The 68,653-nt window shown below is 37.1% G+C and overlaps 5 protein-coding genes, 1 long non-coding RNA gene and 1 pseudogene across 17 annotated transcripts; 1 reads left to right on the top strand and 6 right to left on the bottom strand.

Moving 5' to 3' along the window:
* Positions 1-8,380: 8,380 nt before the first annotated feature.
* LOC113716779 (uncharacterized) lies at positions 8,381-15,386 on the top strand. 5 transcript variants are annotated; one of them, XR_003454215.2, is made up of 16 exons: positions 8,381-8,762; positions 8,832-8,993; positions 9,372-9,551; positions 9,746-9,803; positions 10,129-10,179; positions 10,529-10,611; positions 11,037-11,124; positions 11,640-11,681; positions 11,774-11,848; positions 12,102-12,170; positions 12,678-12,793; positions 13,345-13,457; positions 14,147-14,226; positions 14,454-14,788; positions 14,879-14,945; positions 15,034-15,207. XR_003454215.2 is itself a non-coding variant. In XM_072070382.1 (16 exons), exons 1-16 carry the CDS (start codon positions 8,482-8,484, stop codon positions 15,155-15,157), a joined length of 1,659 nt encoding a protein of 552 aa, XP_071926483.1. In that variant the 5' UTR covers positions 8,381-8,481; the 3' UTR covers positions 15,158-15,386. The 5 variants fall into 5 exon arrangements, 4 of the variants coding, with proteins under 4 accessions (XP_071926483.1, XP_027097014.1, XP_027097015.1 ...); XM_072070382.1 differs by having other exon boundaries at positions 8,381-8,711; positions 14,454-14,574; positions 15,034-15,386; XM_027241213.2 differs by having other exon boundaries at positions 14,454-14,574; positions 15,034-15,386.
* A 3,021-nt stretch (positions 15,387-18,407) lies between these two features.
* LOC113715835 (replication protein A 70 kDa DNA-binding subunit D-like) lies at positions 18,408-27,378 on the bottom strand. Of its 7 annotated transcripts, none has more exons than XR_011823108.1 (10): positions 27,015-27,122; positions 21,092-21,252; positions 20,506-20,776; positions 20,329-20,416; positions 20,121-20,245; positions 19,949-20,027; positions 19,722-19,854; positions 19,471-19,628; positions 19,260-19,364; positions 18,408-19,168 (listed from the first exon to the last, which is right to left on the bottom strand). XR_011823108.1 is itself a non-coding variant. In XM_072070936.1 (10 exons), exons 3-10 carry the CDS (start codon positions 21,239-21,241, stop codon positions 19,050-19,052), a joined length of 1,035 nt encoding a protein of 344 aa, XP_071927037.1. In that variant the 5' UTR covers positions 21,242-21,252; positions 27,015-27,033; positions 27,262-27,378; the 3' UTR covers positions 18,408-19,049. The 7 variants fall into 7 exon arrangements, 5 of the variants coding, with proteins under 5 accessions (XP_071927037.1, XP_071927038.1, XP_071927039.1 ...); XR_011823109.1 differs by having other exon boundaries at positions 19,264-19,364; XM_072070936.1 differs by lacking the exon at positions 19,260-19,364 and adding an exon at positions 27,262-27,378 and having other exon boundaries at positions 18,408-19,080; positions 27,015-27,033.
* Positions 21,577-24,338, bottom strand: LOC140016429 (uncharacterized). The gene is made up of 2 exons (XM_072069942.1): positions 23,528-24,338; positions 21,577-22,646 (listed from the first exon to the last, which is right to left on the bottom strand). Exons 1-2 carry the CDS (start codon positions 24,336-24,338, stop codon positions 21,577-21,579), a joined length of 1,881 nt encoding a protein of 626 aa, XP_071926043.1.
* On the bottom strand, positions 27,167-30,407 carry LOC113715834 (phytochrome-associated serine/threonine-protein phosphatase-like). Of its 2 annotated transcripts, XM_072070941.1 has the most exons (5): positions 30,056-30,407; positions 29,814-29,871; positions 28,884-28,994; positions 28,722-28,772; positions 27,167-27,394 (listed from the first exon to the last, which is right to left on the bottom strand). In XM_072070941.1, the coding sequence occupies exons 1-5, from the start codon at positions 30,127-30,129 to the stop codon at positions 27,167-27,169; spliced, it is 522 nt and encodes a 173-aa protein (XP_071927042.1). In that variant the 5' UTR covers positions 30,130-30,407. The 2 variants fall into 2 exon arrangements, with proteins under 2 accessions (XP_071927042.1, XP_027095936.1); XM_027240135.2 differs by lacking the exon at positions 27,167-27,394 and having other exon boundaries at positions 27,939-28,772.
* Positions 30,408-30,919: 512 nt separating this feature from the next.
* LOC113715470 (DEAD-box ATP-dependent RNA helicase 35-like) lies at positions 30,920-43,737 on the bottom strand (annotated as a pseudogene).
* A 4,076-nt stretch (positions 43,738-47,813) lies between these two features.
* Positions 47,814-51,231, bottom strand: LOC140016866 (uncharacterized). The gene is made up of 2 exons (XR_011823110.1): positions 50,971-51,231; positions 47,814-47,904 (listed from the first exon to the last, which is right to left on the bottom strand). It is a non-coding gene; the product is annotated as an uncharacterized lncRNA (long non-coding RNA).
* Positions 51,232-58,144: 6,913 nt separating this feature from the next.
* Positions 58,145-59,234, bottom strand: LOC140016427 (uncharacterized). The gene is made up of 4 exons (XM_072069941.1): positions 59,031-59,234; positions 58,672-58,903; positions 58,407-58,551; positions 58,145-58,313 (listed from the first exon to the last, which is right to left on the bottom strand). The coding sequence occupies exons 1-4, from the start codon at positions 59,232-59,234 to the stop codon at positions 58,145-58,147; spliced, it is 750 nt and encodes a 249-aa protein (XP_071926042.1).
* Between the last annotated feature and the right edge of the window lie 9,419 nt (positions 59,235-68,653).

Below are 68,653 nucleotides of genomic sequence, written 5' to 3'. Positions count from 1 at the left end.
CTCATCTCATCCAACCAACATGTGTCTCATAGTACAAGATGGTTTGGATGCCCCAGTATATGCTATTGAAGGATTTTCAAACCTGCCTCAAACGAGACATGATCCTTATTCAAATGTATATAATTAAGGATGGAGAGATAACTCCAACTGGAGTTATGCAATGAAGTCATTAGATTTTCAATAGCAATATCAATAGCAACAACAATCATCCACACTAGGTATATCTCTTACAGAAAGTATTAAATCACTATCTACTAATATGCAACAATTTCAACAGGAGATAAGAACAAATATTCGAAACCTGGAGGATCAATTGAGTCAACTAGCATCTACAATGAGCTGATTGGAATTTCAAATTTCTAAAAACTTATGCTCACATACTATTGTCAACCTTAAGCAAAATATGAGTGCAATTATTCTAAGAAGTGATAAAAAACTGCAAGAGTCTCAAAAGGTAGGTATCAAGCATGCAGTTGAAGAGGAAATTGAGAAAGAAAGAATGAGATCCCAACTTCAAATCTCTCCAATGAAAGAGTCTAGTGAATAACCTTCAGTTATGGTGATCCCTCCTCCATTCCCTAGTTGATTTGCAAGATCAAAAGTTGAGACGAAGGAGCAAGGAATTCTAGAAATGTTTCACAAAGTTGAGAAGCGGAATGGCAATAAGAAAATCCATATAGAAGAAAATGCTTTAGTCATGCTACAACTGAAATTACCTCTTAAATGCAAGGATCCAAAAGTTTTTGAATTCAATGGCAAAAATAAGTTAGGAGTTGCAATGACCAAACATATTGAACCAAGAAACAAAGTAACTCGTTTGCTTAAATATTATTGGCATGAGGAGGAAGTAATGAAAAAAACTAAATGATTTTATCTTTCTTGAACAACCATGGTATCGTCTAGCCAAAGACATTAAAAAAAGGCGCTATTTAGGAGTCAATCCAAGAGTGTCAATTTTTAATCACTTTTTGTTTTATTTCATGTTTTATGTGAAAGTTAAGTTTATTTCGTTTCTTTTTGACTAAAAACTTTTTGTTGTAGGTCGCGGCCTACGGGCATGTTCCATGATACTTATAAATTTTTCGAAGGCAACTTCTAGGGCAGAAAGCTTTTGCTTATAAAAAGTGCCCACATCTTATGTCCAGTATAAGATTTGAGATAAACCATGCCTATGCTCTATGCTAAGAGTAGTTTTGCCATGATACTTATAAATTTTTTGAAGGCAACTTCTAAGGCAGAAAGCTTTTGCTTATAAAAAGTACCCACATCTTATGTCCAGTATAAGATTTGAGATAAACCATGCCTATGCTCTATGCTAAGTGTAGTTTTGTGCTTTTAAAATTTGATGGATAGAAGACTATTGCTTATATAGCATGACCACGCTAACAACAAAAATCGACTGCCAAAAAAAAAAAAAAGAAAAAGTGGTTCATGGGCATGCCTATGTCTTATACCATGTTTTTATTTCTTTTTTTTTTTCATTCTAATCTACTTTCTCTTCTTTGTTTCTTTTCCTTAATAGCCTCCAATATCGCGACTCCACCCTCATCACTGGTGACATCTTCTCGTCATTGTAGTGATCACTCTGCCATCTCCTCAATCCAAACTTTTAGTGTGGTTCGCCCGCATTGATTTTTAAGCAACTTGTTACCTCCCCCCCCAACAAAATGCTTAGCTCAATAATCAGGGGAGTTTTTTTCTTCTTCTTTTTGGCACTTAAGTTTCATACATTGAGGATAATGTTTGATTTAGATATGGAGGGGAAGGGGGATATTTTAAGTGTGATAATTTTTTATGAAAATTTTAAAATTTTTCATAATTTAGAATTTGTTTTGGAGTCTTTTGTGTTATGAAAATATGGTCAATATGCAAATATGAGTAATGTTATGTTGATGGTTTGAGTATTGTATTTTCTTGCAATTGACTTAAATGATGGATGTGCAATATTTATCATGTTTTTAACCCGTTTGTGAGCTATTGAGTCTAAGGAGCACTACAATTATATTTGCTTTATTTTCTTCTTATTGAGTGATATAGCACATGGTTTGATCATTCTACAACTTGCTTTGTTATGCATGTTGAGATGGTACTTGAATTTGATGCATTAAAATGACAAGGGCAATTAGAATTAACCCTTTTCAACTTTCTATAGGCCTACCTTAATTATGTTTTCCCTTAGTTAACCATGTTTGAATCTGGGCCTATTTTTTTGTTTAATAACCACAATTATTATTCGAAATTGTTTTGTGTAGACCCTTCTATTTGAACCTTGAATCAAAAGAATGCTCTAATTTCGTTGCATGAGGAATTAAAAGTACTACTGCAAGGTGACGATTGAAGTTGGCAAGTGTTTATCTTTCAATATTGTTTAGAAAAAAATTGAAACAAAGTGAAAAAGCATAAGAAGGAAAAAATGCTGTGAAGTGCTCTTGTATATAGGTGTTGTATTGTGGTAGTTGAGCAAAGTCCTTTATTATGTTTGCACTTACAAACTTGGGGGGTTTTTGGAAATGTCTAAAACTATAAATGTGAATGAAGAAGGAGTTTAATTTCATACAAAGAATTGTTGGTATTTCTTTTGATTTGTTTAGCCTAAATTTCCCTGTTTATATAACCCTTACATAAGCCCCATTACAATCCTTGTCAAGGCCCTTTGATTTTTAAATTAAGTTTATATAAACTGGTGGAGATGTGATATATTAGCATGTTTATGATAATGTCATTCCATGGTATTGATTTGAGTGTTGACTATCCCTTAAACATTTTGAGTATCGAGTGCATACAATAATATCTGTTTAAGGGTTGTTGAGTCTTGTGCATCCTCATTTTGATGAGATTGTTGAGAAAATGTGGTACTAGTATGTTATGCTATGAACTGCTTGTTATCTTAATTGTAACTTTTGGACTAGTGAATGCTTGAGGACAAGCATTGTCTTGGTGTGGGGTAATTTGATAAATGGTTAATTGTATATTTTATTTGTGAATATTCCCCTTTTGTTGTGGCAAAATATGGTGTCAAGTGCTGGATAATGCTCATATCTTGTGTTTGTTGCTGTCTTTAGGAAATTTTGAAGTAGTTGGAGCTAAAATTCAAAATTTGCAAAAGACTTTACCTTTAAGGACTAGGCACGTCTTAGAGGAACACGTGAGAACTCGAGTCCAGGGCATTGCATCTACTGTCATGTAGTTATCATATGAGTTGCGAATTGGAGTTACCAAGTGGTTAGGACTTGATGGGATTTATTTGGAAATCAATTGATATATTCTGTGGATTGTTTATTATAAGTGAGAGTCTTATCCTTGTTAGTTGGGATTAATTCTGTTTTAGTTGATTTATTAGTTGGGATCAGAATGCAGGAATAAGTCAGATGATTTTCCCTTCATCTTTGTTGGTCGTTTCCTTTTCTTTTTTCTCTCTTTCTTTCTCAAGACAAACCCTAGTTTTTTTTTTTGGGCTGCAAATCAACCATAAGGAGTAGCTCATTTTCATGTTCTAATCAGAGGATAATCAAAACTTTGATTCACTGAATATTGTGACATCTAATTTGATTTATTTGTTTCATTTATTTATAAGTATTTATATATTCTCTGTTTGTTCTCGAGATGGTTATTTTGCATGATTAAATAACTGGCCAATATTTAATTATTGGAATAATCTATTGCTATTTAAAATATCAAATATATAATTGTTTAATGGTTTTAGTATTTGTGGGGAGTGATTGTAGTAAAAAACTTTCGAATATATGTTATAGGAATATATAATCTAATGTAAACAAACCGAACTTATGTATTCGTTGGTTAGAATTGGGCCAATAAATTAAATCCTAAAAGTTAAGGGTTGTCTAATTGGTAAGGAAAATAATCATAGAATTTATTATGATTATGGAAATAGTAAGGAGAGGTAAATTGTCAGAACTTATTGACAACCATAACCAATTTATTTATAAGTAGGTGAATTTTATCTTTATATCAATAATCGGTTAATTGAATCAGAATGGAGACTAGTCCCTTGACTAGAGGTTTATATTTGATTAATTTAGCTTTATTTAATTTTGCATTTTTGCCTTTATTTAATTTGACTAATTAGATTAATTTCCTACCAGTCCCCCTTTTTATTTATTGTTTTTCTAAGAAAATAAATCACCCAATCCCTAAAAATACAACCCTACTCATCACTATATTTGAGTTTATATTTTTTGAGTAGGAATTTTTATATTTGCTGGTTTGACGCTCATCAGTTAAGTTTATCTCCAAAATTTATCCATGCAAGTTCGGAGTTATCTCCTCTGATCTCACAGCCCTATTCGGCAATCATCCGAACAGAATACTTTGAAAAACACGTGTTAGAGCCAGATTTGCTGCCTCTATAGTTTGTAAATGTCAAGTTTATAACTTGAAATGATATCCGCTCTGCTCTTGGCTTGCCTGACTCCGTAGATATTGGTTTATATTTTCTTGGGACAAAAATTTGATGTGCAACTTCGTTTAACTTTTGGGATGGTAAGCGTTTTTTTTTTTTTTTTAACATTTTTTTGGCTTTACAAAACTACAGAAGAAGTCCCAACTAAAGAGTTCAAAAATGAAGTAAGAAGAAAGATTTTTTTTTAAAAAAATGGTAAGTGGAGGCAGGCAGGCTCTCATTCATGATTGCTACTGCTGCTTAAAGAGGTTCAAATTTGACCCACTGAGGATGAATAAGTGAAAAAATTTTGTAGAATAAGTTTGAGAAGACCATCTTCGACTGGCTACTCATAATTCTATCGTTTCCTGTTTTATTTCTTTTGGTCATTCTTGCTATTTATGATGGACGGCATTTTGTGGGCTTCTTGAATTTGAAATTATTTAGTGAAGGTACACTATTCGAGGTTTGTAAAATTGATTTTATTACACACTGAAACTTAATATGGACTTTCATTTATTGTGGTATATAGTATTGGTACAATTTAACTAGGGAAAATCGTCCAAAACGTCCCTCACATTTTGTAAAATAGCTTTTTTCGTCCCTCACTTTTAAAAGTGTAATTTTATGTCCCTTACATATTCACATCGGTCAAATTTAGTCCCTAACTAGGTTTCCGATTATTTTTGGGCCGAAATCCATCACGTGCAAGGCACGTGATCATTTTTGAAGGGTAAATTTGTCAAATTATATTTTACATAATCTGATCTATAGTCATCCACATTTTATAAAATAAATTTTTTCGTCCCTCACATTTGACAAAATGAATTTCTCCATCCCTTACATTTCAAAAAATGAATATTTCCATCCCTCACTAATTATGTATGTGAGGAAAATCCTAAAAAAAAATGTGTATGAATATATTTTGTTTAAACACATGTATATGTCTATTTGATTTTACATAATAATACGAATAGCATAAATATATGTACGTGTCTATTTGATTTCACTTAACAACATGAATACTATATATTATACGTGATCATTTGATTTCATCTGGTATTAGTTAGTAAATAATCTTGCATTCATTGTCAAGTTGGCCAATAAAGTTATTTTCGGTCAAAATACAATAAGAATATGCAAATTAAGGTTCTGTTGGTAAATATTAGCCATAATCATACAAAAAGAGAAGATAACCCACAAGTTGGGCCCAATTACATACATGTGTTTATGCTATTATTATTAAGTAAAATCAAATAGACATATACATGTGTTTAAAAAAATGTATTTACACACATAATTAGTGAGAAATGAAAAATTCATTTTTTTAAATGTGAGGGATGGAGAAATTCATTTTGTGAAATGTGAAGGATGAAAAAAATCATTTTATAAAATGTGAGGGACGAAAAAATTTATTTTATAAAATGTGGAGGACTATATATCAGATTATGTAAAATATAATTTGACAAATTTATCCTTAAAAAATGATCACGTGCCTTGCACGTAATGGATTCCGGCTAAAAAATGATCGGAAACCTAGTTAGGGACTAAATTTGTCCGATGTGCATATGTAAGGGATATAAAATTACACTTTTAAAAGTGAGGGACGAAAAAAGTTATTTTACAAAATGTGAGGGACGTTTTGGACGATTTTTCAATTTAACTAAGCTTAGATAAGTATCTAGATCGTGATTATCAATGATAATGATCTAACCTTCTCCGGTATTAAATTCTTTCTTGTAAATGCTGTCAACTGGGAAAATGAAGTCCTTGGCACGTATTAAAAGCAAGATGTACTTGGGGTGTCTTTATGCGAAGCGTAGTTTTGCAAGCACAGAGGTTGTCAATTGATTTCACTGATACAGGAGTGTGCAAAATAAAAAAAAAATTGATTTATCGACCGAATTTGAATTGAAATCAAAATTTTCGAAATCGGTAAATCGGAAAACGGAATAGAAATCAATTTTTTGTTTTTGAAATATATGAATTTGGTTCGAATTCGAGAATGGGTTTTCTCGAATCAGAATTTATCGAATACCTAATTCAACTTCAAATTTGTATGTTTTTTATGTATGTATATGTAATATAAAATTTATATTATATAATAATACATCTAAATAATAATTATATTATATAACAATACAATAATAAGTCTTATTAAGTTAGTTGTATATTATGTTATAATTATAAACATATATTATACAAAAGTTAGCATTTAGTTTAGCAAAACTTATATATGATTATAAAGATTCCAAATTTCAGTGAAATTGGTAATTACCGATTTTCAAATTGAATTTGGTACGAATTTGAATTCAAAATTTGTGAAATTAAATCGAAATCGAACGAATTTCTTGATATCAAATTTTCGAATTCAAAGTTCCGAATTACCGAATTCGATTTCGTTGCACACCCCTACGCTCATATAAGCCACTCTCTGTTTTCACGAAAAACGCATTGTATGCATTGGTAAGTTTCCGTATTTTGGTTTTGCTTTTAACAAGCATGGTTAATTGATGATTGGACCTTTGTGTGGGATTGGAACTAAGTGACATCAAACAGAGTGGGCTAGAAATTTGTATCTTATTGGCTGCAAATTGATATGAAGGTTGCTTGTGCTCCATGGATAACCGATTTTTTTTTTTTGGATATAATTTTATGTTATTGGATATACAAAATAATGAAATGGTTCACACTCTACACCAACTAATGAAGAATCAACATGAAAGACATCTTCTAGTCAAAATTATAGGCAAAAGACTTGATTTGGTGATGTTGTTTATCATCTGTGAAGTTTGGGTTGACTGTATGTGCTTGAATTTCAAAGTGGGTAATATATTGTGAATTTTGATATGTATGAAAACACGGAAATACTGATAGTACTTTTTATTTTACTATATTTATTACTCCCTCCGTCCCAATTTGATAGTCTCGTTTTCCTTTTTCGTCTGTCCCAAATTGTAGTCCACTTTCCAATTGAAGAATGTAGTTGTATTTTAATTTTCCTAAAATACCCTTATTCAATGTAAGTTGTTGTGACTATAAACCTACCCCATTTAATGAGAGTTGATTCTTTTTTTACCATCAATTCAAGTTCCCATAAAGTTGTACCATATTTAATATGAGGGTATTTTAGAAAAATAACAATCTAAATTTACTTTTCCAATAAAGTTAACTACTTTTTCTTAAACTGTGTGAAAAAAGAAATGAAACTATTAAAGTGGGACGGAGGGAGTAATATATGTCTAAATGCATTTATGACATTACAATGATATAGTCTCGTACTTAGGTCCCGTTTGGAATTGCGGTACTTTTAGTAAAAAAAAAAAAAAATAGTTTTAGGTGCTAAAGGTACTTTTAAAATATTTGGTAAACATCATTTCATAAAATTAGGAGTAGAACTTTTAATATTAAAAACACATTTAGCAAAAGGTCAAATTTAGTACTTTTAGAGTAACTTTTGTGATTTAAAAAATAAAACATCAAATTTAATCATTTTATCCTTTATTATGAACCAAATAAAGAGATAAATACTTTTAAAATTTTTAAATTACACATTATCCAATACAATAAGTATTTATTGAACTACATCTTCAAATAATATATTTAAAAGTACTTAATCAATTAATAAGTACTTTTATTAAAGCATTAATTTTCTATACACTGACAGTGTATATAGTTTTACCATTAGATGCATGACACATAATCCAAATATAAATTTGAAAATCAAATATTATATATGTATTGTATATTCAACCGTGATGGATGACACATAATTTGAATTTGAATTTGAAATTCAAAATTATATATATATTGTATAATTAACCGTAACAGTGTATACACAGTTAATATACATATAATTTACTTTTTATTAAAAACTTTATTAGAAAATTATTTTCAATAAGTTATTGCAATCACAAAGAGACGCTGGGATTGGGCCGACCAGTTGAACCCATTGACTCTGCGTTGAAGTTAGCCGAATCATGGTCCAGTACGACTATCGAAACATATAGGTTCGACAAACATCTGCGAGACCATGAGATTGTGACTAAGGAAGTCAAAAGAGTACGGTGGAAAAGCAAGAAATGAGGCGACAAGTTCAACAATTTACGAACTTCAGCACCAGAAGTGCCACCGATTCTTCATCGAGCTTGTTGAAAGCAAAGAAATGGGATGCGTTGGTGATTGGGGGCGGCCACAACGGCCTCACTGCTGCGGCCTACCTCGCTAAATCCGGCCTCTCCGTCGCCGTTCTCGAGCGCCGTCACCTTATCGGCGGAGCAGCTGTCACTGAAGAACTCATTCCCGGCTTTAAGTTCTCTCGCTGCAGCTACCTGCAAAGCCTCCTCCGTCCTTCCGTCATAAAGTAGTTTCTTGATTAATGATTTTCTTCCATTTTGGATTGTTTTGAGTTTGATTTCATTATTGTGAAAAGGGAGTTGGAGTTGAAGAGGCATGGATTGAAGCTACTGAAGAGGAATCCGTCGTCGTTTACCCCTTGTCTAGACGGGCGTTATCTTTTGCTCGGCCCTGATAAGGAGCTAAACCATGCTGAAATTTCGAAGTTCTCCAAGAAGGATGCTGAGGCTTACCCCAGGTTATTGCTCTTTCAGTAATTTCCTAAAGTTTAACTCTTGGTTTTTGAACTATAATTTCAGTAAGTCGGTTAGGTAAAAAAATATGCTCGTGCTTTTAGTCACGATGACCTGCCAATTTTTGCAAACATGATGAATTTAAAGTTGGATGATGCTGCTAAAATCTTCCATTAGTTAGACCCGTTACTTCTTTTTTTAATGCTAACGTGATTGTAGGCTAGTAGTGTTCAATTAGAATACCAGCTGATTTGAATTTTAACTTGCCTGGATGTTGGTTGAGGGTGTAGCTTGACATGCAGATTGTAATCTTTCAAACGTAGATACCATCACAGATTTTAGAGTAATTTTAACTTATTTTTGTGTCGTCTTCCCAATATTAGGTTTGAGCATCAGCTGGAGAACTTCTGTAAGTTCATGGATCCACTTATTGATTCCTCCCCTCCTGAAACTCTTCAACGTGCATCATCTATCAAAACTCATATGAAGGATAGGTTAGACAAATCTGCGTTTTGGGCTCATTGCATGCGAAGAGCTGTTTCCATGGGCCAAAGAGAGATGGTGTAAGCGTTCATTTTTTCATCTAATATGGATTTACCTGTACTGCATTCTGGTCTTGGTGCTTTTTCTTGCTTCTGCTAAGAACAGTGGATTACAGCGTAGGACCATAGGTAGCTAACTTGTTGAAGTTGGCTTGGAAACTGTTAACTTCAATAAAGATCCTATCTGTTTTAACTGTTCTACTTTGTATTTTCAGGGATTTTATGGATCTTTTGCTCTCTCCAGCCTCAAAGGTTCTAAATAACTGGTTTGAGGTAGTCACATTAAAACAGGCTATCTTTCAGTAACTTTTGAGCCTCACCTAAAATCTTTTGCAGAGTCAGACTCTTTCAATTTGAAACAGAGCAAACATAGGTTATTGGGCCATGCATTTCATGTTAGCCATTACTTAAACTGTTAGCAGGATTTTAAATGCTTGAGTCCTAAATGAAAACAATTGTTCTAAATTAGTAGGATTTAGGGCCTTCTAGTGTATGGTAATTTTCCAATAAGTAAATGGATGAAAGTAGCGATGAATGACAAAGGCATTTATGTATTACCTGCCAGTGACTAATTCATATTCTGCCATTTACCTCACAGACTGAAGTCCTGAAGGCAACACTTGCAACAGATGCAGTAATAGGAACCACGGTGAGATTCAAATCCCTTGTGTAGGGGTTTCAAGTATTAGCAAGAAAGCGTTTACAATGGGAACACTGTATGCCTTTGTCAATCAACCGTAAATTTGATTTGATAATTGACACTCTCTTCTCCATGGTGAAGGGACCTGATTGTCACTCTACAGCTCTGTGAAGTAATTGTGTCCGTGTTTTCCATTCTATATATTTTCATTTGATGGTCAGTCTGTCTACTGTTCAAACAGAAGAATCAAGTTACTTTCCATTCTAAATCTGTATTCTACTCATGCAACAGCCTCATGGGGCCCATCTTATAGCATAAATGCTGATGTGTAGCATATTTTTGAACCTGTTTCACGCAGGCAAGTGTCCATACACCAGGAACTGGCTATGTTTTGCTTCATCACATCATGGGAGAAACTGATGGTGATCGTGGAATTTGGTCGTACGTATAATACATTAGGATACTAAGGGTGATTTTGCTCCAGTAACAAAGAGCTGATTGCTTGCATTATTAATGTGCTTTATAGATGTTTTACCTGGAGCTAATTGAGGACGTTCTGGGTTTCTTTCTCCTTGATCTTACATTATTTCACCTCATTGCGTAGAACTTATCCTCTTCCAATCATGCTAAAGTAGTTCAATCTATTCTTCATTTCTTCTCATGGAATACTTGTTGCATGAGCAAGCTCGCAGATCTCTTACTATGCCTTAGTTTTGGAAATTTTTTGTCCGAGAATGCTGTTCACTGTTTATATAGGAATCTCCCTATGGTTAAATGACTTCAGCATCATCTCTTATTGTGATTTAAATAGATATGTTTATTCTCTTTGGATAACATGCCTGCTTGAGAGCTAACATAAGCTGTAGATATGTTGAAGGTGGAATGGGTTCCGTGTCTTTGGCTGTTGGTAGTGCAGCACAGGAGGCGGGTGCTACAATAGTGACTAAAGCTGAGGTAATTTATGCATAATTACTCGTACATGAAATTCATCTTCTTCACAGTAGAAGAGATTGCTGCTTGATGATATATATTCTCACAGTTGATGCTTCAATTTGTTTTACTGATCAACTTGTTCAGTTCTTCATACAACACCGAATCTGGTGGTGTTTCCTCTAAAAAATATCATTCTAATTTTATCTTTTCATTAATTTACTGTTGAGGCATGATCTATTAGAAGTAGGCACAAGGAAAAACTTGAACCGGTTGATTTCTTCTTACATATTCTACAGTCTTCACATTTGCTTGGAGCCTATATAGGAGCTTTTGTGCTTTAGTACCAAATATTGCTTGAGACAACCTGTTCAGATCATTTGTTTTTACCATATTATTCCTTGCAAATCAAGATAGAAAGTATGTCTAACCTAAGTTTACTTTGGTTTGAAAATTTTCCCTAGTGATTATTTTTATATGATTAGGTTGGCTTATGAATATGTCCTAAATAATTGGTGAACATTTGTTTTTGTTGGTAGGTCTCAAAATTGCTAATTGGTGATTCAGGAAGAGTAGACGGGGTTAGTTTTGCAACATGATTTCTTACACTTGGGTTGAAATTTAAGCTTACATTTCTAATTTGGACTTTGGGAAGCTGGATTAAACCATTTAGGTGTTGCTTTCTGATGGAACTGAAGTGCAGTCTTCTGTTGTTTTATCAAATGCTACTCCATATAAAACTTTTATGGTAAGGTGGCTGTTAATTCTCATAACTCTCTCTCTCTCTCTCTCTCTCTCTATATATATATATATATGTGTGTGTGTGTGTGTGTGTGTGTGTGTACATATATGTGTGTGTGTGTCTGTGTGTATGTATGTATGTAAAATGTATGTTTGTATACATGTATGTATGTATACACATACCATTTTCTCTTCCAAAAATATCCAGTAATATTGCTTAAAGCTACTAGTTATGTGTTATTATTCGTGTATCATGACAGGAATTAGTGCCAGAACATGTGCTTCCTGATGACTTTCTTCAGGCAATCAAGTGTTCTGATTACAGCTCTGTAAGATGTCATGCCAATTAATTATTCCTTCTTCAGCTGTTTAACTAATTTATCTGATCTGTTGTATATTACTACATTAGCGTGTAACTTTGCTCCTCTTGGTCTTTTTAAGCATCACTTTAGCTGCAATATTTGAGGATGATATACAACATCACATGCTCACTTGAACTATTCAAGTAATTAAGTATGGTTTCTCATTCAAATGCATGCTGGCAGTATTCATGCAAAATATATGGATTTAAGTTGTTTGATGAGTGACAAGTGAACCCAGGAATTATAGGAGTGAAGATTTATTTGCTCTTCGTTTTCTTGTCCTTATTGTCATTATAGTTCCAGGAATGTTATTCCTATGAAAATTTTCCTTTGTGTTATTACAATGTTGCTAATTATAGGAGTGAAAATTTATTTACTCTTTGTTATCTTTTCCTCATGGTCATTATAGTTCCAGTAATGTTATTCCTATGAAAATTTTCCTTTGTGTTATAACAATGTTGCTTATTATATTAGGCGGCTACAAAAATTAACTTGGCTGTTGAGCGAGTGCCACAATTTCAGTGCTGCAAGATTAATCATCCTAATGCTGGTCCTCAGCATATGGGTACCATCCATATTGGTTCAGAGAGGTACGTTATCTTTTTATCTTCTACATTGTCAGTTTATCGAAAGAAAGAAGGGAGAGATTGACAGATTGATATTTGCCTATATATGTAATCCGTAGCGTCTGATATAGGTAGAAGATGAATTGTATTGAAGACCATTGATTTCAGAGGGTTGTTAAAGAGTCAAGATCACTTACAGAAAGTGGCATGTGTTTGACTGAGTAAATCCTTTCTCTAACAACTCAGATTGTTGGATCATTCTTAACTTTCGGATGAATTGATATTAGATGAATACTTACCATGATGTGCTCTCAGTTATCTTTTGGTGGGTCAGGAAGCAATTGAATTATGGCATTGCTACACAGTGGTCGTTTTTAACCTTGTATGGTGATATTTGTGATTTGTTAACATTCTAGATATGCCTTAAGTTTTAAAGTTCTTACCTAACTAAATGACCTTACTCGACACATCGGGGTTCTGATGGGGAAAAAAAAGGTCTCGTGCTAAATGATTAATTGTCTTGATTTTTGAAAGTTTTAAGCTGGTTCTTATTTTCTAGCTGTTATGTCTTTCAGCATGGAAGAGGTTGATTCAGCCTGTCAAGAAGCTGTAAATGGTTTTCCCTCTAAAAGACCTATCATTGAGATGACAATCCCTTCTGTCTTGGACAAGACTATCTCTCCCCATGGTACTTCACAGCTTCATACTTTGTGTTGTTATGCATTACCTTGCATACATTGATATCTTCTGTTGAGTCATCTCTCTCCCTCTTTTTTAAACTGCAATCTACTTTAGGAGGAGAGTGTTACATGCTGAGTTACTCTGTCCAAATCTAGGTAAAGGAACTAACAAGAGTTTCTGCCTGTGAGATTTTATTTTTTCGATGTAAGTACACATACACACATACATACATTATTTTTTGAGCAACATACATGCATGCATGCACACATACATACATACATACATACATATGTATATGTAACACAGAGCAATCTACTTCGAGAGAAAAGCATTAGGTTTTGAGTTACTCAGTTCAAATCCAGGTAAAAGTAACTACCAACATTTTCTGCATGTTCTGATAATGTCTATGCTAGATGTTTACATTTATTGTGTTGTCTTCGTCTGTATGTCTGGAAATGCAAGGGATTAGGTATCCCATGAATTTTTGGGTCAGGGGACGTAACATTGTGAACTTGATAATTTTCTCTATCAAGCAGTTGGAGGTAGATGAGTTTCATTATTCATATGTTGCAAATTTGAATTTTTCATTTTCTCAAGTAATTTATTCCTGTTTAACTTACATTATAAAATAATTACATGCTACTAACTTTACTGTGAGTACCTGGATATCTCATTGGAATTTGATTCATCTCATAGGTAAGCATATCATCAACTTATTTATTCAGTACACACCTTATAAACCTTTGGATGGCAGTTGGGAAGACCCTGCATATAGGGTGAGCGAAATTTCTTAGATCAGTTCTCCTTTTCTGTACCTAGTTGATAATTTTGGCTATGCACTACCGTTAAAATTCGTACGTTGTTGGCTTCTATCTTCTAATAGTCAACTTGCTTTAGCAATATTCTATTACTTACATTTTCTTCAAGTTTGTTGTTTTTTTTTTAACAGTTGTAGCAATTTCCATGGTCAAGTTTGTGACTAAGTGAAGAATATTTGCTGTAGGAATCATTTGCACAAAGATGCTTCTCCTTAATTGATGATTATGCCCCTGGCTTTAGCTCGTCAATTCTTGGATATGACATGTTGACTCCACCAGATCTTGAGAGAGAAATTGGTTTGACAGGTTTCACTTTTGAGTTTCAACATATTGTTTGGGAGAAGCTGCAGAGACTATGCAGCACTGATACCCGTTCTCTATACCCATATGTTGACATTATATCCCCATACAAGATTCTAAATTAAATTAAGAAAACAGCTTAGTCACTCAGGGAGGACAGTCATAGAGAATGCATTTGAACTATTTGGCTTGATTTTTCTTTCTACCTGATTAATACATGGCAAGCACGGGTTCTCAGTATTTGCTATTAAGGTAACAGTTTATTCTTATGATGCTTAGATGCTTATTCAGCATTTTTAAATTTTGACAGGAGGAAATATTTTTCACGGTGCCATGGGGTTGGATTCTTTGTTCCTTATGCGACCTGTTAAAGGATGGTAATAAGCATGTAACAAGTGCTACAATGAAGAGTTCCCTTTCAGAATGCATTGTCATAATGTGATATGCTCTCTTTGCAATTTGTAGGTCGAATTACAGGACTCCAGTACAAGGTCTATACTTATGTGGAAGTGGAGCTCATCCTGGGGGAGGCGTGATGGGTGCTGCCGGTCGTAATGCTGCAGGCACAGTCATTCAAGACTGGAAGTAGATGGCTTGATTGATCTCCTATATTCATTTCAAGGCATCACAGATGGAAAATCATTGCATCCATCATTTTTTGGCCTAGGAAGCTTATTTTCCACTTGTAGATTAGCGGGTGAACAGTGGCTACTTTACCTTTCTTTGTTTCCTGTCGTAATAGGACAAAACCTTTTCGACACCCTGAAATCTGAAGAGTTCCATCTCGGCCAAATTAAGGGCGAGTGGCTTATTTTTTTTCCCTTGTGCAAATTGCAGACAATTGCTTTCTGAAAAATATAGCATGCAAATGTGCTTTTGCAGAGCTGCTAGTTTGTCTATTTTCACTTTTTATTTTTTGACACGAGCTGATACTAATTACTAAAATCAAACTTTGAAAGAGAGGGACAGGCATTCTAGTATCCGCAAGACAAGCCTTTCCAGTCACTTATCAAAGGTATCATGAGGAAAAAGGAGTTCATTTTATCATATTGTTGCTTCCAATCAACAGTCTGTACACGCTTACAATATGACCATCACTTACATTTACTCCATAGGAGCACTTACCCTAGCAACCAGTTCTGAATTTGGAGAGAGAGAGAAAGAGAGAGATTGTCCCTTTAAATCTACAATTCTTGCTATTGAACTTTTAGAATATTTTAATTTTGGGTTGCAATTCTAAATCAGGGCAAATTTTATTCAGAAAAAAAAGGAGGAAAAAAAGAAAGAAAAGAAGACTAAGAAAATTTGTAAAAAGAAAATTTTCAATTAAAGATGAAAATTGGGGCAATTTTTTAGTTAATGATAGTTTACACTCGCAAGTTTTAAAAAGAGTAATTTCAAATTGATTTGATAATGCATTCAAAATTCGTTTTCGAAGTCTCCCATCACATGCACCGCTATTCGGCCCCTTATCCTCTCTAATAATTTTGAAAGAAGATTTGCTAATCAAGAGGAGAGCGACATGTAGGATCTTTTCCAAATTCCTTAAAGGAAGTGTTTCGCTTGTACTCCTCAAGTTCGGAAAACATGCGACTTTCGACTATCCTGAAAAATTGTCGGTATTTTTTTTTTTTCTCTTGTCTTCTTCCTAAGATTGAAAAATCCAAAGATTGTAAAAGCCACTCAAGTAAGCGTGTCATTGCATGCACTCTATATTTTTTATGTTTTAATAGCTTACATTTTAACTTTCATTTTTGACAATTCAAATTTTGCATTTTTCATTTCTCTCACTGGTTGTTTGGAAGTCCAATTCCATCAAGCAATTTAGGCTTGAGGTGTACTTTTCATATCTTCCACTAGTTGTCTGAGTTTGGGTTCAATCTCACAAGCAATCTAGGCCTAGGATGCATTTTACATTTCTTCCACTGGTTGTTTGGATTTGAATCCAATTCCAAAAACATTCTAGGCTGAGATGCATTTTACATTTCTTCCGTTAGTTGTCTGGTTTTGGGTCCAATCCCACTAGCGATCTAAACCTGCGTGCGTTTTTATTTCTCTCGGTAGTTGTTTGAGTTTATATCCAAGCCCGCCAGTAATCTGGGTTTGGGGGCATTTTCATTTCTCCCCCTTAGTTATCTGGGCTCACATCCAATCCCACAAACAGTTTAGGCCTATGTGCATTTTTATTTCTCTTACTAGTTGCTTGGGTCCGAATCCAATCACACTAGCAATCTAGGTTTGAGATGTATTTTATAATTTTTTTTTACTAGCTGTCTAGGTTTGGATCCAACCCTACCAGCAGTTTAGGCTTGGGTGCATTTTCATTTTTCTTACCAGTCATTTGGATTTGGATCCAGTCTCACTGAACGGTTTAGGTTTAGGAATCATATAACTTTTTAATTTACTGTTGATGAGTTTCGGTGTCTACTGCACACTATTCTTTCTCCTACTTGATGAGTCTTAGCATCCACTACGCACACTTCTTCCTCATTCTCAGTGTAGTAATTGTGATCCATAGTAAAATTTTCTTAATTTTAGAGTTATAATTGCATTCCACCATGCAAACTTTTTAATTTACTGTTGACGAGTTTCAATGTCCACTGCACACTCTTTTTCCTTCTTTTTGGCAAATCATGTTCACCCTTCTTCCTCCTACTTGGTGTAGTCTCAATGTCTACCACACACCTTTCTTCCTCCTTTTGGTGGAGTAAGTTAATCAATTGATAGAAAAAAGAAAAAGAAAAAGTAGTATAATAACTAATAAGGTTTTTCTAACGGGTGTGCACCCGTTAACATAATTAAAATTCACCTAATCTAGCATTTATATACATGTACTAGAATTATTACCCCCTTTTATTTATATACTTTCCTTATTTAATGTTACATTTCCTCCGTTGCATTTATTTACTTTTCCTAATTAATTTTACATTTTAAAAAATATGGCACTCAAAATATTTATTAGCCGGTGCTCGATACCCGTTAAACAGACCCTAACTAATAAGTATGTACCTTTGAGTATTACTCTTGCTTTTGGATCTAACTTCCTTGAAATATTTATTAACAAGTGCCTATTGGACACCCATTAGACAGACTGTAATTAATAAGTATGTATCTTTGAGTATTAATCTTGCTTTTGGATCTAACTTCCTACAAACTTAGGGTTTTATGTACCTTGATGGCTCATTTTTCATGGTTTTTTATTACAAGTGCCATGGTAAATTGCATTATTTTGGCGATAGAAAGATAAGTGCTAGCAGAAGATTTGTAATATTTATTTTAGGGAAAAGGTCAAGTATGCCATTTAGCATGTAAATTCCTTAAAAATACATTCATTATGCAGGTTGTTTTTTATTCATATGAATGAGTGCCTATTGTTAACCCGTTAGAAAATCCTTTTTTCTTACACTTATTTGGACAATAAAGGCTAGCAATGACGCAATGTCAATTTAAATACACATCCTACTAATATTATTACCATGTGTGGTTACAAATATTGACAAGATAATGATGGTATCTGTCATATAGAATTCAAATCTTGAACTTGAGCGTTTTGAAAATATGGTAAGACATATAATTGACAATTATGTAATTGCCATAAATTTTTTGATCTAATCCTTGGCCATTGTCACCTTCAAGTTCTATTCTTTTCTCTTCTGTACTAGCATGGTTCTGTCCGTGCTACGCAGCAGCCTACCCACTGATATGACCAACTAATATCATATTTATCACAACCATATATGACCAACTCAATCACACTTGGGCAATCGAGACCATATATCTATATGACCAACTGACAAATGAAGAGGTAAATAATGAATATGCAAATCACAACCATAGATTATTTAAACTCAATCATTCATGTCTTAGCAGAATACACACTTCAGTTCAAGCCACAGTTACATATTAGGAGGTTTAAATAAGCTTCATTGCCTATTGAATTACAACATTGATGGTTAAACTACTAATAGATATATTAGGATCCATTACTTTTTAAGTCAAAAGAATAATGGATCATAATATAATTCAAAAGACATTGTCTAAGGAATGAAGACAGCCATCAAGGCAATGAACAAAAGATATAACAAAAGTACGGAATTAGACCATATCAATCTTCCTTTGCTTTAGCTTTCTTTGCTGGACTGTCCTTGATATTGCCAGGTGGGCTATATGATTTTGCAGGTTCTTTGGCAAACTGTTTAGCAGTCTTTGTTGCATGTTCAGGAAGTGTGTCTGCTGGTAAATATTCTGGAAACTCAAGACTTCTTTTTGCTCCACTGGTTGTAGACGTCTGGTCTTCTTTGTAAGAACTGGCTCCAGCAATTTGTTCAAGTGCCAACTTTGTGGTTGGTGTGAACATCTGATCCTTTGATGATTTTTTTGGATGCCTTGCTGATGAACTGCCAAGTGCAGAAGAAACTTGAGTCCTTTCTGGAAGTCCTAGTGGAAGGGGATGGTGCGATAGTTCAGTTGCAGTGTAAGCCTTAATGACAGTATTCTTTCTCTGCAGTTGACCTTGAAAGGGAGTCTCATAGGATTTCAGAAAACAGACAACTGTGTACTTTTTCAAGGCATCATTAAGCTCAGTATCTATTCCAAAGCTCTACACCAGAAAAATTTTTTAGTTAGGTTCAGTGAATTCTTGTCTATGTATATTTGTATTTATGACTGAATATAAGACAGGAAATTTGTACTTACATCTTCCTGTGCTTGCTTAAATTGCAATGGAGTGAACTAAATCATTTTTTCAGCATCTTCTCCAGATATAATGGAATGTATTGAGCTCGAAACATCAGTTACTATAATTGGAATGCGAGCCCTTTAGTCGAGTGAAGGAATTAAGATTAATATATGGTAACAAATCCGAAGAATGTTTAATTTAGAAGCATAAGTTAATGGTCTAACCTGAGTTCAACTTCACTTTGCTGTTTGCATGAAGGACAATGGATGATCCAGTCAATGTCAGCATTCACAATTTTGTGACAATTCACACAAGCAGTAATCCAATATTTGGTGAATCCATATGCAAGTTTGACAGTTCCTTGCACCCAAGCTGTCTTTTGCTGAGTCAAGCAACCATAAATGGTATTTGAATGTGAATTACAGACAAAAAAGTTATATTTGAGCAGAATTTTAAAATAACAAATAGCTCTTACAACTAGAAATAATGCTTGAAAAGTGCTGATTGCTTTAATATCCTCTTCATTTGGAGGAGGAAGTAAACAGTTAGCATCACTGTATGTTTTAGCATCAAGCAAATTTCGGATTTCTTCCTTGTTCAAAGTAAACCTGAATGGTTATGTTTAGAACACAAATTAAAAATGTACCAGTAAATTTAATTGCTAATTTAAGGAAAAAAATTTTTAAAAAAAAGTAGACTTACCATTGCTTGAAAGAGAGGTCATCTGGGAGTGGAGAATTTATCAGAATTCCAGATGAATACCTTGTAGTGAATGACAAAGCTGTAAAAATGATGAAATGTTTTAGTAATATAACATATCAAGTACTAAGAAGCCAAACAATAGAGAAATCATAATGCATAGTGTAAATTTTACTATTGAATGTGGTCACTTTAACACGGAGAGCTATGATTAGAGGTGCAGTGCTAATCATGTATGCTATTTTGCTCCCTTCATCATGTTCAAATTCATTCCAGAGAGTCATAAGCATGAGTTTTTTCCTGTCAAGTATAGCAAACAAATTGTAACTGCTGTCATTAATCTAAAATGACTTAATAAAAAGGTAGTATTCAGGTTTGATTACTCTTCATTCACTATTATAATGTCTCTAGAAGTACAATCTGGATCCACCTGCTTTACTGGGAATGCGTGAATCACAAAGCCTCTAATATCTGAAATAAAGTATTGATATGAATGTAAGCAATTAATAAAATGTCAAATGATTGTCAAGTAAAATAAAAAATAATGTAAGAAAAATTACTGCAAAGATTATCTGAATCAGCATATTTGTGCAGATCAGAGAAGTTTGTCAGCTCAAATATGCAAGGCAACATAGGTGGCACAGGTTCAGCATAATTTTCAATCAAAGTCTTGTAGTTCAAAATCCAGGAGCATTCATAGCTCCCAACTTTGTATGTTGGGTCAACAGGAACCACAATTGCATTAGAAACATAATATCTTTGATAAGGCTGTAGAAATTTGCTGAAGATCTTGATGTGTTGTTCATAGGTCACAACAGAAACTTTTGTTCCCTGATTAGGATTAGAAAAAGTTAGTTTTATATATATTATGAGTTAAAACATAACTGTCATGTTAATGGCTAATATCATATTTATCACACAGAAATTAAAATTATAGATATGAATACTTTAATAGTTAGGTGAGTATTCAGTTGCAATGAAACTATAGTTCTGATATCGTAGTATGTATACACCTACATGAATACTAAGGATTTTTCCTTAAGCAAATGTAATGAACAGACAAATCATGAAATTTTCTTATACAGAATCTAAAATATTCTCATATATGAATTTAATGAGCTGAGAAATAGAAAATGATTTGAATACCTCAGTATCTGTGAGTAGAAAGCGCATAATTCGCCTCGGTGGAACTTCACGAGTCAGTTGATTATGGCCTCTGTGAACAACTTGTGCGAGAACAGTCCACTTTTCTGCTCCTTTCTGAATGTCTAGCACTGAAGATATATGTCTAGACATGAAGACCTATACTGGTAGAGAAATTAGATAGTCAATTAAACAAAATAATAAAGTTCTAAACAAAAAAGGCCATGAATGTTAAAACCTGATAATGTAATGTGGGAAGTTTTAAGAACTTCTTTATATACTATATTTTTAGTATGATCAGTGCATGATTCATCAAAATAAGGTGGCCTGATAAGCACTTTTACAGCCGAAGCTGTTCTGGCTCTTGAAAGTGCAACATATAATTGGCCATGTGAAAACACAGGTTCTTTCAAATATGTACCAACAAAATCTAAAGTTTGGCCTTGTGCTTTATTTATTGTCATCGCAAAGCACAAACGAATTGGAAATTATGTTCTCTTATATGGAACTGGATATTGTTCATCACTTGGTGGCTGCATCGAAATTCTATGTATAAAAACTTCTTTGCCACAAAAATCACCAACTGCAATTTTAGCACAAATAACATTCTTGCTCAAACTCTTTATTATCAGTCTAGTTCCATTGCATAATCCTTCAGCAGGATCAAGATTTCTTAAAAGAATTATTGGGGCATTGAGTTTAAACAGTAACCTATGTGCAGGTAAATTGCTAGGCGTAAGAGTGTTCAGAAGATCAATATATTCAGATTGATGATTTTCATTCAGTGTTTCATCATAGCTTAGGTACTCAGTCAAATCTCCTGGAAATTTTTTGATCAATTCATCATTTATTTTATCTACAAAGTTATTCTTTGTAGTTAGAATTGCTCTATTTTGTGGGCAATGCAGTTTCTTTGAAGGATCTTTAAATTCAGGATACACAATATTGATTAGCTTTTCAATTGCATCAGTCTCATTATTATAGTTAACTATAATTGAAGATGGAAGTTTTACTATGTCATTCTCATCTGTTTGCTGTGTTTCATCTCCAATTTTTAAAAGAAACTGTGTGAATGAAGGATCTAATTTTGCTCTCATGTTCTCTGTTAATTGCAATTTCTCTAATTTGTGCCATAATGGAGAATTTATCAAACATGCATTTATCATTTCAGCTTTTGTTCCTTTTCTAACAACTGGTAATGTTTGTCTAAAATCTCCACCAAGCACAACTACCTTTCCCCCAAATATTTCTTCTGAATTCATTAAATCTCTTAAGAGATCATCTAAAGCTTCAATTGCTGCCTTTTTAGACATTGGTGCTTCATCCCAGATTACGAGTTTTGCTTCCTTGATCATTGCAGCTAAAGAAGTTTGTTTACTGACCCGACATGTTGCACCATCAAAGATATCTATTGGAATTTTAAATCTGGGATGTGCAGTCTTTCCACCTGGTAAAATGGAAGCTGCAATTCCTGATGTAGCTGTAGCAAGAGCAAGATAATCTTTAGATCTAACATCAGCTAACAAAGCTTTATACAGAAACGTTTTTCCAATACCACCTGGACCGTCAATGAAAAAACCCCAGGTCTATCTGAGTAAATTCTCTCAGATATGACTACGAATGCTTTTTTCTGTTTTTCATTGAGTAGCGCAATTGCATTTAAGTCAGTTTCTGAAATGACAATGTTTCTTTCTGCTCTTAATTCTCGAGTTTCATTCTCTATATTTTCATAAGAGAATCCAGTGGGAATCAAATTATATGAATGTATACTTTTTCCCATGGATTGCAAAAATCCATCAATTTGTTGCAAGACATTTCTTTTCACTTGTGCAGATGTCATTGCTGAACATTTGACAAAATTTTCTCACATAGAAGATTCAAAATTTTGCCACAATGCCTTTGGGTCATTAGGGCAAGAATAAACCAAAAGTGTTACAAAAAGTCACCTCATTTCGTAGGGCATATGAAAAAGTGAGGCTTCTTGTAAACAAATTTCTTGGCTGTTATCATTTTGTAACAAGCCTCGAATTAATGCTGCTTCTTGGAATGTTTCTACTTGAACTCCATCAAAGGTTCTTAAGTCATCAAATGAAGTTGGACATCGAACCTTTGATAAGAGTAATCTTAAGTAGTATCGTTCTCCTTCAGAAGGATGAGCAGCCATTATTCGACCTATTGATTCACCTCTTTCTCTCAATTTCCAGTATTTTTGCTTAGGTAACCAGACAAAATGATCAGGAAACTCTACATAAGTACAATTTAGATCCTGAGCTGCTTTATCTGTCCTATTCATGTAAAAAAATTGAGTGAGCATTGTTTTTTTCAAATGATAGTTATTGACAATATTTTGAAGATTAGCTGTTTTTTTGAAACTCATTGGCTGATAATTCTCCAAATGTAATTGTAAATGAATAATAGGTGGCTTTATTTCACTCATACAGAATCTAAAAATTCTCCATGCTGCCTTAGATGGAGAGACCCACCTAGCTGATACATATTGTTTAATTTCATCAATTTCTGAATCAGATTTATTATTTACTACACAAAAGTTAGTTCTATCATGACCTTTATAGATATACTTGTAAATGTACTTGACTGCCTTAATTGTAGAGCATATTTCAACATTAAGATGGCAATCAAATTTAGCCAAAAGATATGGATTGTATTGTACAACCCATCTGTTATCTAAAAGAGCTGATTTAATCTTAATTTGAACTCCATCATCTCTCCTTCGATATTCAGGATATGCATTAAGAGTTTGGATAGTTTCCTCACAGAAATTTTTAGGAAAATTATTCTTGCAAGTTCCATTTTTTCTCATGCATACACTTGTTGGATCAAGTGAACCACATGGTCCATGAAGCATATGTTTAATGACCAAATTATATAGATGTTCATTTTTCTCTTTATTTGGTATCTCAGCACAGACAATTTTATCATATTCTTCAGGGGTATACATCTTGAATTTTGACTTTAAAATTAGCAAAAAGTGTGTATGTGGCAGTCCACGTTTTTGGTATTCAATGACATAAGTATAAGCTGACACTTCACCAAAGATGCATTTTTTCAGAAGTTCATCTTTAAGCTGCTCTAACTTAGCATGAAATACTCTAGCAAGCAAATCTGGTCTGTTTTGTGCCTCTTCTTTGTCTATTAAGTGCTCTTTTATTTTTGGCCAATTAGGATTGCAAGTCATGGTCAGAAATATATCTGGTTTACCATACTTTTGTACTAATGTCATTGCATCCATGTATTTACGTCTCATATTTCTTGGCCTTCCAATAAAGGATGGTGGTAATATAATACGCTGGCCAACATTACATGTGTTGACTCTCACCTGATCCTAAAGCGTCTATTATGCCTTTCAAGAACTCTCTCCTAATTTCCTCTTGTTGTAATCTATAGAAGTCGAGCCTTTGTGTCTCAAGCTTCACATATTGATCAACAATACTGTTGTTGGAGGCGAGCAAAATGTAATAACCAAGATTCATCATTGTCCCTAATCTTAAGTTTATAACAATAATATTCTCGAAGGGACACAAAATTTGGATCTTCATGTATGTTTTTCATTGCTGTGGAAATAATAACAGTACGTCATTAAATGTGTAATCATAAATATTAAATACGTAAAATGAAAGATCATGGTATATAGTTATTATACTAACCATATTCTTCATTTTGGATTAGTTGTTCTGCGGTAGCATCATTTTCAGGGGAAATCAAATCTGCTACAGGTTGCTTTTTTTCCCCTTTCTTCCATTTACTTTTGCTCCTTTCTTTGGTATTCCTTGGTGCCAACCAAGATCACCAAAAGGAAAAAGTATTGGATATTGGAGTGGATCATAACATCTATAATAGTATTGTATATTTTTTGAAGTACCACTATGGGTATGAACTCTAATATCACGCCTGTTGGTTTCTCCATTTTGTTGCCCCTCAACCCACAAGCCTGCAACTTGTGAAGTTGTTGGTCTATTATATACTCTTTGATCAACACCAGGTAGAGTTTTTAACACAATGCAGTAGTTATCTAAATTAGGTATCTCTCTCAAATTTCTAAAGAATTTTGCATATGGATTAGCCTCAAGAACTTGCATAATTTTCCTAATTACAGTTTCGGATAGTCTAAGACAAGCTGCTAATCGATTGTTTACTTCAGTTTCAAAGTCATTGAAATATAACTGCAAATTATTATTATGACCATTGCTTGAACTGAAATCATTCAGAAAGTGATATACTTGTCCTTGAATTCTAAAAGTGTAAATTCCTTTATTCCTTTTTGAGAGAGTTTGATCAGCTTTAACACCGAAGGAAGTGAATCCAAAATGATTATTATATGTTCTAATAAGAGTTCTAAAAGATTGTGCCTCTTGTGAAGATGAAGTCAATAATTCTTTAAAGATATCTAGAATTTTATTTTTAGCCAAAACAACTTCACCATCTTGACAACAAAAATATGTTGTCTCAGAAAAAAACTTCTTGGCTCCGCAATAAGGACAATCTAGTTGGGTTGGTAGGATATCAGCTTTGTCAGGAATTATATCCAACAAAGCTCTTCCTGTTTTGCACCCTCTTCCTAAAATACAATTATTTTAGAGCATTTAGTAACCAAACCATTCAATTGATTTTAATGGCAGTGGAGAAAAACATATTAGAAAACTTAAAAGTATTAACTCTAGACCTGGCTGAGTTTTTTTGAGAGATGATTTGCGATGCTTCGAACGACACCGAGAACTACGCTGAACATCAACAACTGAGGAACACTCATTAACAATTGTGGTGCTTGTTTGCTTTTCAGTTATATTTGTAGAAGCAATTGATCTAGACTTTGCTCTCAATCTTTTCTTTTTCCATCTAAAGTAGGCTTGCCTTCTATATTCTTTCTTATTTATCACCTCTCCAGCATATATGTCAGAATATTCAAGAGGCGTGTTATCATAAGATATAACTGGAGTACTACCTATTATAGGTATATGCCTATTCACAAAGAGGGGAGGAGTATAATTAGTTAGTTGCATGTCTAGATTTGATATTTCAGAATAACCATTTCTCCGTTTAACATTTGTGACTTGCTCACTCTGAAACTGATTTTCTATAACAAATGATTGCTCATTGCAGTTCACTTGTGATAAACCTGCAGGCTGAACACCAAACAGATTGATTAAAGATGAATTCATTGTGAGCAAACAATGATCGTCAGTAGAATTAGAGGTATAATGAATTCCTCCAGCATTTTCTGGAGGAAAGCAAACATTTTTACCTCTGCAGTTAGTTGGCACAATTAGATTCCTATCGATGTGATTTTGTAAAACACATGTTTCAACAAAGCGATTTTCACAAATGTCATTCTCACTGTTGATTACAAGAGGAGAATATGGCTGAAAAACAGAAGAATCGACAGTAAACTTCATATGCTCAGTCAGCATATTTAAGTTTGTCTTTTTGCTTCTTTCTAACATGCTTAGATCAAAAGCATCATCAAATATCTCATCTATCAATCTAAAACTTGAACTAAATTTGTTTTTTTCTTCATTTTGAAACACATAAGATCAAAATCTAATTTTACTATAAATACTATAAAGAAAGTAAGATACTAAGCGAAAAACACACAACAATGACAAAATCAAAGCATCCTAGAATAGCTAAAACTAACTAATATATATATAATGACTACCTTAATAACCCAAACTACAATAATACTAAATTATGTAATTTTTCAATACATAAACAACTAACAACATCAAGCAGCATTTGAAAATAAAAACAGAGGGAAAAATAAACATAAGCTAATCCGAAAAATAACCATCATAGCATAACATCAAACACATGGAGGTCCTTAATTAACAGAAGGCAATAGACAGATGCAACAACAATGAAACAAAAAAAATTGCAGTTCAAAATAGAAGCAGAGAAAATAGAAACATACCTATATTTTCTATGCTTGGCTGAATGTTGGCAAAAGTCAGGCAACATTTGAAATCAATAAAAACAGAGAAAAAAAAAAAGCAAACATAAGTTAATCGATAAATTACCATCATAATCATTCTTTTATGCATAATATCAAACACATGACAGTGTCTAATTAACGGAAGCCAATAATAAACAGGAGGGAAGAACATTCAAACTAAAAAAATTACAACTAAAAAATAGGAAGAGAGAAAATGGAAACATACCTAGATTTTGTTTGCTCCTCTTCTGAATACCGGCAAAAGTGGGAAACAAAGGTATATATAAGGCTGGAAATAGTAAGTTCTGAAAACTGTACCATGGATGATAACTCGGCACAGCAGCCATACCTAAAATCAGCTGTTTTTTGGGGGAAAACAAGAATTCACGTGGATGAGGAGGATTTTTTGGGAGCGAATCGAAAGGAAGTACAATTAGTTGCTGGAGCAATTGGCAGAAAATTGAAGATTTTGCACGCTCACAGACTTTGGGGAAAAGAAATTTCAGTGACCTAATTTTTGGGGTAAAACAAAAATTTACGTGTGTGGAGGAATTTGTGGGTTGCAATCAAAAGAAAGGACAATTAGTTGTTGAACAATTGGTTGAAAATTGAAGATTTTGCAGGCTCATATAGCTGCCTACTAATCGATGGAAAGGAAGAGGCTACGCGGCACAAAGAAAGAGGAAGGAAACTCTGCTTAAATGAAGAAGCACTTCACTGCCTAATGAGACCATTAAGGTGATGTTGACTAACCTACATTATCAGCATCAGTCATGCTAACGGCCATGACACAGGAACATTAGTTCTAACGGCTATGACTCCGTTAATTTATATTATAATTAGGAATATTTAATAAATATAATATAATTCAAAACACCCCATGTGATAAAAGGACACACAAATAGTCTACAACTATTTGCATTTGACCAGGAAAATATAAAAGGAATAATTTCAAATGGACAAAAATAACCCTAAATAGTTAGCAACTATTTAAAGAGCTACTTTTCATAAAAGGATTCAATTGACCTTTCTCACCAATTAAAAACCAAACAAAAGAATCAAATGAAAATAATTAAACTATTTTTACCAATTAGCCCCTAAATAGTGAGGAACTATTAGGCCTTTGAACTTGAATACCAAGGCTCAAATAGACATTTCTCTCTCTTTAATGTCCAAAATAAAGAAATGAAATTTGTTTCCTCAAATGAGACCTTGACACTTGGCATCAATGGAGAACTTGAGTTGTTCTCTTATCTAGTTGGTAGATAGAGTAGCAAGATTTCTGAATCACATCTACAGTTGCTTAATTAAGCATTTTTCTTCTTTTTAGAACTCTTTGAAAACCAAAAATCCCTTTGTGATAAATTTAATATACAGAAAAGCTCTCTGAGGTTTCAAAACATACAAAATAACACCTTATACTTTAAACTAAATTGTAAAGGTGACGGAATCCGTTAAAATTATCTATTTCCTAAATAAGCAAGATTTCCAAGATACTTCAAAGCATGGTAAAACAAAAGTTGCACAAATATCATGTGCTATACGCGCAAATTGCCAAGTATTTTTTTCTGTCTTAAAAAGCCAAGAAAATATTTCTCATCAAAAAAGATGCATGACGTGCCTAGTGCAGCATGAAGCTGCAGGAGAATATGCACAATAAGTATGATGAGTTTGCAAAACCCAAACCTGGTCAATAGTTCTAATGTCTGGAGAAAGGCCACCATGGACGCATAGTACCTGGGATTCATGAAACATCTCAGTAGAGTAGAAATCATAATCAATATACATTAAGCAGTAACAGGCAGACCCCCACAAAGACAGTGAGGGAGAGAGATGCAGCCAGCTTACTGTTCCATCTATAGTAGCTGATGATGTTAGATAGTCAAAAACGCCAGTGCAACACCGCCATGCATTAGCATTTCCGTACTTTCTCTGGCATTCATCATAGAATCCATACACCTATAAAGATGGAAAATGAATGTCCTCAGAACTCTGCACTAAAGGAAGGTGAAATACCTATAAATAGGGTGTACGTGTTTTAGAAGCACTAATTAACATGCATCTCAGATTAACAACGAAGGAAACACTTTCCATGATAAATTTAATGAACAAGCTATCAGGATAGAAAGCACAACTTGATTAATCATCTATTTGGAGCCTGGAAGCCACCATCCTAACCAAATAAAGATCACTCTTTTCATCAGAGAAAGCAAAACAAGGTGCCAGGCCAATCACACCAGACAACCCAAAAAATTTCTCAAAAAGTTCTAGTATTTGTTCCCAAAGTTCCTCAATGACTTTAGTTCAGAAATTGACCCTAAAAAACTAGAAGAGAGGGGGAAAAAACCAGAATCTCTCTGAGATATAAGACTTTACTTCAGAAATTGACCATAAAAAACTAGAAAAGAGGGAAAAAAATCATAATCTCCCTCAGATATAAGGTTTCTGTCTTCCAAGAACTTTAAAAAGCTCAAAAGGAGCACAACTCTAAAGCATATCACGCAGATCCAGGATTACATACAACAAAATCATATCATGAGACACCAATGGAATTCATTCCATCTATCCACTGTCATAGGATGAATAACACTGGAGAACTAACAACCTCTCAAGTAAACAACAAAGATTTTTTCTTATCTTTTCTTTTTTTTTTGGAAGGTGTGTGGGTATACATTCAAGCCAATAATTCAACTAGACATCTTGCATGGACGTGGTTCAAGAACAGGGGTTGCAATCCATGCTTCTAGATTGTGGAAACATACATGTTGAGAGAGAGACCTGGGTTAGTTGTCTGCTTTCATGGTTTCCACGTAGTAGTGTAATATTAGCTGGGTATCTGGCAGCAAAATAGAAATCATGCCAATGCGTAAGTAACATGTCATGTCATATGTCATGGTCAAAAACTAAGTCAAGCAGTAACTACGGGAACACTGAAATAGAATTTACTGCAGCAACTTACTTAGAAGGAGAAAGTGTCCACTTGGGGGGCGGGGGTGCGTGAAGGAAAAAGAAAACATTACCTGACATAACTCAAACCCTTATTAAACCCAGAATGAAAAATCTTGTCTATGACTTTTCCAGTAATCCTTTTCATACGAGTCAAATCTTTCAGAGTTAGTCAAAACTGTCCCCGGTGGTACCACTTTAGGGTATTAGCAGTTTTTTGACAAAGCTAGACAGAAAATCAGTAAAATTATTGTAGAGAAGCTTTAGCAGTTCTTGGGAAAATTGGCAAATTCCTCAGCTGAAGCTAAACATAATACTCAAACTAATGTTTCGGCACGAGTTATGAACTCATTATTGAAATCGTTAGTAGTTACTTTTCACAAAATAATAATCCCAATGGCTGATGAAAGCTAATATGTACAAATACTCAGAAATATTTCATGCATTCACAATTGCTAGACATCAATCATCAGAGTACTGGCATCAACATAATCATAAAAATTTCATTCTAAAAGACGTGTTTCGCATAACCATCAGAGTACCTCTCATAATGCGCCTAAAAGATGTGTTTCGCATAAAGTTCACACCATGAAACTGTAGGCACATATTCCAGAGCGGAGCAAACCCGCCCAAGTTCAGCATGCTCCATAATTCAGAGATGATCTTCATCAGGGAGTCAGGAATGAGATCAGCTGAATACCTAGTGGCCTTACCTCGTGTCATAAACAAGTGACATTTTACACCTAAGTAACGTAGCGTTCAACTGTACAAGAACAGCAAGGTAGCATATAATTGTCCGTGACACCATGTAAGGGAGGGCGCGTGCATAACCGTTCCCAAATATTTTCCCTCGTCGGATTTGCAACATGCTCTTCTACCATTTGACAATAAAAGGAAAAGGAAATAAAGACGCACCTATGTCTAGGGCTTCCACAATATTTATCGCAAAAAAGAGAAGGAAAATTGTGATACATCATTACGTTAACAACTACAACAAAATATATTCTACCTTCAAACAGTTTCCATTTACAAACTCATTGGCACAATCCAAAGGAAAAAACTCAAATTTCCCCGCGATAGCCTCCAGATCCATAGTAGTCTCTTCTTGAACTTGCTATTTGTGTGCTCCTTTGATGTTCCAACTTGGGACAATCACGGATCCGATGACCAAGTCCGCCACAGTAAGCACAGCCTTTGACTCCACTAGCATTTGTGATTGCATCAACATCCTCCATTGGATCATTCAATTCTGCCACCACTGGAGGTATTCTCTGTTTTGCCTCCTGCAGCAAATGCTTCAAATCTAGAAGTGTAGTTTCACTCTGATTTTTGTTGATAAATGTCGTTGCAATTCCTGTTTTCCCACATCTTCCAGTACGACCAATCCTATGAACGTAATTTTCTATTTCTGCTGGCATGTCGTAATTAATCACGTGCTGAATATCTGGAAAGTCCAAACCCTTTGAGGCAACGTCAGTGGCAACCAACACATCTTTCTTGCCTTCTTTAAAGGACTTGATAGCATATTCTCTCTATTCTTGATCTTTTCCTCCATGAATTGCAACTGCTTCAACGCCCTTTAACAGAAGATATTCGTGAATGTCATCAACGTCAGCTTTATTCTCACAGAATATCAGAACAGGAGGAGGTGTCTTCTGCAAGCACTCAAGGAGGTAAACAATCTTTGCCTCTTGCTTAACATACTCCACCTCTTGAATCACATCAAGGTTTGACGCTCCAGCCCTTCCCACATTAACCACAACCGGTTTAACCAATGCGCTTCTTGCAAAGTGTTGGATCTTTGTGGGCATTGTGGCAGAAAACAAAAGAGTTTGATGCTGAGCTTTAAAGTGATCAAAGACTTCTCTTATGTCATCTTCAAAACCCAAATCCACCAACCTATCTGCTTCATCTAATGTTAAATACCTGCATAGGAAACAAAGTGGTAGGTTTGAGGTCCAATATTTAAGAGAATAGAAAAGTAGAAAGAAGCAGCTAACAATGGTGTAAAACATAACTCTGTAGGTTCTTACTAGTTTAAGTGCCATAAGAATAAATAGCACAGATCCAAAGAGCAAAAACTACACCCATTTGAAATTATGAATTCTACTCTTTCAAGAAACTTAGATCCTAAATCAGCACAACTAGAACAAATGCACCTATCACTATTTCCTACTCACCACACCCAAAAAATAAGAAAGTTATATTTGCTTAACCACCAACACCCCACATCAATGTCAGTTGAACTCATTCTTCAACCATACACACCATCAGTTATAAACGTAGCAATAAGTACAAGTTTCAGCTTCCATACACCTAGTTTTTGTCGTCAGACATCTCTAAGATCCATTGGAGTTGCAAGCAACAGGTATGCTACCTTGACAGACATGAAAATGTAAATTCTCCAAAAATCAAGAAAAACATCATATTAGTTAGCTCGTTGATCTTCTAAAATCATATGCAGCCACCAGTGTCTAAAACATCAGGTAGAAGTTTTAGTTAAATAGTCTAAAGCTGCTGAAGGATTACATGTTGGTCAGATTCCAACTCCAACTACTTGCACCAGGATTATGTCATTGTCTATTGATTACTTACTAATTTTTTATAGAAATTTTCAAATTGGAGAACCAGGAACAGAGAGCTCCCCCCCCCCCGCACCTCTTCTTCCGCCCGACTCAGGTCTAATTCCAGCATTGAATAGATTGGTGGAGAGAGCAATCCCCAACCCAACGGATCATTCCTTTTTAGGCAGAAAGGCTTCTTCCGTCAAGTGGATTAACAACTCTACCTAATTGTCAGCTCTCAGATGACCACTACCTGAAGTAGGACCTCTTTTTCTGTTTTTACAAGTCAAATGCTGCCGTATTATACCAAGATAGTTTTTTAATGACACAGAAATTTTGGTTTCAAAGCTTTCTTCCAGTTCCCAGTAATTCTCCAATGATGTCCAAAATACATTATCTATACCAACTTTGAAGATCATATTGTAGCTTTATATTGTGTATTTACCTCCAAATCCAGATACGAGCAGTAGCATCTTGTGTAGATAATGATGATATCAACATATACTCTTCCTAAGCAGTCCATTATTTCAATAAACAAGCTTTTTGGAAAAAAAAAAAAGTAACAACACTACAACATAAACATTCTTTTTACTATCATTTAATTCATCACTTGGATTCAGAATAGAAACTTTTGCAACATAGTGAATACCAATAAGAACTGCTGACATACAAAACTTATCACTCCACGTGAGAGTTCAAACTTTTTTCTCTCTTAGGAAGAGAGCTTCTCTCTCTCTGTTCATGAGAGTTCAAACTTTCAAAAATCTAGAGATTGGCTCCAAAAATTTGGGCTTGAACCAGGCATTTGCTAGGAAAAGTATCTAATCTGCTAATAAGGAGGGATTCTTAGAGATATTAAACCTTTGTTTTCTCACTGAAAGTTAAAACCAGTTCAGACAAGCGAAAAGGAGGCATCATAGCTGAACCAGAAATAAATACGCATTAAAGTAAGGAGCACCAAAAGTTACGAGAAGAAATGCAGACAAGTTAGCTCCTGGTAGTGGAACAAAGAGGTTGATCACTTCCACCTAGCTGAGTATCTAGGCCACCAGTTAATGCATGAGACAGGTACCTTTAAATCCAATTTACTACAGTTCCTTGCAGACTAAGAAGGTGCATTAATTCAGGTATATTAGTTTTTAGCTTCCTACAAGCAGCTTTTTTGGGAAATTTTCTTTCTTTTCCTTTTCTTCTCTGTTAAGCTTTGGGTTGCTGTTTAGTTTAGTTAGGATATCAGTGTGACAATCCATAAGAATTTTCTCTGAATGCGATGGCGGAAGACCTGTCAGACATATTAAGGAAGTTTGCCCTGTCTGAGGAGGAGTTAGGTGGAGCAGCTTTGGACCTTGGAGATGTGAATACTGCAATAAGAGAATGTCAGGCAAGCTTGGAAGGGAAAATAGTTGGGGAAAAAGTGGCTAATTTTGTGGGAGTAAAAAATTTTGTTAACACTTCTTGGGGGCACCCAAAGGAACTGAAGATTGTTGAACTTGGTCCCAACCTTTTTCAATTTTTCTTACCATCTGAAAATGAACGGGAAAGGATCTCAGGGGGCGGGCCTTGGATTTTGGATAATCAAATCCTGGTGATAAACAAATGGACTGAAGGGATAGAGGAAGATGACAGGGATTTTAGAACTGCACCACTATGGATCCAAGTTTGGAAATTACCTGTGCACTGGATATCAAAAGATGTGGGTCGGAAGATAGGGAAGGTCTTCAAAGAAGTAAGAGAAGTGATAGTTCCCCAAACTGGAAGCAAGGAAGGAAGGCACCAAAAAATCCCAGTGGAAGCAGACATCTCCAAGCCTTTGATGAGAGGAACTACGGTCCAATTAAATGGAACTATTAAATGGTTATCTTTCAGGTATGAAAGGTGCCCTGATTTTTGTTATAAATGTGGGATAGTGGGGCACAGTGAAAGGAGCTGTAAAGTGGAGGTGGGAGTCGGCAAGGATAAGGTAGACAACCAGTATGAACCGTGGATGAGAGCAAGCTGGGGAAAGGGATCGCCACAGAAAGACCAGTCAGACAACAGATATACAAAGGGTAAAGCTGTCTGGGGTTTTAAAAAAGGAGAGCTAATCCCCAAGGAGGGAGGAGGTGCAAAGGGAATAGGTTTAGGAGAGGAATTACAGAAGATGAATGTTAGAACTGAGATTGTGAGCAAGACAAGTTCCAACCTGGAGGTTAAAGGACAACTAATGGATGAATACTTCCTAGGAGGAGAAGCAGAAATCCAGAAAATGCAGGAAAGGAACGAAGAAAAGGGTAATAGGGAAGGTGAATCCGGGAGTATGGCAAGAGGTCTACTAGAACTAAAAATCCCAGGAGGAAATGGAAGGATCACGCCTGTTGAAGGGGTTGAAAAGGAACAGATAGAGAGTAAAAAGCAATGTAGAGGAAAGGTAACAGTTCAGGATAACCTTAAGCAACAAGGGGATGAGAGCCAAGGGGAACTAGTGAAGGTAAAGGAGAATAAGAAGATAGAGGATAGAGAAGAAACAGTACAAATGGAAATGGATACCGGAGAACAGAAGCAGGAACCAAACATCAAACAGGTCAAGGGAGGAAAGAGGCAGTATAAACCACAAGTTAGAGCCAGACGACCTTTGAGAGAGCTGAATGGAAATAATGTGATGTTGGAAACTCAAGGAAAGAGAAAGAGTAGCCAGATAGAGATGGATATGGAAGATATTGAGATGACTGAGCAGAATTTAAAGAGGAATAAGCAGAGTGAGGAATAGGAGGTGAAGAGATCATAGCTGAGGGAGTGGAGACCAGCCTATCCTGGCCTCCCCAAGGAATATGAGAGTGCTGGTGTGGAATTGCCAAGGTGCAGGGAGCCCCTTGACAATTCCCCAGCTGAAGGAGGCTAATAACCTCCTCTCCCCTAAAATGATTTTCTTTAGAGAGACTAAGAACAAAGCAAGGTTTATGGAGAATGTTAGGAGGAAACTTGGTTTTGAGGAGAGTATAGTAGTGGAAGCTATGAACAGATCAGGTGGTATGGCTTTGATGTGGAGAAGGGAAGTTAAAATGGTACAGGTACTCCAATCAGCTTTCACCTTAGAATCTCATCTGAATGACCAGGAGTCACAACAAGACTGGTGGTTTATAGGTTTGTACGCTAGCTGTGATGCTCTTATTGGAAAGGAACAATGGAAAGTTATTAAGGAAAGAAGCAAATTGTGGGGTGACAAGTGGATCATTGCAGGGGATTTCAATGATATCATTTCAAATGATGAGAAGTGGGGTGGGAGAATCAGAAAGGAATGTACAAGAAAGTCTAGAAAGTCCTAATCGTTGTATGTCCAATTGATGTCTACACATTCTACATTTAACCAAAGCATGCATTCATACATAACAATATCTGAAAAGAAATTATGCTCTTCTATTTTCCAATAGAACACAGAGATCACAAATCCTCTCAACACTTAAGATTGACCTCTAACATGGCAAAGTATCATGCAAATCAAAAACTAATAGCTGACATTAAAGAGCATATGCTTCTCACAGAACCAGTCATCATCACAAGGACTAAGAACAGACACCAATTATATTTGGTGCCAAATATAACAAAAAATACATATAATATTAGCTTGGTACTTAGAAAGGAAACAGCTTCATAGTATATGATTCACAAGGCAAACAGAGAGAGCAAAAAATACCAAGCACAACATACAACTAGTTAAGTCCAAGGAGAACAAAGTTACCTGCAACTGTCAAGATTCATTTTCTTCTTTGCAAGCATATCTTTGAGTCTTCCTGGCGTAGCAACCACAATGTGAACTCCTTTCTTCACAACCTCCAACTGAGACTTCATGTCAACTCCACCAATGCAAAGCAATGGCCTTAACTCTGGATAACCGTACTCCCTCATGGGTACAAGAAACTGCTCCACAACTTCATAAGTTTGTCTTGCAAGTTCTCGTGATGGACAGACAATCAAACCAAATGGCCCTTCTCCAGGGGCAATTGGCATCATTATTTCTTCTTGAAGTGCCACCATGATCAGTGGCAAAACAAACACCAGTGTCTTACCAGAACCCGTAAATGCTATGCCTATCATATCCCTTCCTGCTAATATAACAGGAAGACCTTGAACCTGAATAGGGGTTGGTTGCACAATCCCCTTCGCTTTCAGCTTCTTCAAAATCGGGTCAGGAAATCTCAAATCCTTAAAATTTTTAATTGGTGGAGGAATATCTTCGCCATCCACAATAATATGCCACTGCTTCCTTATTGCATCACACACTTTCATAGACAGTCTCCTTATATTCAACGGCGGTTTCCACCCCGTAAACAATGGTTCCGTGTAAGTAATCCCTTTAGCCAACTCCCGATAAGACATCAAAGTTTTGCGATCAGAGAGATGCTCAATCATCTCTTTCTCCTGCTGTACCATTTGTTCAGTAGGGCTAATTTCAAGTTGTTCTTTTTTCAACTGTGAAGCCTTTACTAGGAAACTAAGCTTTGCTTCTACAAGCTTCAATTTTTCAGCTTCCTCTGCTTCCAGGGTAGAAGATTTACCTTTCCGTTGCAATATTTTCTGGGTTTCAAATGCCCTCCTCTTTGCAACTGGGATGTACTCAACATAATCATCATCTTCCTCTGCCATCATTATCTCCTGTGGAGTCTAAAATAGGCTAAATAAGTGAGAGAATTTGTGAAACAACAATGGAGTGTTTTATAGGAGGAAAGAAAAAAAAATGTTGGCTTTTCTATCTAATTCGCTATTCTTCATAGGGCTCTATGTAAAATGGCAATCGGGTCCAAATTGGGCTGGCGGGTCGAATTAAGACTCGCATATAACAGAAAATCTGTTGACTCGAATCTAGGCCTGTCAACGGGTTGGAATTAATAATTCCGGACCCAGATCCGTTATACTGCATAAGTTCCGGATTCGGCCAGAATACCTGACAGGTCTCCTATCTTTCTATCAGACCCGCACCTGACGGGTCCCGGATCCGAGTCGGGCTAACCCGGCAAACAATACCGTCCCACTGCATGTTCTTTTATGCCCCATTTTTCTCCCTGCAACAATACATTTTTTTTTTTACAGATAACAAAAGCAAGAAGAAGGCAATAGCTGGGTGTTAACACATGCAATTTTCATTTACCCCAAGAAAAAAAATGCAACTCCCAATTTTGGTAGAAAATTCCACTCCAACTATCAATAGCTGGACAAAAATGGCGAATCCTAGAGACCAAAGCGTTGGGGTCACAATCACTAGCAATCATAAATATTCCCGAAGATTTTCAAGAAATTTGTGAACATTGACCGCGTATAAAATTTCTTCTAAGAGAAGGAAAACTGGTGTCCTTCTAAACCCATGTTTACCACAGTCATGTACACGCACACATTTCCTTATTGGAGGATAGGCTAGCAGCCTCGAACGTTACAATAAAGAAAGACTAAGGATTTTCTAAACAATAATGGAGCAGTTAACCGCCCCTGACCAATATTGTTCCACAGTTAACCGTCCTATTGGGTCGTGGGTTTTGTTCCTGGAGGTGGGGTTATAGCCCACAACAAGTGAAGAGCCCAAACCCGCAGGTCAAGAGACCCAGCACCCCTCCAAAAGGCCTCGGTCAGGTGGGAGAAACTAGTACAGGCTATTAAAGCAGCCCCAGGACTTCCTCCCTAGTCGATGTGGGATCATTACAATCCACCCCCCTTAGGGGACCCAGCGTCCTCGCTGGCACACCGGGGTCGGGAGTCGGCTCTGATACCAACTCTAACTCCCCTGACCAATATTGTCCCACAGTTAACCGTCCCATTGGGCCGTGGGTTTTGTTCCTGGAGGTGGGGTTATAGCCCACAACAAATGAAGAGCCCAAACCCGCAGGTCAAGAGGCCCAGCACCCCTCCAAAAGGTTTCGGTCAGGTGGGAGAGACCACTACAGGCTATTAAAGCAGCCCCAGGGCTTCCTCCCTAGCCGATGTGGAATCGTTACAATCGACTTCCTCTCTAGCTGATGTGGGATCGTTACAATCCACTCCCCTTAGGGGACCCAGCGTCCTCGCTGGCACACCGGGGTCGGGAGTCGGCGCTGACTGTGATAATACCACCCCCAGGAACAAAACCCACGACCCAATGGGGCGGTTAACTGTGGGACAATATTAGTCAGGGGCGTTTGAGTCACAATCACTAGCAATCATAAATATTCACGAAGATTTTCAGGAAATTTGTGAACATTGACTGCGTATAAAATTACTTCTAAGAGAAGGAAAACTAGTGTTCTTCTAAACCCATGTTTACCACAGTCATGTACACGCGCACATTTCCTTATTGGAGAATAGGCTAGCAGTCTCGAACGTTACAATAAAGAAAGACTAAGGATTTTCTAAACAATAATGGAGCATCCTTGGGAACACCTTCTCCTGTATCAATTTCAGAAGAAACACTTTGGGAAACCCCCCAAAAAATTAAAAAAAAAACACATTGAAGAATTAAATAACAGGTTGTAGAGAGCCATGAAAAATAATAACTCAAACGGGATCGTTCTTGAGCTCAAAAAAAAAAGAAAAAGAAACGCTATGGTTCCTCCGTATACAGCAGAGACTAACATCTATACACATCTAGCATTACGTCTGGGTTTCTCAATACGCAGGGACATACAGCAGAAGAATATTTCCCCTTTTCAATTTCCCTCCTAGCAATTTGTCACTGACCCGTCCACGGATTTTAAGTACGTAGATATCTCCTGCCCTCAAAATTTCAATTAAAGTTGAGGAACTCCAACAGCAACGATGATAGTTTCAAATTGATTTCAATTACCTTAAACTAACAGCAACAGACTCTGAGTTACATTTCATGTTAAGTATTATATTAATCTAATTAATTTATTGAGACAATCACAGGTATTGAAAAATTTAAAAAAAAATACCTGTGATTGTGAGAAAGAAAATTGGGCTGCTAGAAGCCTGGAAGAGCTGGAAGAGTTGGGCTTCTTTGGAGCTGCAACCGTCAGGCATCAGAGATGGAGAGAGCTCGCCGGCATCAGATATGGAGAGAGCAAAAGAGAAGAGAGTGAGACTGGAAGAGCTGGCCTTCTTTGGAGCTGGAGATGGAGAGAGTCAGAGAGCTGAGAGCGTCGCCGGTTTCAGTGTTTCACGGCGGACTGGTCACTGGCGAAGGCGGGAGGCTGGAGGCAGAGCAAAAGAGAAAAGAGGGTGAGGGGAAAAAGGGATGTGCGGCGGTGGGATTGGAAAAATTTGGGAATGAAAGTAGTAAAGATAGATAAGTATATATTTTTTAATTATTAAATAATTAAAACGGGTTCGGGTCCTATATGGTCCTATATGAGAGTTCAAACTTTCAAAAATCTAGAGATTGGCTCCAAAAATTTGTGCTTGAACCAGGCATTTGCTAGGAAAAGTATCTAATCTGCTAACAAGGAGGGATTCTTAGAGATATTAAACCTTTGTTTTCTCACTGAAAGTTAAAACCAATTCAGACAAGCGAAAAGGAGGCATCATAGCTGAACCAGAAATAAATACGCATTAAAGTAAGGAGCACCAAAAGTTACGAGAAGAAACGCAGACAAGTTAGCTCCTGGTAGTGGAACAAAGAGGTGGATCACTTCCACCTAGCTGAGTATCCAGGCCACCAGTTAATGCATGAGACAGGTACCTTTAAATCCAATTTACTACAGTTCCTTGCAGACTAAAAAGGTTCATTAATTCAGGTATATTAGTTTTTAGCTTCCTACAAGCAGCTTCTTTGGGAATTTTTCTTTCTTTTCCTTTTCTTCTCTGTTAAGCTTTGGGTTGCTGTTTAGTTTAGTTAGGATATCAGTGTGACAATCCATAAGTATTTCCTCTGAATGCGATGGCAGAAGAGCTGTCAAACATATTAAGGAAGTTTGCCCTGTCTGAGGAGGAGTTAGGTGGAGCAGCTATGGATCTTGGAGATGTGAATACTGCAATAAGAGAATGTCAGGCAAGCTTGGAAGGGAAAATAGTTGGGGAAAAAGTGGCTAATTTTGTGCGAGTAAAAATTTTTGTTAACACTGCTTGGGGGTACCCAAAGGAACTGAAGATTGTTGAACTTGGTCCCAACCTTTTTCAATTTTTCTTACCATCTGAAAATGAGCGAGAAAGGATCTTAGGGGGAGGGCCTTGGATTTTGGATAATCAAATCCTGGTGATAAACAAATGGACTGAAGGGATAGAGGAAGATGACAGGGCTTTTAGAACTGCACCACTATGGATCCAAGTTTGGAAATTACCTGTGCACTGGATATCAAAAGATGTGGGTCGGAAGATAGGGAAGGTCTTCAAAGAAGTAAGAGAAGTGATAGTTCCCCAAACTGGAAGCAAGGAAGGAAGGCACCAAAAAATCCCAGTGGAAGCAGACATCTCCAAGCCTTTGATGAGAGGAACTACGGTCCAATTAAATGGTTATCTTTCAGGTATGAAAGGTGCCCTGATTTTTGCTATTAATGTGGGATAGTGGGGCACAGTGAAAGGAGCTGTAAAGTGGAGGTGGGAGTGGGAAAGGATAAGGTAGACAACCAGTATGGACCGTGGATGAGAGCAAGCTGGGGAAAGGGATCGCCACAGAAAGACCAGTCAGACAACAGATATACAAAGGGTAAAGTTGTCTGGGGTTTTAAAAATTGAGAGCTAATCCCCAAGGAGGGAGGAGGTGCAAAGGGAATAGGTTTAGGAGAGGAATTACAGAAGATGAATGTTAGAACTGAGATTGTGAGCAAGACAAGTTCCAACTTGGAGGTTAAAGGACAACTAATGGATGAATACTTCCTAGGAGGAGAAGCAGAAATCCAGAAAATGCAGGAAAGGAACCAAGGAAAAGGTAAGAGGGAAGGTGAATCCGGGAGTATCGCAAGAGGTCTACTAGAACTAAAAATTCCAGGAGGAAATGGAAGGATCATGCGTGTTCAAGGGGTTGAAAAGGAACTGATGGAGAGTAAAAAGCAATGTAGAGGGGAGGTAACAGTTCAGGATAACCTTAAGCAACAAGGGGATGAGAGCCAAGGGGAACTAGTGAAGGTAAAGGAGAATAAGGAGATAGAGGATAAAGAAGAAACAGTACAAATAAAAATGGATACCGGAGAACAGAAGCAGGAACCAAACATCAAACAGGTCAAGGGAGGAAAGAGGCAGTATAAACCACAAGTTAGAGCCAGACGACCTTTGAGAGAGCTGAATGGAAATAATGTGATGTTGGAAACTCAAGGAAAGAGAAAGAGTAGCCAGATAGAGATGGATATGGAAGATATTGAGATGACTGAGCAGAATTTAAAGAGGAATAAGCAGAGTGAGGAATAGGAGGTGAAGAGATCATAGCTGAGGGAGTGGAGACCAGCCTATCCTGGCCTCCCCAAGGAATATGAGAGTGCTGGTGTGGAATTGCCAAGGTGCAGGGAGCCCCTTGACAATTCCCCAGCTGAAGGAGGCTAATAACCTCCTCTCCCCTAATATGATTTTTTTTAGAGAGACTAAGAACAAATCAAGGTTTATGGAGAATGTTAGGAGGAAACTTAGTTTTGAGGAGAGTATAGTAGTGGAAGCTATGAACAGATCAGGTGGTATGGCTTTGATGTGGAGAAGGGAAATTAAAATGGTACGGGTACTCCAATCAGCTTTCACCTTAGAAGCTCATCTGAATGACCAGGAGTCACAACAAGACTGGTGGTTTATTGGCTTGTACGCTAGCTGTGATGCTCTTATTGGAAAGGAACAATGGAAAGTTATTAAGGAAAGAATCAAATTGTAGGGAGACAAGTGGATCGTTGCAGGGGATTTCAATGATATCATTTCAAATGATGAGAAGTGGGGTGGGAGAATCAGAAAGGAATGTACAAGAAAGTCTAAAAAGTCCTAATGGTTGTATGTCCAATTGATGTCTACACATTCTACATTTAACCAAAGCATGCATTCATACATAACAATATCTGAAAAGAAATTATGCTCTTCTATTTTCCAATAGAACACAGAGATCACAAATCCTCTCAACACTTAAGATTGACCTCTAACATGGCAAAGTATCATGCAAATCAAAAACTAATAGCTGACATTAAAGAGCATATGCTTCTCACAGAACCAGTCATCATCACAAGGACTAAGAACAGACACCAATTATATTTGGTGCCAAATATAACACAAAAAATACAGATAATATTAGCTTGGTACTTAGAAAGGAAATGGCTTCATAATATGTGATTCACAAGGCAAACAGAGAGAGCAAAAAATACCAAGCACAACATACAACTTGTTAAGTCCAAGGAGAACAAAGTTACCTGCAACTGTCAAGATTCATTTTCTTCTTTGCAAGCATATCTTTGAGTCTTCCTGGCGTAGCAACCACAATGTGAACTCCTTTTTTCACAACCTCCAACTGAGACTTCATGTCAACTCCACCAATGCAAAGCAATGGCCTTAACTCTGGATAACCGTACTCCCTCATGGGTACAAGAAACTGCTCCACAACTTCATAAGTTTGTCTTGCAAGTTCTCGTGATGGACAGACAATTAAACCAAATGGCCCTTCTCCAGGGGCAATTGGCATCATTATTTCTTCTTGAAGTGCCACCATGATCAGTGGCAAAACAAACACCAGTGTCTTACCAGAACCCGTAAATGCTATGCCTATCGTATCCCTTCCTGCTAATATAACACGAAGACCTTGAACCTGAATAGGGGTAGGTTGCACAATCCCCTTCGCTTTCAGCTTCTTCAAAATCGGGTCAGGAAATCTCAAATTCTTAAAATTCTTAATTGGTGGAGGAATATCTTCACCATCCACAATAATATGTCACTGCTTCCTTATTGCATCATACACTTTCTTAGACAGTCTCCTTATATTCAACGGCGGTTTCCACCCCGTAAACAATGGTTCTGTGTAAGTAATCCCTTTAGCCAACTCCCGAACAGACATCAAAGTTTTGCGATCAGAAAGATGCTCAATCATCTCTTTCTCCTGTTGTACCATTTGTTCAGTAGGGCTAATTTCAAGTTGTTCTTTTTTCAACTGTGAGGCCTTTACTTGCAAACTCGGCTTTGCTTTTACATGCTTCAATTTTTCAGCTTCCTCTGCTTCCAGGGTAGAAGATTTACCTTTCCGTTGCAATATTTTCTGGGCTTCTAATGCCCTCCTCTTTGCAACTGGGATGTACTCAACATAATCATCATCTTTCTCTGCCATCATTCTCTCCTGTGGAGTCTAAAATAGGCTAAATAAGTGAGAGAATTTGCGAAACAACAATGGAGTGTTTTATAGGAGGAAAGAAAAAAAAATATTGGCTTTTCTATCTAATTCGCTATTCTTCATAGGGCTCTATGTAAAATGGCAATCGGGTCCAAATTGGGCTGGTGGGTCGAGTTAAAACTCGGATATAACATAAAATCTGTTGACTCGAATCTAGGCCTGTCAACGGGTTGGAATTAATAATTCCGGACCCAGACCCGTTATACTGCATAAGTTCCGGATTCGGCTCGAATACCCGACGGGTCTCCTATCTTTCTATCAGACCCGCACCCGACGGGTCCCGGATCCGAGTCGGGACTACCCGGCAAACAATACCGTCCAACTGCATGTTCTTTTATGCCCCATTTTTCTCCCAGGAATAATACTTTTTTTTTTACAGATAACAAAAGCAAGAAGATGGCAATAGCTGGGTGGTAACACATACAATTTTCATTTACCCCAAGAAAAAAAATGCAACTCCGAATTTTGGTAGAAAATTCTACTCCAACTATCAATAGCTGGACAAAAATGGCGAATCCAAGAGACCAAAGCGTTTGGGGTGACAATCACTACCAATCATAAATATTCGCGAAGATTTTCAGAAAATTTGTGAACATTGACCTCGTATAAAATTACTTCTAAGAGAAGAAAAATTGGTGTCCTTCCAAACCCATGTTTACCACAGTCATGTACACGCGCACATTTCCTTATTGGAGGATAGGCTAGCAGCCTCGAACGTTACAATAAAGAAAGACTAAGGATTTTCTAAACAATAATGGAGCAGTTAACCGCCCCTGACCAATATTGTTTCACAGTTAACCGTCCCATTGGATCGTGGGTTTTGTTCTTGGAGGTGGGGTTATAGCCCACAACAAGTGAAGAGCCCAAACCCGCAGGTCAAGAGACCCAGCACCCCTCCAAAAGGCCTCGGTCAGGTGGGAGAGACCACTACAGGCTATTAAATCAGCCCCAGGACTTCCTCCCTAGCCGATGTGGGATCGTTACAATCCACCCGCCCTTAGGGGACCCAGCATCCTCGCTGGCACACCAGGGTCGGGAGTCGGCTTTGATACCAACTGTGATAATCCCACCTCCAGGAACAAAACCACTGCCCAATGGGGCGGTTAACTGTGGGACAATATTGGTTAGGGGCGTTAGAGTCACAATCACTAGCAATCATAAATATTCGCGAAGATTTTCAGGAAATTTGTGAACATTGACCGCGTATAAAATTACTTCTAAGAGAAGAAAAACTGGTGTCCTTCCAAACCCATGTTTACCATAGTCATGTACACGCGCACATTTCCTTATTGGAGAATAGGCTAGCAGTCTCGAACGTTACAATAAAGAAAGATTAAGGATTTTCTAAACAATAATGGAGCATCCTTGGGAACACCTTCTCCTATATCAATCTCAGAAGAAACACTTTGGGAAACCCCCCAAAAAATTTAAAAAAAAAAAACACATTGAATAAAGTAAATAACAGGTTGTAGAGAGCCTTGAAAAATGATAACTCAAACGGGATCGTTCTTGGGCCCAAAAAAAAAAGAAAAAGAAAAAGAAACGCTATGGTTCCTCCTTATACAGCAGAGACAAACATCTATACACATCTAGCATTATGTCTGGGTTTCCCAATACGCAGGGACATACAGCAGATGAATATTTCCCCTTTTCAATTTCCCTCCTAGCAATTTGTCACTGACCCGTCCACGGATTTTAAGTACGTAGATATCTCCTGCCCTCAAAATTTCTATTAAAGTTGAGGAACTCCAGCAGCAACGATGATAGTTTCAAATTGATTTCAATTACCTTAAACTAACAGCAGCAGACTCTGAGTTACATTTCATGTTAAGTATTATATTAATCTAATTAATTTATTGAGACAATCACAGGTAATGAAAAATAAAAAAAAATACCTGTGATTGTGAGAAAGAAAGCTGGGCTGCTAGAAGCCTGGAAGAGCTGGAAGAGTTGGGCTTCTTTGGAGCTGCAACCGTCAGCCATCAGAGATGGAGAGAGCTCACCGGCATCAGATATGGAGAGAGCAAAAGAGAAAAGAGTGAGACTGGAAGAGCTGGGCTTCTTTGGAACTGGAGATAGAGAGAGTCAGAGAGCTGAGAGCGTCCCCAGTTTCAGTGTTTCACGGCGGACTGGTCACTGGCGAAGGCGGGAGGCTGGAGGCAGAGGAAAAACGAAAAGAGGGTGAGGGGAAAAAGGGATGTGCGGCGGTGGGGTTGGAAAAATTTAGGAATGAAAGTAATAAAGATGGATAAGTTTATATTTTTTAATTATTAAATAATTAAAAGGGGTTCGGGTCCTATATGGTCCTATATGAGAGTTCAATCTTTCAAAAATCTAGAGATTGGCTCCAAAAATTTGTGTTTGAACTAGGCATTTGCTAGGAAAAGTATCTAATCTGCTAACAAGGAGGGATTCTTAGAGATATTAAACCTTTGTTTTCTCACTGAAAGTTAAAACCAATTCAGGCAAGCGAAAAGGAGGCATCATAGCTAAACCAGAAATAAATACGCATTAAAGTAAGGAACACCAAAAGTTACGAGAAGAAATGCAGACAAGTTCACTCCTAGTAGTGGAACAAAGAGGTGGATCACTTCCACCTAGTTGAGTATCCAGGCCACCAGTTAATGCATGAGACAGGTACCTTTAAATCCAATTTACTACAGTTCCTTGCAGACTAAGAAAGTGCATTAATTCAGGTATATTAGTTTTTAGCTTCCTACAAGCAGCTTCTTTGGGAATTTTTCTTTCTTTTCCTTTTCTTCTCTGTTAAGCTTTGGGTTGCTGTTTAGTTTAGTTAGGATATCAGTGTGACAATCCTTAAGTATTTCCTCTGAATGCGATGGTGGAAGAGCTGTCAGACATATTAAGAAAGTTTGCCCTGTCTGAGGAGGAGTTAGGTGGAGCAGCTTTGGATCTTGGAGATGTGAATACTGCAATAAGAGAATGTCAGGCAAGCTTGGAAGGGAAAATAGTTGGGGAAAAAGTGGCTAATTTTGTGGGAGTAAAAAATTTTGTTAACACTGCTTGGGGGTACCCAAAGGAACTGAAGATTGTTGAACTTGGTCTCAACCATTTTCAATTTTTCTTACCATCTGAAAATGAACGGGAAAGGATCTTAGGGGGCGGGCCTTGGATTTTGGATAATCAAATCCTGGTGATAAACAAATGGACTGAAGGGATAGAGGAAGATGACAGGGCTTTTAGAACTGCACCACTATGGATCCAAGTTTGGAATTTACCTGTGCACTGGATATCAAAAGATGTGGGTCGAAAGATAGGGAAGGTCTTCAAAGAAGTAAGAGAAGTGATAGTTCCCCAAACTGGAAGCAAGGAAGGAAGGCACCTAAAAATCCCAGTGGAAGCAGACATCTCCAAGCCTTTGATGAGAGGAACTACGATCCAAGAAAATGGAACTATTAAATGGTTATCTTTCAGGTATGAAAGGTGCCCTGATTTTTGCTATAAATGTGGGATAGTGGGGCACAGTGAAAGGAGCCGCGAAGTGGAGGTGGGAGTGGGAAAGAATAAGGTAGACAACCAGTATGGACCGTGGATGAGAGCAAGCAGGGGAAAGGGATCGCCACAGAAAGACCAGTCAGACAACAGATATACAAAGGATAAAGCTGTCTGGGGTTTTAAAAATGGAGAGCTAATCCCCAAGGAGGGAGGAGGAGCAAAGGGAATAGGTTTAGGAGAGGAATTACAGAAGATGAATGTTAGAACTGAGACTGTGAGCAGGACAAGTTCCAACCTGTAGGTTAAAGGGCAACTAATGGATGAATACTTCCTAGGAGGAGAAGCAGAAATCCAGAAAATGCAGGAAAGGAACCAAGGAAAAGGTAAGAAGGAAGGTGAATCCGGGAGTATGGCAAGAGGTCTACTGTACCATTTGTTCTGTAGGGCTAATTTCAAGTTGTTCTTTTTTCAACTGTGAGGCCTTTACTAGCAAACTAGGCTTTGCTTCTACAAGATTTAATTTTTCAGCTTCCTCTGCTTCCAGGGTAGAAGATTTACCTTTCTGTTGCAATATTTTCTGGGCTTCTAATGCCCTCCTCTTTGCAACTGGGATGTACTCAACATAATCATCATCTTCCTCTACCATCATTATCTCCTGTGGAGTCTAAAATAGGCTAAATAAGTGAGAGAATTTGCGAAACAACAATGGAGTGTTTTATAGGAGGAAAGAAAAAAAATGTTGGCTTTTCTATCTAATTCGCTATTCTTCATAGGGCCCTATGTAAAATGACAATCGGGTCCAAATTGGGCTGGCGGGTCGAGTTAAGACTCGGATATAACAGAAAATCTGTTGACTCGAATCTAGGCCTGTCAACGGGCTGGAATTAATAATTCCGGACCCAGACCCGTTATACTGCATAAGTTCCGGATTCGGCCCCAATACCCGACGGGTCTCCTATCTTTCAATCAGACCCGCACCCGACGGATCCCGGATCCGGGTCGGGCCTACCCGGCAAACAATACCGTCCAACTGCATGTTCTTTTATGCCCCATTTTTCTCCCAGCAACAATACGTTTTATTTTTTTACAGATAACAAAAGCAAGAAGAAGGCAATAGCTGGGTGTTAACACATGCAATTTTCATTTACCCCAAGAAAAAAAATGCAACTCCCAATTTTGGTAGAAAATTCCAGTCCAATTATCAATAGCTGGACAAAAATGGCGAATCCAAGAGACCAAAGCGTTTGGGGTCACAATCACTAGCAATCATAAATATTAGCGAGGATTTTCAGAAAATTTGTGAACATTGACCGCGTAAAAAATTACTTCTAAGAGAAGGAAAACTGGTGTCCTTCTAAACTCATGTTTACCACGGTCATGTACACGCGCACATTTCCTTATTGGAGGATTGGCTAGCAGCCTTGAACGTTACAATAAAGAAAGACTAAGGATTTTCTAAACAATAATGGAGCAGTTAACCGCCCCTGACCAATATTGTCCCACAGTTCACCGCCCCATTGGGCCGTGGGTTTTGTTCCTAGAGGTGGGGTTATAGGCCACAACAAGTGAAGAGCCCAAGCCCGCAGGTCAAGAGGCCCAGCACCCCTCCAAAAGGCATCGGTTAGGTGGGAGAGACCACTACAGGCTATTAAATCAGCCCCAGGACTTCCTCCCTAGCCGATGTGGGATCGTTACAATCCACCCCTCCTAGGGGACCCAGCGTCCTCGCCGGCACACCGGGGTCGGGAGTCGGCTCTGATACCAACTCTAACGCCCCTGACCAATACTGTCCCATAGTTAACCGCCCCATTGGGACGTGAATTTTGTTCCTGGAAGTGGGGTTATAGCCCACAACAAGTGAAAAGCCCAAATCCGCAGGTCAAGAGGCCCAGCACCCCTCCAAAAGGCCTCGGTCAGGTGGGAGAGACCACTACAGGCTATTAAACCAGCCCCAGGATTTCCTCCCTAGCCGATGTGGGATCGTTACAATCGACTTCCTCTCTAGTCGATGTGGAATCGTTACAATCCACCCTCCTTAGGGGACCCAGCGTCTAGGGATGGCAACGGGGCGGGGTTGGGGCGGGGGGCGGGGGAAGGGTCCCCCGCCCCCCGCCCCGTTGCCTATTAGTTCCCCCCATCCCCGGCCCCGTCCCCCCCTCCCGCTCCTCCCGCCCCGCCCCGCCCCGCCCCCGCCCCGCTTCCCCGGCACCCGCGGGGTTAATAAAATTTTATTATATAATTTTATTATTATTAAATTTTAATAAATAATCAAGTACTAAATTATCAACACATCACCAAATTATTATTCATTGTAATTTTACAATTGAATCTCATAAAAACAATCAAACAGAAGTTATTTGAATACAATCCAATATGATGAAATAAATATAACTAAAATAGTCATGTTTTCACTTTTAGTACAAATGCAATCACTAATTCATTATTGTGTTTGTGCTTTTTTTTGAAAAAAAAATGTTATTCTATTAAGTGTAATTAGAAATTTAGTATAAATGTATTAGTAAATTTAGTATAACTAATTAATAAATTCTATTAGTAGACATGTATAATTATTCATATAATTGATAATATCAATTATATTACATAAACTAATATACATTATATAATACATATAACTAATAATATCATTATCATAAGTTTATAACTAATTAACTTACATATTATATATATATTTATATATATTTTTTTTTTTTGCGGGTGGCGGGGCAGGGGATGGGGCGGGGGTATACTCCCCCGCCCCGTTTCTAAGCGGGGGGAAAAAATTCCCCCCCGCCCCAACCCCCGCCCCGAGACACCCCCGCGGGCACCCGTCCCCATTGCCATCCCTACCAGCGTCCTCGCTGGCACAGCGGGGTCGGGAGTCGACTCTGATACCAACTGTGATAACCCCACCTCCAGGAACAAAATCCACGGCCCAATGAGACGGTTAACTGTGGGACAATATTGATCAGGGGCGTTAGAGTCACAATCACTAGCAATCATAAATATTCGCGAAGATTTTCAGGAAATTTGTGAACATTGACCGCGTATAAAATTACTTCTAAGAAAAGGAAAACTGGTGTCCTTCTAAACCCATGTTTACCACAGTCATGAACACGCGCACATTTCCTTATTGGAGGATAGGCTAGCAGCCTCGAACGTTACAGTAAAGAAAGACTAAGGATTTTCTAAACAATAATGGAGCATCCTTGGGAACATCTTCTCCTGTATCAATCTCAGAAGAAACACTTTGGGAAACCCCCCAAAAAATTTTAAAAAAAAACACATTGAAGAAAGTAAATAACAGGTTGTAGAGAGCCGTGAAAAATGATAACTCAAACGGGATTGTTCTTGGGCTCAAAAAAAAGAGAAAAAGAAACGCTATGGTTCCTCCTTATACAGCAGAGACAAACATCTATACACATCTAGCATTATGTCTGGGTTTCCCAATACGCAGGGACATACAGCAGATGAATATTTCCCCTTTTCAGTTTCCCTCCTAGCAATTTGTCACTGACCCGTCCACGGATTTTAAGTACGTAGATATCTCCTGCCCTCAAAATTTCTATTAAAGTTGAGGAACTCCAGCAGCAACGATGATAGTTTCAAATTAATTTCAATTACCTTAAACTAACAGCAACAAACTCTGAGTTACATTTCATGTTAAGTATCATATTAATCTAATTAATTTATTGAGACAATCACAGGTATTGAAAAATTAAAAAAAAAATACCTGTGATTGTGAGAAAGAAAGTTGGGCTCCTAGAAGCCTGGAAGAGCTGGAAGAGTTGGGCTTCTTTGGAGCTGCAACCGTCAGGCATCAGAGATGGAGAGAGCTCGCCAGCATCAGATATGGAGAGAGCAAAAGAGAAGAGAGTGAGACTGGAAGAGCTGGGCTTCTTTGGAGCTGAAGATGGAGAGAGTCAGAGGGCTGAGAGCGTCGCCGGTTTCAGTGTTTCACGGCGGACTGGTCACTGGCAGAGGCGGGAGGCTAGAGGCAGAGCAAAAGAGAAAAAAGGGTGAGGGGAAAAAGGGATGTGCGGCAGTGGGGTTGGAAAAATTTGGGAATGAAAGTAGTAAAGATGGATAAGTATATATTTTTTAATTATTAAATAATTAAAATGGGTTCGGGTCCTATATGGGCCGGAATGGTATATTCCGTATCCGACCCGTGAATTTATTAGATAAAACGGTTCCAGATCCGGGTCCGAGTCGCGGATCTATATACCTACCCGTACCCGAAAAATGTTGGAGGATCCGAGCCGAGTCCGGGTCCAGATCTGGACCGTTGACAGCCCTACTCGAACCTGACTCGACAACTCAAAAAGAGTCGGGATACCTAACCCGAACCAGAAAATTTCAGGTTGACGGGTCGATCCGAAATGACCCGAAACTTAATTTTAATTTATTAATTTATGACTGTCATTTCTAATAAAACTAATTTCGCATAAGACTAATTACATAATCAAGTAATAAAATTTAAATAAATAATCCCAAACCAAATCTAAAATAAATTAAAACACCGAAAAAATGTTTTATCCCAAACCAAATATGAAATAAATTAAAACAGTATAAAAGTAAAAAATAATATAATACATTATTTGTCCAAATATAATAATTTCAACTTCACACAAGTTAAATAAATTCATTTAGGATTAAGTGATTAATGCCTTTGCAAAAAAAAACTGAGTTTAGTTAGATAAAATAATTTTTATGTTTATTAAATTATTTTTAATTCGTAAACAGGTTATCGGGTCATATCAGATTACCCACGGATTGACCTGAATTCGACCAGTTTTCTTTTCGAATTCATTGGGGTTCGACCCGATTCTGACCCGAACCCGCGAAACCTTAACTCAAACCCATTAATTTTGTATTAGATTCGTGTCGTGTTTTCAGGTCGTGTAGAAAATTGCCATCCCTAGTAAAACCCACGTCCTTGCTCATTTTTTTATTATTTTATTTTGCTGAATTAATGAAAATTACTATGGGTAAAAAAATAATAAAACTTATTAGTAGGATAGGGTAGAGGATTAATTAGGGTTAGTAAGGAGATAAGATGGGATAAGAGTTCATAATAAACTAAAACCCTTATCTAAATCACCTACTAGTGCATAGTTGTTAGGGTTTTGGATTTTATCAAAACAATAGAGAGAAAAATAACATCATTCCTACATTTCCTTTGTCTGCTTCCCCTTAGAGCAAGAAACAACTAGGAATAGAGGAGAAGAAGAAGATGTCGCCGTCAAACAAGCAAGCAATTAAGCGTCTAGACCTGTAAGTCCCGAACGCGCATTAAAGCTTTTCTTTTAAGTTTATTAATTCTATGAACTATTTTAGAGATTTTATATATATGCATATTGCGATATATTTATGCCTGCATGAAAATTTTTGGAAGATTCATGGTCAGATTTATGAAAATAGTTTTTTAAATTAGGGGATAGAATAGAATCTAACCCAAGTTTGTTGAAAAATTGGAAAAAAAAAAAAAAAGAAGAGACGTTGTTGCACAGCCGAGAAAAAAAAAAGAGAAGAGGAAAGGGTTGACCTTTCGGCCAACTCAAGTTAAAAAAAAAAGAAGAAGAAGAAGAAGAAGCAAAGGTCACCAACAAGTGCTGGCGACTTTGACCAAAAGGAATGATTATGCGAGCAAAAGGGATAGTCAACCAGTATAAGGGAGCACCAAGTAAAGAGGAAGTTCTGGCAATCAGGAATGCAATACTGATGGCTAAACATGCAGAATGGACTAAAATAATAGTCCATTCTAATAGCAAATCAGTAGTAGACCAGATAAATAGAAGCAATGACTATGAATATAACATTGCAACTATCTGGAAGATGTGCAGGAACTCAAAACAGGTTTTGAAAGTTGTAAGGTTGCGTTTGGATTGCGATTTTTAACGGAAAATCACTGTAGTTTTTCGACGGAAAATATGGAAACTTGTTTGGATTGCACTTGTTCAAATATGTTGTTTGGATTGCTGTATTTTGCACCGGAAAATACGGCGCCAACCTTTTTGATTGTTAGTTAGGCAACCAATTGTGGAATTTTTGATGGGGATACAAGGCCAACGAAAATGTACTAGTCCTACATATGCAATTTGGTAATATCTGAGGTCGCTTTCTCAGCCAAGCCACAATAAGGCAAAGCACATAAACTTTCATACGTACTGGGATGAAGGCTATGAGGCCCCTCAATAAAAATTAGCATCCAAATTGAGATGTGAATGATCAGGACTAAAAGCCAATTGACAAAATGGGATTTTTGAGTTTCGCAAACACGATTTCAAACGGGAGATGTTGTCGACCATTACAGAGCGACCTATAAATATTTATGGCTATTTGACAAGGAACTAAAAGCTGCAGTTGAGCCTTTTTAATGTTACTAAAGAGGCTGCAGTTACCAAAATGAAAAGAAAGGTGTGCAAAGTGGCAGATTGCTGGTTACATAGCTAATCACCTTGTAATGACAATGCTTATTGGCTAAACGGGCACCATGGGAATTACAGTATGAAGGCATATGGCTTTTCTATACGCCAAGGAGAAATGCATACCAGGTTGCAATGAAATGCTGGGGATAGTGCCCGTCAAACAACATACAGCTAATCACAAACAGTCAACTACCGCGAGTGGACATTCCCACTGTGATTTCATGACTGGAAATAAATGCAGAAATCCTTGTGCATTGCATTAAAGAAAAAAAGGGCCTCTAATGATCTGTCAAAATAGCCACATTTGGGATATGAAATCGTTATACAATAACCAAAGCATCACATTGTACAGCCGTTCATCATGGCTAAAAAAAATGAATTATGGATAAGTGTATAATTCAAAGTAAGATGGGCAGCAGCTCATAAGCAACATGTTCATCATGGCCATGACCAGTAAAATAAATTGACAAGCCAACTGTCTAAGACTTGTATCAGTTGCTGCTACAAAATAAGTTCAATGTTTCGAATAAACTCCCCTAATTTCCATGTTGATTTCGTATCACTTGGACAGTGTTTTGCCCTTTACTCCATGCCTCCAATCTGTCTTCAATGGTAGACAGTCGACCCTCGATAGCATTGACTCTCCCATCCAACCTATCAACTACTTCGCGCATTCCACGTACCTCGTTAATCACTGTTTGAAGCAGGTCGTGAATCGTTGGGCAATTGGTAGCTTGAGATGAGCCTGCTTCAGTGCCAGTTTGCCTGTGTTCCTCTTCATCTTGTTGCTCTTCCTCTCCCAATTCCTGTTCATGGCAATAGGCGATTCGATTGATTGTGGCTTGGTTCACTATGGCTGATGCAGTGTTGTACGATTCACCTGTCAAATCTACATCGAAGTGCTCAAAGATACGCGTCAAGGTCCTAGCATAGGGTAGTGCTTTCTTAGCCCCCTTAAACACTGCAGTTCTTGACATGGCGTCGAGTATGATTGTGGATATCGGAATCCCTGATATATTGCCTAATCCAGCCTCTAATTTGTTTAGGAAGTACACATCCATTACCGGAACTTCATTCTTGCTGCTTGAAGCTGGAAGAATGTTGTGATTAAACAAATATACCAATAAACTATGCCGCAACCTAAGACTCTTAGTAGGAATAGGTGCTGATTCCATTCTTACATCCCCAGTCACAGGATCCGCTATGGTTTTAAAAGCATTAAAGCTAGTACTATACTTAGGGAGAGTCATCTTGAATTGCCATGTTGGATCCCCTCGGACAATGTACTTTCCATGTTCAAACACAGGACCCTCGTCCATACTTCCCAAAATTTCAGACAAAGATTGTCTTGTTAGAACTATATGTACACCTTTAACATAACTCTCTAGTTCGATGGAACTGACAATTCCCTTGTTCGAGATGTTAGCATAGAATTGCCGCACCAAATTCGGGTAATACCGTCGAGGTAAATTCAACATACAGTCCCACCCCATAGTTGCAAACTTTTCTCGAAAGTGATATAGGCCATCAAAGGCAGGATCAAGGTCCACTTCAACTAGAACCGTATTATTAGCACGAACGACATACCAATCTTGATTTTCAACACAACTGAACCTACTAACATCAAAGTTGGGGACTTGGCTGGTGCTAGCATCACTATTTCGGTCCGCACTCCTCTTACGAACGACTCTAGTTCTACTCCTAGGTGGCATTGTTACCTGATTCAAGTTTGCAATGTCGGTATCAAATTGGGTTCCCCACACACATTATAAATGGCTTAGATAACTTGTACGCAGTCAAAATCTGCCCTTGATAAGAACATAATTTAATTCACAGTGCACACATTGCTATAACCATTTTACATTTTCTGAAATATATGGCAGATAGTGTAGACTTGTGAAATGTATGACAGACTGAGGCTGTAGTATGTGATATTGTCCCATTCTGGTTTGTCTACTAGCACTACTCAGTTTTGGCGTTGCCAATCTCTCAATTTGTTCACCCCTGCCAGGGATTGCTCGAATTTCCTATAATCATGTAATACTACCTATCTTGACTTTTACTCCTGTGCCCTTAAATTGAAGGTACACTTTTTTATGTAGGGTGCCATCAATCAACTTGCGTTTAAAAGAGTGCATGTAATCAATTTACAAAACCAGAAGCATACTCCCCTTAACTCTACTCTTCAACCCAGTTGTGTAATAAAATGTCAGGATGATATGGAAAGCATATTTAGATCACATGGAACAACCATACAATGTTACCGTAAATTGTGGCTCGTGGGTAGAGAGGACTGCTAACAAATTCAGTTCTGTTCATTGGAAATTAAAAATGCAAAGGGTCGTACCTTAATGACACTTATTTTAGCTCCAAGATAGGCATAATAAGCTGATCATCTAACCAACAAGAGGCCCTATCTACTCATACACAGGTCAACAAGACATAGCTAGACCGTAGAAACGGATCACATAAGAAAAATCTATTTTTCTTATTCAACATTCCGACATAGAACATATAATCAAACACATAGTGGGGATAGCATAAAAACTCCGTAGTAGAGCAATGTATAGCAGCACAAACACAATTTGAGACATTGAAAAGCCAAGCCAGCCATCATTATTGCCTATCAAATGTTTGATCAGACTAATTAGTTCACGCTTAGGACCAACTGAATGAAGTTCAGCAACTTTGTTGGCCTCTCAATTTATGTCTTGAACTAGTGGTGATTGATAACTAATTCTTCAGTCCAATTGAATGAAGTACATGATTGCATTCAAATAATTCCTTATGTTAACTAATTGGGGATTCAATTCGTCCCTCTCACTTCAATTAAAACCCTGGCCTTGCAAGAATATAAAGCTTAATGGCACTGATTTAAAACAAATAACAAAAATTCAACTCTAGATAATCCTGTTTAGGGATGTTTGAACTTACCTAAGCGTGGAGGCACGTCAATGAACCACAGAGTAGCAGTTCTTCGGCAGTGCTGAACTAGAGATGACCAGTGTGGCACTACGGCGCTGCTCGTGTACTCCGGTGAGCAGGATTGACGACTCAGATGTATTCGTACAGCGCAGCACTGAGGCGGAGTTGTAGGGTTTGGAAGTGAAGCGAGCCCTGTGTGAGATGGTGAAGGCAGAGCGGCGGAGCCAAGAATAAGTAGATGAATTGCAGAATGGGGGGAAATATCTTCAAGGCTTTGGTCCTACTTTACAAATTCTTTGATTGTCCGTATGCACGGCAGTGTTAAGTTGGACCACACCTCTCCATTTTTTTGAATACGAACTAGCATAGAATTCCCGAGTTCATTGTTTGTCTGCCGTGGATGTAGGTATTTGGATGGTAGAAGAGCAGGAGTCTAGACGCCTCAACTTGGGGCTATTATGAGTTGAGGCGTAAAAGGGGTCAAACAATTGAACTGCTATTAGCTGCGACAATTGCCCAAACACCGGCACCGGTTCTTTTGGGATCTTATCACCGGTGTTATTCTGTTGCAAAATGTGTTAGAGTACCACTAAAAAGGCCTTACCAACCAGACAAACACCAGCGCAACTGACCCTCAAACATCGGTGCCGGTGTTCGTTGGGGAATATGACTGACCCAAATTGTTAGAGAAACACCGGCACAACTGAACACGGAGAAAATCGGCGCCAGTGTTCTCTTGCGAATATACTGACCAGTAATTAGTTCAAAAACACCGGCGCTATGAAGGACCTCTACTACTGGCTCCGATGTTCGTCTGGGAATCTGAATGCCCTTTGTAAACCAGAGAAACACCAAGGAAAACCCATGAATAAAAACTTGGGACGCCAACTTGGTAGTTTAATGGTGATCGGCAGAGAAGCACCGGCGAAAATCAAATACCACAAAATCACTTGGTCTTAAGTGAATTCACAGGGTATCTTTTACAAACCTGCAAAAGACCGGCGCAAACCCAAAGCGATAATATTGGCGCCAGGGTTGGAACAATACTATCTTTATAGCCCATCGAAATTTTGTGTTATATAAACATATACCTGTGGCTTCTCTAAACAAATTATACGGCTGGGCTAGAAACATAAAAGATATGTGACTCCAATTCCTGTGTATCCAAGCAAAAGATGAAAACACAATAAATATCGTTTAACCATCCTAGACGTTTTAGCAATAGAGCACAATACATATACATCTTGCAAAATACCACCGGCATTCATAAACTGTTGTTCATAAAACAGCTGTTACCGCTGAAACATGTTTAGACAGTCATTGATAATAAAATATGAAGTAGGCCTATACAAGGTACAATAAGCACCAACACCTGTGCCCAAATCATCCGCAATATTTTGGCCAAACTATTTGTTGTGGGTAACAACAAAAATAACACAACTATACCATATTTTAGCCACAGCCTTCAACGAAATAAATATTGGGTCGGCACTACAGTCTCCTATTCCGGTGGTCATACATATGATCAGTTATGGCCATCTGGAAAGCATTCTAATCGCGCTGTGCCGCAGCAGATAAGTCAATTTGCTGAGGTTGTGCATCAGGATCCGCATTTAAGTCTTCATCTTCGCAGGATTCCCTTGCAAACAATTCATCATGTGGATGCTCATCACTAATGAAGTTATGTAATACACAACAGGCAATTACCAATTCTACTTGCCTACCCATCAAATAGTTTAGCATTAACCCTTTCAAGATCGGGAATCTAGCCTTTAGCACTCCGAAGGTCCACTCAACGACATTGCGAACTTACGAGTGGTGATGATTGAAAAGCTCATACTTGCCTCTTGGTCCTCCTGCTCCCCTGCTGAACTGATCTCGTTGGTATCTGTGGCCCTTATGTGGGGCCAAAAAATCAGGCATATTCTTATACGCCGAGTCCATAAGATAGTATTTACCTAGTTGAGGACATAGACGAAAGCAAACCCTGTTAATTAGCCCACAAGAGCCTACACAATCAAGAGTAATTACCAGTTTGACACTTGTAAAACCAAGCAAATTGTGAAGGCTAACTTAACCTGCAGTAGGCATTGGAAATGAAGAGTCTGGGGACGGGGCAGCATGCTGAAAAACTCTAGCGTCATGTACCCTTCCTTCAACACCAGCATAAATATAAGTGAAGAGCATGTCGTGGTCACAAGCAGCTAGTACATTCTGTGAAATTTCGCTCTTTCTACTACGAAAAGCACGTTGCCGAGTCAATGGCGTAGAGGCGGAAATCAAAGTGCCGTCAATAGCACCAACACAGTCCTATTGTTTGAGCAGAGTTAAGTGTATAGTAGTATTAAAAGCGGGCAATTACCAAATGCATCCCTATCAACTGAAATTGTAGCCAAGAGAACGGGTAAAATATGATGGGACGATTATATGTGCTTACCTTAAACCATGGATAGAAGGTGTTGTTGTTGTATATCTTGGGATGCACAGCAGTCTCGTCCGTCGGCCTTATCAGAATCAGGGCTAAACGCACAATAGCTTGCAACGCCTCCTTAATATTCCTGTGGATCGTTTCAGTGGAGTGTTGAAACCTCTCGGCAAGATTGCGGTGCCGTTCATCATGGCTAACACAATGTAAAGCCATGCCTATAGCCTCTTCAGCTTGAACCCTTGTTGCGATAATCTTGTTTAATAAAATTCCCTGCTTGTAAGATTTCACATAACTTTAAGAAAGAAGGAACATCCATCCTCATGGCGTTTAGCATTCTATCATGATGTCCTGCTTTAAGTTCATCGATCCAGTCTTTTCTAGTTTGTGCAGAGTCATGACAAATTCGCTTTTCGCCAACCATACCAGTTACATGGTAGTGTCGGTTCAAAGGTGCATTCACACCAAACAAAGCTAAGAACTCAAGTTCTTCATCCTCTGACGATGAATCACAGTGTTGTGGTTCAAGGGCATTCTGCATTGTGGCTTTTACCTGCAAACGAGATCGTCTCTAGTTAAGGATACAAAGAGTTTGAAGAGTTGAAGGATATCCAGCCGAGAGAGAGAAAAAGAAGATATATTTGGACGAACAAAGAAGGTGCAAAGGGAAACCAAGTTCATAAAACAAAGCTCAATGCCAAAAAAACAGGCAACTGTTCAAAAAAGCGGAGAAAACTAAAAAAGTAACATCAGTATTCCCCTACAAAGCAATGAAGTACAAGTTCGAACAACATCTAAGTACAACTACTTGCCTAATATAACACGAAATTCATTCTGCATAAGCGTACAACAACCTATGTTAAAATTGACTAAGTGCTCTCAAGTAGAAGAACGGGCCTAGGGAGAATAACATGACTTGTTAGATCAACAACCTATCATGTTATAGGCTATTAATCCATGAAATCCTCTGGATAGCGGATATTGCTATAAACATCTGCCTCCACACATCTTCCTTAAAGAAAGTGTATGCCTTATTGGCCTGGTCGGGGAGAAGGAATGTTTGCAATTTATCCACTTATTGTACACAGTTGGCGGCGGAGTACTCAGAATTGGGGTCAGGAGAATTATATGATCCAGACTTACTGGAGTAGTATTCATGCTTTGCCTTAGCTGCAAGGCCAAACTCCTCGTGAGCACGATCATATATTTCATCACGCTTTCTCTTCTCAAACAAAGACCTTGAACCCTCTTGCAAAGAAGAGGTACCTCGACTATTCTTACGCTTATTCTTGTGGGCACCCCGGCGTTGTGGCTCCTCGTCAGAGACCGTTTTGCAGTTCTCAGCGTCTACATCAACTGGCATTTCCGTCCTTGGCGCAGACCCCTCTGTTTGCATTGTACAGTTACCTTCATTTCTACAATGGTTTATTTGCCTTGATCGGGCCTCTTCCCCAGTTAGAGGTGGGTCATTCGAAGACTGGCCATAAGTTCCTAGGGGCGCCAATATCTTTAAAAAGTTCAATCAAATTCCAGTAATGGTCACTGGGCCGATTCTTGATAAGACTTATGTCTTTGTCCTACACAAAAAACGCAACAGCCTTAGCTTGAATGTGAATAAAACAAATTAAGACATTTTTGGACGCGACAATCGTAAGGACTATTAGATAATTAGATTGACTAAGTAGAAGTCCCTAACCTGGCCGTAGTATCTTCAAACATAATCTGGTGCAACAAAGCACTTTAATGTTTCATTCCACCCTACGCCAGTTTGGCCCCCAATTTGCTTGAATAGACGTGCAACCCTCATGAAACTGTAGTACTTCCTTTTCACTTGCTCATAATCGTATGACTTATGGCTAAACCTCATGTTCAGCCTATTCCACACATCCTCAAACACACAGGCATTTATGTTATTTTTAGACAAGTTGCCAACTTCCTTGTGTTCCTGCAACAGCTGAACATAATAGCACTCTATTTCGTATTCCCACTTGGCTATAGCACTAGAACCTCCACTGTTATTAGTCTTGCCTCGGGCCATCTAAGACGTAAATTCCAATTAAAGTAGTATTAGTGGACCATTAATGGCAATATTGAAAGGCATTAAAAACCACACAACAAATAGGGTTGTCTTTGAAAAACCTGCGCTGAAGTACGATTGTGGTAGTACTTCAAGCACACCTCTAGGTCGTTTGAGCCACTCTCTGATTGACAACAGTTGCTAGTACTAGAACACGGCGTAGGGGAGGTTCCTAAACGATAAGGCTACTGTTAGGGAAAAAAAGGTATGGTACGTGTAAATGTAACCCAAAGCACTGACATATATACTGCTAGGACAATTTATAGTATGCACCCATGAATACAAGGCTAACATAAGTAATTCACCTTTTAATTTATAGGGACTCAAAGACATCAAACGGTGTGCAGGCAATCGAAATAGATGCAGCACAGATCAGAGGGTATGCCAATGCTTGGAAGGAATGCAACCAAAATAAAGACGTAGCTAAAAAAGTTTTCTGTTGCCGAAAGGTTCAGAACATAAGACGTCATTGATAATATTAACCAACCATCTAGCCTGTTTCGATTGAATTAAACATGGGTTCGGATAGCAATACCAAAAACTTTCTGAAAGACCCATACAGAGGATCCACAACGGGCCCCCGTTTCAATAAATCAAATTACATTCTTGTTATACAATTCCAGTTATGAAAACCTCGACTATTTTACAATTTGGTGACAAGTATTGATACTAATAATGGACATTCATGGCACCCATAATACAATACACACTTCAAATGACATGACCTCAACAAGGGCGGGTTCGATGCTAGAATATGACAAACAATGGCATCAAATTTTAACACAGACAGCTTCATATCTATGTTTTGAAATGAAAAGATTCATATTCGGAATCATAGAGAAATTTGCAACCCGTAACCACACTCGTGTAAGGGGTACTCGTATGTCAAAGCCCAATCCAAAAAAATATAGGTACAATATTATTGTGATGTACAGAGAGCAAACCAGCAAATTTCCCTACAACAGATACACTTGGTACACCCAAAACAATCAAAACATTTCAGAAATTATGGGGGATTAAGCAGGATAGGGAGCTATGTTTCATGACCAAAGGGAAATAGCGTAAATGTAGATGCATTCAGGTCCTCTAATGTGCACCCCAAATAAAGCGCAAATACAATGCTTACGACTCATCCAATTGGTTAAACAGTGATATCAATTTCTGCAACCAAATAACCACGCCCGGCATGGCCATCCATTTCGGGGGATCCATACAGCTAACACCAATGTACAAACCCATTCAACAGTACTAATTAGCGAACGCACAAGTTCAGCAGTATGTTTCTCCTCTTCAAGAACAATGCTGCTTTTCGATCTACTAAAAATAAAAGGGCTACGAACCTAGTATGTAGTATCTCCGGCGAAAAATAGGCCTCCGCCACTGCTGTCAGGTAGCAACGTTTGAGCCGCAGTAGCACCAAGCTATGGCCAAGCTAAGTAGGCTCTCCCCCGGCACAAACTACTGCCGACTGAGTAAAAGGTTGCTAATCTACTGCAAGATGATAGACAAATCTTGGGATGTGAATGATCCCTGCAATCTCCAAAGAGGACTGCGTTGAGATGGCGGAGAAGGAAAACAGTTCAAAGGATATGTTTTGAAACAAAAGTTAACCAAAAAAACATTGATGCAAGATTCCTGACCGTTTACAACAAAGTAATAAAGTGAGGGCCATTAACAGGTATATGTCTTGCCAGCTACAGTTCGGACAGTCCAAAATTTTTGGTGGGTAATTTCTGAAGCTGTGAAAAACGTAGGGTATTTTCCATTGGAAAAATGTGGGGCCCATCCTGGAGAAAATAGCATATTCCGGTGGAAAATGCAATCCAAGCAAGGCCTAAGTTTGTGTTTATACCTAGATCAGAAAATGAAATCAGCCATGCTCTAGCTCAATTTGCTGTCAAACTAGTGCATGATATTGAATAGGAATAAGACTTCCCAAGATGGCTGATGGACTTAGTGCAAAAGGAAATGAGGATAGTAGCCCCTTTATGTAATTAAATCTTGTATTATCAAGTGGTTCTAATATATATATATATATATATATATATATATATATATATATATATATTTGTTAACGTTTGTGAAAAAAAAAAAAGACTTTGACCAAAAGGCCAACCAAAGGAAAAAAAAAAAGAAGAGAAGTAATGGTCGGCAATAGATGCTGGCGACATTACCCCAAAAAAAAAAAAAGAAAGGTTGGCCACAAGGCCAACCAAAGTAAAAAAAAAAAAAAAAAAAAAAAGAAAATAAAAAAAGGGGTCATCGGACCCTCCTCTCTTAACTAGTCAGAAGGGTGGCCAAAGGGCCAACCAAAAGAGGGAAAAAGTATGAATAATAAAAATAATGATAACAGAATTTAGAAAAAAAATAATAAAATATATACGGGGAAGGAGATGACCCGTTAATTGATGGATTAATGAATCGGGGTAGTTCTTGCGAGGTAGCTATGAAGGAAATTGGTTAGACCAAATTTAGTTGGCTAGGATATGGGTTATTAAGTTGGATCTTGGGCCAAGTGCATAGGAGCGTTGGGTTAAGATTGGAGTAAAATAAGAGAATGTTTGGGTTTAAGAGCCTTGAGCCATTATAAAAAAAATGAATGACAAGTATATTTGGGCCAAATATATAGTATGGATTTAGTGAATGTCTAATAGTTAATTTTAAATATAACTAGGCCATCTTCTATGGACTGTCATAGGGGTTAAACGTTAAACTTCAAAACCCAACCTAAAATAATCATGGAATTTAAAGATTTAGGCATTTAGACTTATGCCTTATTAATTAAGTCTAAAATACTTAAATAGAAATCTAAAACATCTTAATCTAGCCTTATTAGATTAAGTTATACAATGTAAGATAAGCTCTAGATTGTTGAATGAAATGCTTAAAATAATAGTAATAATAAAATGGATGAAACAAATTAAAGATAAAAACGAAAATAAAAATATAAATACAAGTGGAATAAGTTAAGACGATAATTATAATAATAAGTCAATATATATACATGTACACATGAATAATAATAACACCTACACATGCACAAAAGTGGGTGCAAAGCAAAAGATAATAGTAACTAATTAACAAATATATAAAAATGGTAATAAAATAAAATAGCGATGATGAGGACGATAATAATAATAATAAATAATAATAAATTATAAATATGTATAGTAAGATAATAGTCAAGATAATAAATATGATTATGAATAATTATTTTCTTTTAAATTAGGAAACTTTACAAAAAGGAGATCTTTCCAAATTAAGAAATTTTATAAAAATAGAAACTTTTCAATTCAGGAAACTTTTCAAAAATAGAAATCGTCCAATTTAGGAAAATGCTGCTAGAGTTCATATAATGGTCTAGATATGAATCTTCAACTCGCTCAGAGTTTATATATTTATGCATCTATAGGAAATATCAACTAATTAGGAAACATATGCATTTGATAGGTACGACACAAGTTTAAAAAATCTAAAATAGTTCCACTCGAGTAGCCAAATAAAGGTAGGTAGTACTTAACCTTTTGAGATTTCAAAAATTTAAAGTGACATTTTTGTCATTGATTATATTTTTACGCGTTAACCTGAACTGTTTTTGATTGAATGATTTACTTGACTATTTATGCAAGTTCTATTTTTATTATACAAAAATGGACCATGTGACTTATCTAAAACTTTTTGATATGTTATTATATACCAAATGAGCTGTATCTTTTATGAAATTAGAACTATGCATGTGATGTGTGAAATGAATTTATGTCAAGAAAAACTCCAAATAGTCATGGAATAGATGGTAGGAACTATAGTCCTGTCTAATCGTCATGGTAGCCTGGTATAGAGTCCAGCCAATTGATAAGGTCATGGTAACCTGGTATCGAGTCCGGCCGATTGACCCATGTATGTAATGAGACCAATCGGTGGTCATGAAACCTATTGGTTGCCCACCTAGAAGGGGTTTAATCTCTAGGCTGAGTACTCAGTAGCCGGTCATTACATGTACTTGTTATGAGCTGATATGAAGAGACTTATGAATTGATATGAAATGATTTATGACTTTATGACTTTTATGTACGGTTACCAATAAGATGCTTTGAAATTACTGTCACTCGTTACTACTAATTGTTTTCCCTATAACATTATTTTGATGATTATAGATGTGAATGATGTGTAAATAATTATATATATATATATATATATATATGAAAAACCGTGAGTGTATGGTTCAACAGAGGGGTAGATATTACTTACTGAATGATTTGTCGCTCAACCCACTTTTGACCATCTTTGCAGATTCTGAAGAGTATGAGTTGATTTACGTAGAAGACCCTGAGGATGACTTTTATTAGTTTTTAAGTGAACAGAAATTAGCAAGCTAGCTACTTCTAGTTGTTAGTTTTATTTACTTTTGTTTCCGCTGTTTCAACCAAAGAATAAATGTACAAATTTATTGGATATTCATAGACTACCTTTTATATGAGATTTGTACTGCACTTTATTTAGTTATATTATTTAGTACTTTTAAAGTTTAGTCTAGTTAAATGTTGCCTTGTAATCTTGAGCGGAACTTGAGAATACGGAGGATGTCACGTGACGGGCGCGTGCGGGTTCGGGGTGTGACATTCTACCTCCCTCCAAGGACGGGACGATTAGAGGAATAGCATTCCAATTTCCATTAAGATAAGACGGCTGTTGTGAAAACCCTAGAAATTTTTTGTGTAAGTCTTGCATGTATTATTTTCATTTTGCTATTAGAAATAATAATTGGTCGATTAAATGTCTAAATTTAAATTTTACAACAAATCCAGAATTTATAAATACTTTGGATTGGTGTAAAAATATATATAACAAAAGTTAGGAGTTAAGGTGTGAATTGATAAAAACCACAGCTCCCTAGTAAGCAATTAAATTGGTACCAAATGACCTAACTAACCTTTCAATTTAGCTAATCTACCATGCGGCCAGCTAGTATCAGAACCTTAGAAACAAAACTGAGTGGAAAGGCCTTGGAATTGCCATCACCGACTGAGGAGTGAGTGATCAGCTTATTTGGAGTACCAACCGAGAGAGTGAGAGAGAGAACTCTGCATTTTTTTTCCTTAGGCAGCAACAACCGAGAGAGAAAACAGAGCAACCGAATAGCTTTCCCATTTCTGCATTCTTTAACCGACCAAAACTGAGAGTTAAAGTGAAGGATAGGAAGAGAAACTTTGTTAGTTTCATCATTGATTAGCTTCAACCGAGAGGAAGAGTGAAAGCTGCTGCAATTTTAGGAACCGAAGCTAAAAGAAACAGGAGCAGTCAACAATTGCTGAATTCTAAGGGAAAAGAGGTAAGAATCTACCATAATTTTCTGCTTAGTTAGTACAAATGAGAATATATACAAGCTGCATGTTAGCTTTTAGCAAGGAAAATAAGTTTTGTTTGAGGAAATGTTCTTGTTTAGGATTAAAATCACTGCTCGACTGAAGTTGTAGGAACCGGGGGTAAATCACTTGAGTAACAGCCTGTTATCATTGTAAAATGGAAACTAATGTAAGAAAGGCATGCAACATGGTTATCTCAGGTATCATAAGGGGTTTAGTTGAAGAAACTTGGGGAAAAGTGGAAATTTGGGTGGAGACCGTAGGGAGAAACCTGCTGGAATTTTTTCAGCTTCATATCCGAGAGGGAAATGAAGAGGTTTCTAGCTGTCCTCATGAATGATCGGCCATGAACTTCTATGTTAAGCTGTATATATTGCATAATAGTTTGGTCTGAACATGCATGTGTGATTGGGTATAAAATGAAAAGATTATTGGAGAATTTCCTTGTTTTAAAAGCTGTTGGCTGCTAAAGCCTTTCTAATATGGCCGAGAGAGGGAAACAAAGCTTTGTTTAATATTAACCTCAAATCTTTGGTTGAAAACTTTATATTCCAGTTTAAAACAATTGTGGTATGTTAGTTGTTCTCTGCATGTTAAATTCCAGATAGGAAGTGAGTTTTAGCTGAAGAATAACGTTACTAAGAGACCGACTAAAAGTTGAAAGGAAAAACTGGGAAACCAGAAAGAGGAAGCTGGAAATGAATTGCGTTAGCTGCTGGAATTCTTTCAGTTTCAGCCGAGGGAAAAGAAAGAACATTATCAGGTTCCCATATCGATTTTGGCTCCAAAATTTTACCCTGAAACTTGATTCGTTACATAGTATCTCAGCTTTAACCTGCATGGAAGATTGGTATATAACTAAAGAAACTTTGAAGAGCTTTATGTTGTATAACTAGTTCCTGCGCGAATCTTTTCCAAGTTGGCCGAGAAGGAGACTTGATTCAGCTATGGGTTTCAGTTCCCTTGGCTGTACACTTTACGTTGCTGTTAAGATATACTGTGGCCGAAAGTTACCATTTGTTTGATAAGTAGGAAGTGAGGAAATGAAGAACTCAGAGAAGGATAGTTTTGCTTTTGGAATGTTTATAGCTGATATGTTATCATTCGGTTTCTGATGTGGGAGGTGCGAGTTTGCAAATTGATTTATAGCAGATCCGGACTTTAACATGATTACACTAAATATCATGAATTACAGATTTTCATGTAAAATACAAATGGAGGGCAAAACAGCCACAAACTCTAAGGAAAATATTTGTTATATCTACTGTCATTTGGCTGGAGTAAAGTTAACATGTTGCGGTAACAACTAAGAACTCATCCGAATAGTGTTAGGGGCTGATTTGAGTTTAATTATGAGCTTGAACTATGGGCATAGATGAACCTTAGCAAAGCATGTGTTGACAGCAGGTAGAGAAAGCTAGAAGATTGGCAAATTTACGTAAACTTTAAACTATAGGCAGCTTAGAATCTAAGTTGGTTACAAACAATGCATGTAAAGGCTACTTGCCTTAACCTTAGAATAGTGGATAGAAATGGTTAAATCTTGATCTAAATATTTTAAAAGTCTTTAAACTTGAAATATATGTTTACTTCTTCAGTTAAATTGACAAAATTGATAAGTTTGAGGTAAAAATATGAAATAGAAATTAAATATGTTATATCTTGTTCTAAACCAAGACGTGAATTTAATAAGTTCAAGTATAAGGTGACAATGATAAAGGCAATAGGTTTCAAAATAAAATGTAGAATAAATAGTGAATATATTATATTTTGTATTTTAAGGTCAAACTTGATTTTAATAGCTTAAACAATAAAATAGAATAAATATTGAATATGTTATATTTTATATTTGAAAGTCAAACCTAATTTGAATAATTTAACTAATAGGTGAACATCTACAAATTGTAAAGTTACAATGGAATTATATATTTACCACAGGAAGTAGCTGCGAGCCAGGAAACAGACTCGAGGCTCGAGAGTAAATTACTTGGATAATTGGTGAGTGTTTTTCAAATTTATGTGTTTAACAGTTTATGTGCATCTAAGTGAAATTATGTGACAAATGTATTTATCATGAATTATTACTAAATGATTCCTTGTAAAGTGTATCTCAATTGTCCCTTGCCTTCTAGGTCGAGGGTGTACTTTATCGCACTCAACTTAGTTGAGTTTGAAGGTCGATAATTGACTGAATG

The sequence above is a fragment of the Coffea arabica genome, chromosome 11c (assembly GCF_036785885.1).
Source record: "Coffea arabica cultivar ET-39 chromosome 11c, Coffea Arabica ET-39 HiFi, whole genome shotgun sequence".
NCBI classification, from domain to species: Eukaryota; Viridiplantae; Streptophyta; class Magnoliopsida; order Gentianales; family Rubiaceae; genus Coffea; species Coffea arabica.
This window is presented reverse-complemented; position numbering and strand designations above follow the sequence as displayed.

What these genes read in the sequence shown, in the direction of transcription:
- LOC113716779 (XM_027241213.2), top strand. Translation starts at nt 8,482, where the DNA reads ATGAGGCGACAAGTTCAACAATTTACGAACTTCAGCACCAGAAGTGCC. An exon ending in GGTGATCGTGGAATTTGGTC is followed by an intron (nt 10,612 to 11,036) that starts GTACGTATAATA and finishes CATAAGCTGTAG; the next exon opens with ATATGTTGAAGGTGGAATGG. An exon ending in CTCCATATAAAACTTTTATG is followed by an intron (nt 11,849 to 12,101) that starts GTAAGGTGGCTG and finishes GTATCATGACAG; the next exon opens with GAATTAGTGCCAGAACATGT.
- LOC113715835 (XM_072070936.1), bottom strand. Translation starts at nt 21,241, where the DNA reads ATGTCTAGACATATATCTTCAGTGCTAGACATTCAGAAAGGAGCAGAA. An exon ending in TTCTACTCACAGATACTGAG is followed by an intron (nt 20,777 to 21,091) that starts GTATTCAAATCA and finishes AATCCTAATCAG; the next exon opens with GGAACAAAAGTTTCTGTTGT. An exon ending in TTCAAGCATTATTTCTAGTT is followed by an intron (nt 19,629 to 19,721) that starts GTAAGAGCTATT and finishes TGCTTGACTCAG; the next exon opens with CAAAAGACAGCTTGGGTGCA.
- LOC140016429 (XM_072069942.1), bottom strand. Translation starts at nt 24,338, where the DNA reads ATGGATGCAATGACATTAGTACAAAAGTATGGTAAACCAGATATATTT. An exon ending in ATGGAGAATTTTTAGATTCT is followed by an intron (nt 22,647 to 23,527) that starts GTATGAGTGAAA and finishes TTGACGGTCCAG; the next exon opens with GTGGTATTGGAAAAACGTTT.
- LOC113715834 (XM_072070941.1), bottom strand. Translation starts at nt 30,129, where the DNA reads ATGAAAAGGATTACTGGAAAAGTCATAGACAAGATTTTTCATTCTGGG. An exon ending in AAGGGTTTGAGTTATGTCAG is followed by an intron (nt 29,872 to 30,055) that starts GTAATGTTTTCT and finishes TTTTGCTGCCAG; the next exon opens with ATACCCAGCTAATATTACAC. An exon ending in CAGCTACTATAGATGGAACA is followed by an intron (nt 28,773 to 28,883) that starts GTAAGCTGGCTG and finishes CATGAATCCCAG; the next exon opens with GTACTATGCGTCCATGGTGG.
- LOC140016427 (XM_072069941.1), bottom strand. Translation starts at nt 59,234, where the DNA reads ATGGCTTTACATTGTGTTAGCCATGATGAACGGCACCGCAATCTTGCC. An exon ending in ATTTCCAATGCCTACTGCAG is followed by an intron (nt 58,552 to 58,671) that starts GTTAAGTTAGCC and finishes GTCCTCAACTAG; the next exon opens with GTAAATACTATCTTATGGAC. An exon ending in CTTTTCAATCATCACCACTC is followed by an intron (nt 58,314 to 58,406) that starts GTAAGTTCGCAA and finishes TTTGATGGGTAG; the next exon opens with GCAAGTAGAATTGGTAATTG.